Consider the following 72089-nt stretch of genomic DNA (forward strand, 5'->3'; position numbering starts at 1 on the left):
CCCCTTTCTGCCATTGGACGTACTATTCCGCCCATGTGGGGTGGGCCCTAATTCCCAAGGACGGAATAGTACGTCCAGCACGATCGGCCGCTCTCACGGAGGGAGCGTGGCCGATCGCGGCCGGTTGTCAGCTGCCTATCGCAGCTGACATCCGGCACTATGTGCCAGGAGCGGTCACGGACCGCCCCTGGCACATTAACCCCCGGCACACCGCGATCAAACATGATCGCGGTGTGCCGGCGGTACAGGGAAGCATCGCGCAGGGAGGGGGCTCCCTGCGTGCTTCCCTGAGACCCCCGGAGCAACGCGATGTGATCGCGTTGCTGCGAGGGTCTCCTACCTCCTATCCCTGCAGGCCCCGGATCCAAAATGGCCGCGGGGCTGCATCCGGGTCCTGCAGGGATTACTTCCGGGTGCCGTGCAGGCTGCAGATGAAAGCTGCAGCCTGCACGGCTGTAAGTGAGATCAGTGATCTGACAGAGTGCTGTGCACACTGTCAGATCAACGATCTGTAGTATCCCCCCCTGGGACAAAGTAAAAAAGTAAAAAAAAAATGTCCACATGTGTAAAAAAAAACTAAAAAAAAAAAATTCCTAAAGAAAAAAAAAATATATTATTCCCATAAATACATTCCTTTATCTAAATAAAAAAATCAAACAATAAAAGTACACATATTTACTATCGCCGCGTTCGTAACGACCCCATCTATAAAACTTTATCACTAGTTAACCCCTTCAGTGAACACCGTAAAAAAAAAAAAAAAAAAAAAAAACGAGGCAAAAAACAACGCTTTATTCTCATACCGCCAAACAAAAAGTAGAATAACGTGCGATCAAAAAGACGGATATAAATAACCATGGTACCGCTGAAAACGTCATCTTGTCCCGCAAAAACGAGCTGCCATATAGCATCATCAGCGAAAAAATAAAAAAGTTATAGTCCTCAGCATAAAGCGATGCCAAAATAATTATTTTTTCTATAACATAGATTTATCGTATAAAAGCGCCAAAACATAAAAAAAATAATATAAATGAGATATCGCTGTAATCGTACTGACCCGAAGAATAAAACTGCTTTATCAATTTTACCAAACGCGGAACGGTATAAAGGCCTCCCCCAAAAGAAATTCATGAATAGCTGGTTTTTGGTCATTCTGCCTCACAAAAATCGGAATAAAAAGCGATCAAAACATCTCCCATGCCTGAGCATGTTACCAATAAAAACGTCAACTCGTTCGGCAAAAAACAAGACCTCACATGACTCTGTGGACTCAAATATGGAAAAATTATAGCTCTCAAAATGTGGTAACGCAAAAAATATTTTTTGCAATAAAAAGCTTCTTTCAGTGTGTGACGGCTGCCAATCATAAAAATCAGCTAAAAAACCCGCTATAAAAGTAAATCAAACCACCATTCATCACCCCCTTAGTTAGGGAAAAATAAAAAAAAATAAAAAATTTATTTATTTCCATTTTACCATTAGGGTTAGGGCTAGGGTTAGGGCTAGGGTTAGGGTTAGGGCTAGGGTTAGGGCTAGGGCTAGGGTTAGGGTTGGGGCTAGGGTTAGGGTTAGGGCTAGGGTTGGGGCTAGGGTTAGGGTTGGGGCTAGGGTTGGGGCTAGGGTTAGGGTTGGGGCTAGGGTTAGGGTTGGGGCTAGGGTTAGGGTTGGGGCTAGGGTTAGGGCTAGGGTTAGGGTTAAGGCTACAGTTAGGGTTGGGGCTAAAGTTAGGGTTAGGGTTGGGGCTAAAGTTAGGGTTAGGGTTTGGATTACATATACGGTTGGGAATAGGGTTGGGATTAGGGTTAGGGGTGTGTCTGGGTTAGAGGTGTGGTTAGGGTTACCATTGGGATTAGGGTTAGGGGTGTGTTTGGATTAGGGTTTCAGTTATAATTGGGGGGTTTCCACTGTTTAGGCACATCAGGGGCTCTCCAAATGCGAAATTGGCGTCCGATCTCAATTTCAGCCAATTTTGCGTTGAAAAAGTAAAACAGTGCTCCTTCCCTTCCGAGCTCTCCCGTGCACCCAAACAGGGGTTTACCCCAACATATGGGGTATCAGCATACTCGGAACACATTGTAGAACAACTTTTGGGGTCCAATTTCTCCTGTTACCCTTGGGAAAATACAAAACGGGGCTAAAAAATAATTTTGGGGGGAAATTTTTTTTTAATTATTTTCACGGCTATGTGTTATAAACTGTAGTGAAACACTTGAGGGTTCAAAACTCTCACAACACAACTCTAGATGAGTTGATTAGGGGGTCTACTTTCCAAAATGGTGTCACTTGTGTTTTTTTTTTACTGTTTAGGTACATTAGGGCTCTGCAAACGCAATGTGATGCCTACAGACCATTCCATCTAAGTCTACATTCAAAATGGTGCTCCATCCCTTCCGAGCCCTCCCATGCGCCCAAACAGTGGTTCCCCCCCACATATGGGGTATCAGCATACTCAGGACAAATTGGACAACAACTTTTGGGGTCCAAATTCTCCTGTTACCCTTGGGAAAATACAAAACTGGGGGCTAAAAAATAATTTTGGGGGGAAAATTTTTTATTTTTATTTTCACGCCTATGCGTTATAAACTGTAGTGAAACACTTGAGGGTTCAAAACTCTCACAACACATCTAGAGGAGTTGCTTAGGGGGTCTACTTTCCAAAATGGTGTCACTTGTGTTTTTTTTTTTTACTGTTTAGGTACATTAGGGCTCTGCAAACGCAATGTGACGCCTGCAGACCATTCCATCTGTCTGCATTCAAAATGGCGCTCCATCCCTTCCGAGCCCTCCCATGCGCCCAAACAGTGGTTCCCCCTCACATATGGGGTATCAGCGTACTCAGGACAAATTGGACAACAACTTTTGGGGTCCAATTTCTCCTGTTACCCTCGGGAAAATACAAAACTGGGGGCTAAAATATAATTTTTGTGGGAAAAAAATGTTTGTTTTATTTTTATGGCTCTGCATTATAAACTTCTGTGAAGTACTTGGTGGGTCAAAGTGCTCACCACACCTCTAGATAAGTTTCTTAGCGGGTCTACTTTCCAAAATGGTGTCACTTGTGGGGGGTTTCAATGTTTAGGCACATTAGTGGCTCTCCAAACGCAACATGGCGTCACACCTCAATTCCTGTCAATTTTGCATTGAAAAGTCAAACGGCGCTCCTTCCCTTCCGAGCTCTCCTATGCACCCAAACAGTGGTTTACCCCCCCCATATGGGGTATCGGCGTACTCAGGACAAATTGTACAACATCTTTTGGGTCCATTTTCTCCTGTTACCCTTGGTAGAATAAAACAAATTGGAGCTGAAGTAAATTTTGTTTGAAAAAAAATTTAAATGCTCATTTTTATTTGAACATTCCAAAAATTCCTGTGAAACACATAAAGGGTTAATAAACTTCTTGAATGTGGTTTTGAGTACCTTGAGGGGTGCAGTTTTTAGAATGGTGTCACACTTGGGTATTTTCTATCATATAGACCCATCAAAATGACTTCAAATGAGATGTGGTCCCTAAAAAAAAATGGTGTTGTGAAAATGAGAAATTGCTGGTCAAATTTTAACCCTTATAACTCCCTAACAAAAAAAATTTTGGTTCCAAAATTGTGCTGATGTAAAGTAGACATGTGGGAAATGTTACTTATTAAGTATTTTGTGTGACATATCACTGTGATTTAATTGCCTAAAAATTCAAAGTTGGAAAATTGCGAAATTTTCAAAATTTTCGCCAAATTTCCCTTTTTTTCACAAATAAACGCAGGTAATATCAAGGAAATTTTACCACTATCATGAAGTACAATATGTCACAAGAAAACAGTGTCAGAATCACCGGGATCCGTTGAAGCGTTCCAGAGTTATAACCTCATAAATGGACAGTGGTCAGAATTGTAAAAATTGGCCCGGTCCATAACGTGCAAACCACCCTTGGGGGTGAAGGGGTTAAAATATGTTGAATGGGTTTTTGAGGCAGTAAAGCTAAGGACCTACAATTAATATGGACTTTTTGTTAGATGCATAAATATTGCTTAACGTAACATGACAGTTAATGTCACCATGACAGAATGTCGTGGCAACAATTTTGTACATCATTGTAATATGCCATTGTTTGCTTTTTTTTTAAGATGTCACTATCAATCTACTGAAACGTATCCTCTAACATGTTTCTCTGACAAGCACGAAAGCTACGGTACCTGTTTTTGAAATAAAACCATGTCTCGTGTTACATTTTAACAGCTTGTTATAACATTTCTTTGAAAAAGAGGTGAAATACTTAAAATCATTGCCTTTAATTATGGTGATAAAAGCTGTGAACTTGCTTTACTTAGCAATGCAAACATCAACCGAATGTTCAGCCAGGAAACTCAATTGCTTCATCAGAGATGGTGCTTTCGTCTCTTGCTCCCTGCTCCATCAACAGATGTTTTAGAGTTATTGCACTTTGAATGTGAAATGCAAATCTGTTCAGAGCAGACCTTTCTCTCTGGTATAAGTGCGACTGCTTGGCACCTCTTTACCTGCAATGCAGTGTTGCGCACTGTGAAGGCTTTATATGATTATATGATGTGTGGTTAATATAGCCACTGTACTGAATGGCAGATTAAATATAAAAATGATTCTAAACTGTTTTGAAATGTAATATTATAAGCTAATTGGCTTCATTAGAGAATTACTACTAGTAAGCAAATGATGCTTCTTCATCTGCCTAATACCACTGACTTTTTATGTCGTTTGTTACTCACTTGAGTTAAAATATTTCCTGGGATGCCATATTTTCATTGAAATATCCAAAATTTTACCTAAAATATTGAAATTTAGTTTATTTTGTTTTAATTTTATGCTTCGTCATAGATAATTGCTCCCACAATGTTCTCAGCATGGCGATGAGTTCATCAGCCAGAAACATACCATGGTTGCAGCTACTGACTTTCTACTCTTGCTTATAAGGAGTACTCCAGACAAGTCACCTCCATCTAACACTACATCATTTATAGAGAACCATCACAAAACAGAGGATGAATTTAAAAAGCCTGTAAATTTACGTTTATGGATTTATAAGAGGTCATGAATGCAGCATTGTTTCCATAGCAACCAGTCACATTTTAGCTGCTATTCTACAAGTGAACATTACTTAATACAAGAAAGCAAATATTTTTCTCCACTATCTTACATAAATAATTTCTACTTCATTACCTTTATTAGATGAGGTACTTAATATTTTATGTCTGGCTATATTAACCCGTTAAAGACATAGCCACTTTGCACGTTAATGACCTAGCTTCATTTTCCAAATCTGAGCAGGGTCACATTATGTGGTAATAACTCTGGAATGCTTTAATATATACCAGTGATTTTGAGATTGTCCTTTTGTGACATATTGTAGTTCATGCTAGTGGGACTTTTTTGGTCAATATGATTTGAGTTTGTTTGAGAAAATGTTAAAAATGTTACCAAAACTGTGAACATTTTGCAATTTTAAAACTTTGACATTTGTAACAGATTGTTACACCACACAAAATAATTCATAAATTACATTTACCATATGTTTACTTAACATCTGCATCTTTGAAACATATTTTTTTTTGTTCAGGAAGTCAGTTGATCAGCAGTTTCTCATTTTTCCAACAAAGTTTACAAAACAATTTTTTTTTAGGGACCATATCATGTATGAAATGACTTTGAGGGCCCCTATGACAGAAAATACCTAAAAATGACACCATTTTAAAAACTGCACCTATCAAAATTCTCAACACCACATTCAAGAAGCTTATTTAACTTTATTAATCGTTATGCAATTTCACCTGAATACGCCGATACAATAAGGTGTGCCAATAGACTTGTGGAGTGCAAAATTGGCTGGAATAAATAGCAGATGCAATGTTGCATTTGCACAACTCCTGTTTTGCCTAAATAGGGGAAGCCCATCACAAGTGACACTACTTAGCAAACTAGACCCCTCAAAGAATTTATCTAGATGTATGGTGAGCACCTTAAACCACCAGGTGCTTCACAAACTTTTATAAGTAAAATATCACATTTTTTCCCATAAAAATTGTTGTTTTAGCTCCAAAATGTTCATTTTCACAAGGGTAACAGAAGAAAATGGACCATACTGTGTGCTGTGCAATTTCTCCTAAATATGCAGATACCTCATATTTGTTGAAAAACTACTGTGTGGGTACATGGCTTGCCTCAGAACAGAAGGATCACTATTTGACTTTTGGAGCACAAAATTGGCTGGAATAGACATTGAAAGCCGTGTCACATTTGCAGAGCTGCTGGTGTGCCAACACAGTGGAAACCTGCCCAAAAGTGACCACAGTTTGGAGACTTCACCCCTACAACCCTCAACAAGGGTTATAGAAACTACACCTTTCAAGGAACTTATCTAGAGGTGTAGTGAGTACTTTGAACCCACAGGTTGTTAGGACTGGCGGAATGCACCAAATAATAATGTTAGAGAGTATGAGGTGCATTCGCAATCCGGGGTCCTCCGTGCAGAGATGACACCTGCTGCTGAGTAATGGCGGATGGACGCTTGCTCACACGTGGGTTAGACCTCACCCAGTGTGAATAGAAACAAACTCTGTTGCTTCACAGAGTCGCCATAAATACACTGTGCCCTGTTAGCAGTCACAGGGTGCAACCGAAAGACACTAGTGGAATGCCTATGAATCACCCCCACTAAACTGGTGATTTGACTAGCTCTGACCCTCGGTGGCTTTTGAGCCTGCGCCTCAGGATGCCCTGAGTCAGATGCTGAGTCCAAGCGGGAGTTCCCACCCTACACTGACCGACTGTCAGGAAAGCGCACTGATTGCACACGGTGCCGTACAGGTGGGCACTGCGAATAGATGCTGAAACGTGTGCTAAGTGTGCAGGTAGCACTGTCGGGCACTAGATAGCTTCCACCATTCACGAGCAGTCATCAACACAAGGAATGGGAATGATTAAGGAGCTTTCATCCATCGACAGACATTCATCTATACACACACGTTATCAAGTTTACACTAACGCATGGCCGTGCGGCCATGCAAATCTTTTATAGCTGTAGCTCTCAAGAACCTTCCTAATGGTCCAATAAGAGCTGCAACAGGACCTGAGCGTGTGACCCCCGACCTCAGTATGGGAAAAGGAGGACTTAGTCCCTGAAATGCCAGCTTGAGCCAGACGCTGGGACCGATGTCGCCGCTGAGCAGGCTCCACTACAGCTGGAAGAGAATGGGAGACCGCTGCAGACATGGTTCGAGATTCCCCCTGTGCAGCGGCAGGAACTCAACTCATTCTACTTCACAGAATTTTAGAATGTTAGCCGTGAAAAAAATAAATTTTTTCTTGCTAAATTCTTGCTTCAACCCCAAATTTTTCATTTTTACAAGGGTAACAGGAGAAAATGGTGCATACAATTTGGTGTGCAATTTGTCCTGAGTATGCCAATAATCTATATGTGGTGGAAAACCACTGTTTGAGAGCATGACAGGGCTTGAAAGGTAAAGAGTAATATTTGACTTTTGGAGAGCAAAATTCTCTGAAATAGATTGTGCATGCTATGTTGCATTTGCAGAGCCCATTATGTGCCTAAACAGTGGAATACCCCAACAAAGACCCCATTTTGGAAACTAAACCACTCAAGGAATTTATCTAGAGGAACTTTGCACAATTTTAAAACATTGGACCGTAAAAATTAAAATGGCGTTTTTTTCCCCAGAAATGTTTTAGCCTCAAATTTTTCAAAGGTAGCTGGAAAAACAGTCCACAACATTTTTGATGCAATGTTTCCTCACTACAGTATTGCTCCATATGTGATCAAAAACTACTTTTAGGCACAGTGAGAAACTCAGAAGGGAAGGAGCGCATTATCAGAGTATAGATTTGCCTGAAATGGCTTGCGGGTGCCATTTTACATTGGCACAGCCTCTAAGATGTCAGGACAGCAGTAGTCCTATAAGTGACCCCATTTTATAAGATACACCTCTTAATTAAATAATCTAGGGGTGCAGTAATCATATGGATGCCACATGTATTTCACAATTTTCTACACCATTGAGCGGTGAGAAAAAAAAACATTTTAAAACTATGTTGTTGTTTTAGCCCCAGATTTTACATTTTCACAAACACAAAAATGACCACTTAATTTGTCACACAATTTCCTGTGAGTGAGGCAATACCACATATGTGGTTGTGTAGTACTGTTTGGCCACATGGCATGACTCCGGAAGTAAGGATTTGACTCTAGGAGAACAAATGTTTGTAGAATAGCTTGTGGGCATTATAAACAGAGCTTTTAAGTGCCTGAAGATCTGAACTCAACTCAATTGAACCCAATTTGGAAATTACACCCCTCTGGAAATTTGTCTACAGGTGTAGTGATGATTTTGACTTTATGGGTGCTTTCCAGCAATGGATGTTGCTAAGTGAAAATGAAAATATGCCACTGTAGTGCCGAGTACATTGTATTCACCATACATAGTATGCTCGTACACTGTGCCTAGCGAAAGATGTGGATGCTATGGGACTCAAAGTGAGGAGGGCATTTGAATTTGGGAGCACAGATTTAGCTGGATTTTTTGGTGGGAGCCACATCACTTTTCCAGAGCCTATGTACTACTAGTAATGTGGACACCCCATACATTTCTGTTAAGGATGACAAAACTGAGTGGGGACTAGCTTTTTTTCTGGGTTGAGTAGAAGCTTTTTTTGGTGGCATTTTGGATCACATTTCTCCTGTGCTCTATGCTGAGTACTTACATTGTTTTCCATCTGAATCTACCAAATACATGATTTGGATGAAATCTCCTAGTGATCCATTCATCAATTAGACAGCAGTGTTACTCTGGACTCCATCTGGCTTTTGTTCAGCAGTATTTGGCTTTTCAGAGGTGCACAAAACTTTGGCTGACTGCCGCTTTTATACATCACTAAGAAGACGACAGCATAGGATCATAGGCCAGATGACATCCATCTACTTGCCTCATTATAGGGCATCTCTGGTCGGGGGTTCTATCTGAATCACATTTCAGAGATTTACATGGAAACCCCAGTTTCAGCGCTCAATGCAGAGCTTGGAATAAATATGAGCTGAGGTAGAATGTAAAATTAACCCCTTAATGACCAGAGCTTTTTTCGGTTTTGCGTTTTCGTTTTTTTGCTCCCCTTCTTCCCAAGCCATAGCTTTTAAATTTTTCCATAAATGTGGCCATGTGAGGGCTTATTTTTTGCAGCACAAGTTATACTTTTGAATGACACCATTGGTTTTACCATGTCGTGTACTAAAAAATGGGAAAAAGTGCAGTGAAATTGCAAAAAAAGTTCAATCCCAAACTTAGTTTTTGCTTGGCCTTTTTGCTAGATTAACTAAATGCTAAAACTGACCTGCCAATATGATTCTCCAGGTCATTTTGAGTTCATAAACACCAAACATGTCTAGGTCCTTTTTTATCTAAGTGGTGAAAAAAATTCCAAACATTGCTAAAAAAATTGCGCAATTTTCTTTTACCCGTAGCGTCTCCAATTTTCATGATCTGGGGTTGCCTGAGGGCTTATTTTTTGCGTGCTGAGCTGACATTTTTAATGATACCATTTTGGTGCAGATACGTTCTTTTGATCGCCTGTTACTGCATTTTAATGCAATGTCACAGTGACCAAAAAACGTAATTCTGGCGTTTTGACTTTTTTTCTCGCTACGCCATTTAGTGATCAGGTTAATCTTTTTTTATTGATAGATCTGGCAATTCTGAACACAGTGATACCAAATATGTGTATGTTTGATTTTCTTTTTATTGTTTTATTTTGAATGGGGCGAAAGTGGGGTGATTTAAACTTTTTTTTTCATATTTTTAAAAACTTTTTTTTAATTTTGGGATGCTTCAATAGCCTCCATGGGAGGCTAGAAGCTGCCATAACTCGATTGCCTCTGCTAAATAGAGGCGATGCTCAAATCACCCCTATGTAGTAAAATTGCAGCATTGCTATGAGCGGCGACCACAGACGCTCATAGCAATGTGGCATCAACAACCATAGGTCTGCAAGATACTTCTGGTTGTTATGCCGACACACCGATGACCCCCGATCATTTGACAAGGGTCACTGGTGCGCGCATTTCCGGACGGATGGCCAGAAGCGCTTGTTAAATGCCGCTGTCAAAATTTGACAGTGGCATTTAACTAGTTAATAGGCAAGGGCGGATCACGATTATTATCACAACTATAGCGGGCACATGTCAGCTGTATGTCCTGGCTTTGTTGCGGGCTCACCGCCGGAGCCCGCATCAAAGCAGGGGTTCTGCCATCGGACGTACTATTCCGTCCGATGACAGAAAGGGGTTAAAATATAACCCTTAATTATTTTTAATGAAAAAACACAGAGTGAGGCCAAATAACACATAGACACACATAGACACACATAACACATAGACACATATTGAAACTTCAGTGAGGACCATCACTATTCGGGTTTAGGTTGAATAACTGGTGATGTGCAGAAACAGTATGTAAAAATATATAAGAACAATCTCACAGTGTATTCAGGTGGTGTCCTAGATCAATAGGTCCAGGTCAGATCCATTTATAGGATAGATCAAATTCAGTTCCTAAATACTGAAGAATGTGAGGGGGGCTTCAAAATGAAGCCACACATTACCCCAGAAAAAAATACTCCCAGGGATCAAATCAAGACATGCCCCAGAATTCTTTGATGCATTTAATCTCTGACTCATAGGATGAGGCAAGGACCTAATAAAGTGTAGCATAACAGCCCTACTGGCTGAAAAGTAAAATTCCCACACTAACATGTATGGCAAGATTACCTGCTACTGGTAATCTGGAGGGTTAATCAGCCAGGGGCAGTGCTGGCACCGTCTCTTTCTCTTAGGCTGCCGTCACACTAGCAGTATTTGGTCAGTATTTTGCATCAGTATTTGCAAGCCAAAACCAGGAGTGGAACAAGTAGAGGAAAAGTATAATAGAAACATATGCACCACTTCTGCATTTATCACCCACTCCTGGTTTTGGCTTACAAATACTGATGTAAAATACTGACCAAATACTGCTAGTGTGGCAGCAGCCTTACTGCAGGAGCTTGGCTGTTAGTTGCGCCGAGCTCCTGCGATGATCGTGCCAGAGCTGCTAATATTTCAGCACGATCTGAGTGTGGGGACTAATGACATGGGTTCCCGGGGCTCTTCCCATGCCACTCAGCTGTCAGTGATAGCTGTCGGCATGGAATTTTTACTGTGTTTACACACAGTAACAGTTTTAATTCATGATGGATATAGCACGTCAAGATGCAGAAACTGACACCTGCTCATGACGTGCTATGTCTATCATTTATCGTAAAGGAGTTAAAAGCAGGTTTACTATGTCAGAATTGAAATAACATTTTAGTGAGAATATTAGCATACTTAAGGCAAAACAGACTAAACAGATATACTTCTACATCTTTTAAAGCCATTTATGATATTAACAATATTGAATTCTCAGTATCCACCTACATTAACCCCTTCGTGACATGCGCCGTACTAGTACTGCGCTGCGGGCACTGCATTTGTGCCAGCCGCAGTACCAGTACGGCGCACCAAACACCGCGGTCTCGCGCTGAGTGCCACGGTGATCGGGTGCGGGTGTCAGCTGTAATGACAGCTGACACCACCCAGCAATGCCCACGATCGGCGCTAGCGCCAATCGCGGGCATTTAACCCCTCTGATGCCACTGTCAATAGTGACAGCGGCATAGAGGGGGATCGCGCAGGGATGGGGGCTCCCTGCGCTCTCCCACCGGAGCAACGCGATGAGATCGCGTTGCTCCAGTGATCCGGAAGGAGTCCCCGGATCCAAGATGGCTGCGGGACTCCTTCTGGGTCATGAAGTGACGTGGCTAGCCGGCGCCTGCTGAGAGCAGGCGCCGAAAAGCCTCCTGCACTGCGTGTCAGATCACTGATCTGACACAGTGCTATGCACAGTGTCAGATCAGCGATCTGATCTAATATAGTGATGTCCCACGCTGGGACAATGGTATAAAGTAAAAGAAAAAAAATAGAATGTATAAAAAAAAAAAAAAACCAACTAAAGGAAAAAAAAAATTCCCAATAAATCCATTTATTTGTGTAAATTAAAAAAAAACAATAAAAGTACACATATTTGGTATCGCCGCGTCCGTAACGACCCGCTCTATAAAACTATCCCACTAGTTAACCCCTTCAGTGAACACCGCAACAAAAATAAGTAAAAAACAAGGCAAAAAAGAACGCTTAATTGTCATCCAGGCGAGCAAAAAGTAGAATAACACGCGATCAAAAAGACGGATATAAATAAACATGGTACCGCTGAAAACGTCATCTTGTCCCACAAAAAACGAGCTGCCATTCAGCATCATCAGCAGAAAAATAAAAAAGTTACAGCTTTCAGAATAAAGTGATGCAAAAGCAATTATTTTTTTATATAAAATAGTTTTTATTGTGTAAAAGCGCCAAAACATAAAAAAATTATATAAATGAGGTATCGCTGTAATTGTACTGACCTGAAGAATAAAGCTGCTTTATCAATTTTACCACACGTGGAACGGTATAAACGCCCCCCTAAAAGATTTTCAGGAATAGCTGGTTTTTGTTCATTCTGCCTCTCTAAAATCGGAATAAAAAGCGATCAAAAAATGTCATGTGCCCGAAAATGGTACCAAAAAAAATGTCAACTCGTCCCACAAAAAACAAGATCTCATATGACTCTGTGGGCCAATATATGGATAAATTATAGCTCTCAAAATGTGGTGATGCAAAAACTATTTTTTGCAATAAAAAGCGTCTTTTAGTGTGTGACGGCTGCCAATCATAAAAATCCGCCAAAAAACACTAAAAGTAAATCAAACCTCCCTTCATCACACCCTTAGTTAGGGAAAAATAATAAAATTTTAAAAAAATGTATTTATTTCCATTTTCCCATTAGGGTTAGGGTTAGGGTTAGGGCTAGGGTTAGTGCTAGGGTTAGGGCTATGGTTAGAGTTAGGGCTGAGGTTAGGGCTGGGGTTAGGGTTTCAGTTAGAATTGGGGGGTTTCCACTGTTTAGGCACAACAGGGGCTCTCCAAACGCGACATGGCGTCCAATCTCAATTCCAGCCAATTCTGCGTTGAAAAACTAAAACAGGGCTCCTTCCCTTCCGAGTTCTCCTGTGCGCCCAAACAGTGGTTCCCCCCACATATGGGATATCAGTGTTCTCAGGACAAATTGGACAACAACTGTTGTGGTCCAATTTGTCCTGTTACCCTTGGGTAAATAAAAATTTTGGGGCTAAAATATCATGTTCGTGGAAAAAAATATATGTTTTATTTTCACAGCTCTGCATTATAAACTGTAGTGAAACACTTGTTGGTTCAAAGTTCTCACAACAAATCTAGATAAGTTCCTTGGGGGGTCTAGTTTCCAATGTGGGGTCACTTGTGGGGGTTTCTACTGTTTAGGTACATCAGGGGCTCTGCAAATGCAACATGACGCCTGCAGACCAATACATCTAAGTCTGCATTTCAAACGGCGCACCTTCCCTTCCGAGCTCTCCCGTGTGCCCAAGCAGTGGTTCCCCCCCACATATGGAGTATCAGCGTTCTCAGGACAAATTGGACAACAACTTTTGTGGTCCAATTTCTCCTGTTTCCCTTGGGAAAAAAATTGCGGGCTAAAACATCATTTTGTGGAAAGAAAAAAATGATTTTTTAATTTTCACGGCACTACATTCTAAACTTTAGTGAAACAATTGGGGGTTAAAAGTGCTAACCACACATCTAGATAAGTTCCTTAGGGGGTTTTCTTTCCAAAATGGGGTCACTTGTGGGGGGTTTCCACTGTTTAGGCACCTCAGGGGCTCTCCAAACGCGACATGGGTTCCGATCTCAATTCCAGCCAATTTTGCATTGAAAAGTCAAACGGCGCTCCTTCCCTTCCGAGCTCTGCCATGCACTTAAACAGTGGTTTATCCCCATATACGAAGTATCAGCATACTCAGGACAAATTGCACAACAACTTTTGGGGTCCAATTTATCCTGTTACCCTTGGGAAAATAAAAAATTTGGGGCATTAAGATCATTTTTTTGTGAAAAAAAAATATGATTTTTTTTATGGCTCTACATTATAAACTTCTGTGAATCACTTGGAGGTTCAAAGTGCTCACCACACATCTAGATTAGTTCCTTAGAGGGTCTACATTCCAAAATGGTGTCACTTGTGGGGGGTTTCCATTGTTTAGGCACATCAGGGGCTCTCCAAGCGCGACATGGTGTCCTATCTCAATTCCAGCAAATTTTGCATTGAAAAGTCAAATGGCGCTCCTTCCCTTCCGAGCTCTGCCATGTGCCCAAACAGTGGTTTACCCCAACATATGGGGTATCGCCGTACTCAGGACAAATTGTACAATGACTTTTGTGGTCCAATTTCACCTGTTACCCTTGGTAAAATAAAACAAATTGGATCTGAAGTAAAAATTTTGTGAAAAAAAAGTTAAATGTTCAATTTTTTTTAAACATTCCAAAAATTCCTGTGAAGCACCTGAAGGGTTAATAAACTTTTTGAATGTGGTTTTGACTACCTTGAGGGGTGCAGTTTTTAGAATGGTGTCACTTTTGGGCATTTTCTGTCATGTAGACCCCTCAAAGTCACTTCAAGTGTGAGGTGGTCCCTAAAAAAAAATGGTTTTGCAAATTTTGTTGCAAAAATGAGAAATCACTGGTCAACTTTTAACCCTCATAACTCCCTAACAAAAAAATTATGTTTCCAAAATTGTGCTGATGTAAAGCAGACATGTGGAAAATGTTGCTTATTAACTATATTATGTGATATATCTCTCTAATTTAAGGGCATAAAAACTAAAAGTTTGAAAATTGCTAAATTTTCACAATTTTCGTCATGTTTCCGTTTTTTTCACAAATAAATGCAAGTCATATCGAAGAAGTTTTACCACTGTCATAAAGTACAATATGTCACGAGAAAAAAGTGTGAGAATCACCAGGATCTGTTGAAGCGTTTCAGAGTTATGACCTTATAAAGTGACAGTGGTCAGAATTGTAAAAACTGGCCCTGTCACTTAGGTGAAAACAGGCTTCGGGGTGAAGGGGTTAAGCATTCTAAAGGCAGACTATACAACAGTTATTAGCGGTGAGAACAAATCCTGGGATTTACCATTGCATATCCTTCAAATAGATATAAATCAAGAATCATAAAGGATATGGTGGCAAATGGCAAAGAATCACCATGTCTTCTTGTCCCTTTAATTACAGAAGTGGATGTTTTAACCCCTTTCCGACATCGGGCGTAATAGTACACCGATGTCGGACACCCTCCCTTTGATGTGAGCTCCGGCGGTGAGCCCACATCTTTCCATATGCTGACATGTGCCCGAAATAGCCACCGGTGGAATCGCGATCCACCAGTGGCTATTAACCAGTTAAATGCTGCTGTCAAATGCTGACAGCGGCATTTAACATGAACTTCTGGCAATCGTGCTTGAAATCCTCCCACTGGTGACTCCTGTCACTCGATTGCAGGTCACTGAAGGGTTGGCATGACAACCAGAGGTCTCCTGGAGACCTCTATTGTTGTCACTGCTGGCTTGCTGTGAGTGCCACCCAGTGGTCAGTGCTCATAGCAAGTGAGTAATTCAGCTACATACAGGTGAACTGACCATCGCCTGTATGGGGCAGAGCTGATCAGGTTATGGCACCTTCTAGTCTCCCATGGAGAATATTGAAGCCATGCGAAAACTAAAAAAAATGTTTTTAAAAATATAACAAAAATAAAAAATATATAAAAGTTCACCCCTCTTTTGCCCCATTCAAAATAAAGCAATAAAAAAATCAAACATACACATATTTAGTGTAATCGGGTTCAGAATCAACCGATCTATTAATAAAAAAAAGGATAAACCTGATCACTAAACGGCGTAGCGAGAAAAAAACTCAAAAGGCCAGCATTCCATTTTTTGGTCGCCATGACATTGCATTAAAATGCAGTAATGGGCGATCAAGAGATCATATCTGCACCAAAGTGAATCATTAAAAACATCAGCTCGGCATGCAAAAAATAAGCCCTCACCCAATCTGAGATCACAAAAAATGGAGACGCTATGGGTATCGGAAAATGGCACACTTTTTTTTTAACAAAGTTTGGATTTTTTTTTCATGACTTAGATAAAAAAGTACTTAGACATGTTTGGTGTCTATGAACAAATAATGACCCTGAAAATCATAATGGCAGGTCAGTTTTAGCATTTATTGAACCTAGTAAAAAAGCTAAACAAAAAACAAGTGTGGGACTGCACTTTTTTGGCAATTTCAACGCACTTGGAATTTTTTCCTGTTTTCTAGTACATGACATGGCAAAACCAATGGCATCTTTCAAAAGTACAACTCGTCTCGCAAAAAACAAGCCCTCACATGGCCTCTTTGACCAATAATTAAATAAGGATGAGCGAACACTAAAATGCTTGGATGCTCGTTACTCGAACTGAGTAATTCCTAATGCACGGATGCTTGTTTGTAGTATTGAGTATAATGGGAGACAATAGGAAATACAAGCATTTTTCAGGCAGAGCCAAAAAGCAGGTCTAGGGGGCAGTGAAAAAGTTGAAATGGATGGAAAAAGTGCTGAATGGAAAGAGAATATCATGGGGAAGACTAGAATCTAGAATCATCTCTCCCTCCTAGATTGATACTGAGAACAAAGGTGTCACACTTTTGCTCCACTTTAAGGACTAACAATAAAACTTTCAAAATTGAAGATAAATTGGAGTTTATTGGGAAAAAAGTTAAACATTCTTTGCTTTATAATGACTTCAATATAAGGCAAAATTTGAAAAGGATTTAATAAATAATACAAATTTAAGTAAACCCTATATCCTTGATGGCATCAACTGGAGTGCCTCATTAAATTGTTAAGAACGTATAGTTGTGGAAATTCTATACTCATAAAGGCTCTGCACAAAGTGCAGTGCAAAGCCAGAAAAAAATTACAATTATAATGAGGATCACCAAGCAACTTTGAAAGCAACAACTGTGGTGTCTCATTCAAATATTGAAGATTAAAAACACTTTATGTGCTGCTGGTGTGGAAAGACCAGGGCTAATCCTGGCTTTGTTCATTTTATTAGAGTGAGCTTGTCAGCATTTTCTGTTGATAAGCAAAAGCACCTGTCTGTTATTACCTCCCCCACACATCCAGTGGTACTAAAAACCCACTCAGACAAGATGTTAGCAGCAGGGCAACACAACACCTCCAAGGCTTAGAGGGAGAGATCATGCCAGGTGTCCAGCTTTGAGACCCAATAGATGAAGGTCACAGAGGTATGAGGGAGTACTCTGGTTTTGTCGGTCGAAATACTTGGTCATTAGGACCTGGACACTGGGAGAATGCCATGAAATTGTACCAGGCCTTTGACAATGTTCCCCTGCTTTTGCTGTACCTGGTATGTGTCTCTATGACCTCTCCCCCTACCACAAGCGTTGTCTGATGGGAATTTTATCAACATATTTTCCACAATGGCCTTCTGGTATAGCACCATTTTAGTAAACATCTCAGGAAGAAGAGATGCAAGGTTCTCCTTGTAGCGTGGGTCTAGCAGTGAACAACCAGTACTTTTTTATGGCCAAAATAAATATAACCTGAGGGTGATGGGAAAGGCAGCGGTACATAAAATTGACCATATATACAAAGGTCCCTCCTTCTCATTCCCCTCCTCAGCCCATTCATGTAGGAGAGATGGGACAAGGCTTGTGTGTGTACTAGCCTCTGTTGAGCAAGCAACCAGATGCTGTTCCTCCTCAGCCTCCACCTCCTCATTGTTACCTAATTTGTGCTGAGTAGATAAGATGAGGCTGGGCTGTGTAGTATCTCTCTGTTTCATGTTTTCCTCTTTCTCCACCTGCACGGCATGGAAAGCTTTATGTTTAATTGTGAGCAGTGACTTAAATAGGCACAGAAGCGAGATTGTTGTGCTAATGATAGCGTCATCACTGCTTAACATCTTTGAGAAGACCTCAAGTCTTGGAGAACCACACAAATGTCAGACATCCATGCCCACTCTTCAGCTGTTATGTGTGGAGGCTGACCAGAATACTGATGGGTGTGTAGGAGCTTTTATTCAACAACTGTCCTCTGTTATTCACAAAGCATTCCCACCATGTGCAGTGTGGAATTCCAGCATGTCTCACAACAGTCGGTGAGCTGGCACTTGCATGTGCTGCTGCAGCACTGCCAGTGCAGCTGAAGCTATAGCTGACTTGCATAACTGAGTGCTGACATGGCATACCTTGACCAGAATCTCTGGCAAATCTGGGTAGGTTTTCATAAACCGCTGAACTGCAAAGATGAGCATGTGGCCAAGTATGGTACATGTGTGAGCTTTCCAAACTTCATAGCTGCCACCAAATCACAGCCATTATTACACATGACCATGCCTGGTTGGAGTGGAAAGAGCCACAGATCTATCTGGTCTGTTATTTAATTCAATAACTCTGCTGGCAAAATAGCTTCAGTAGAACCTGTTGCTGCTTCGCTGAGGCAGTGCTGCAGATACAGCTTCTGGTTAATGTGGGCGACTTGATCTCAGATACAAAATCTGAGATGGAAGATGAGGAGGAGCAGGAGGGGGTGCAGAAACTGGTGGAGGAGGTGCAGAAAAGCCTGATAGAAGTAAGGCCAGCAATCCTCAATGTTGGAAATATATGCTCCGTGCCAGGGCGGGACTCAGCCCTAGCCTCCACAGTGTTCATCCAGTGTGCCATCAGGGAAATGTAGCATTCCTGGTACCCAGGCATTCAGACCACTGAGTCAGGTGCTTAAATTATATGTGCCTGTTCATGCTGGTGGTGGTTAGGTTCTTAGTGGTTAGGCAGGTCCCTGCTAATGTTGACAGGGCACAGTTTGCAAATGACCACTTGTTTTGGTCTCAGAACTCTCTATAAAAACATCTCAGACTGGGAAACACCTAACTCTTTGACGTAGAAATTCACGAGTGTCTGTTCTCTGCGGAACAGTTCCTAGCCTTCTCCTTCTGATCACCCCACTGCCTCTTTCTGCTTGTTTCGATGCTGATGATCCCTCCCTCTCAGCGCTGCTGAACTCTCTCTGTATAACAGATTCCCTTTGTCATCCACCACCTTGTCTTCCACAGCTGCACCTTTGTCCTTCTGACTTGGCGATTTTACAACAACCTGACTTTTTGGCAACTGTGTCTCATCATCATCTACCTCCTTTGACAAAATTTGCCATTCCTCACTGTAATCTTCTTGCGACCGTGGCTGCTCTAAGTTTTGTATATCACTAAACAATATGTCCTCCTGTGCCTCCTGATGATGTAAAGAGCTCCTCAGGGTGTCCTTGTTTAGGATCACTGGTCTCCTGGGACTTAACATGGTAGGAGGAAGGAGGATCAGTATAAGGATTAAGTGATCCAGACTAATGGGTGGTGAGACTGGACCATGTGGATGACTGGGAGGTAATGGCAAGCATGCTGAAGGCATTATTTGCTATGAAACCGAACACCTGTTTGCACTAGTGTGGCTTCAAATGTGGTGTCCATGCCTGCCATACAAAGTGGGACAGGAAGCCATGTTTTGTGGATGGACATATTGCTTGTGCTGCAGCAACAGGTGCAGTCGCACCTGCTCCCGCCCCTTACCACGCGCCTTACGCATTTTTTAATGGCTAGGTCTCTGGAAACCAAATTTCTTTGATTAATTGAAACTATTTATTTATAAAAAAAATAGTCAACTTTAGGAAGCCAAGTGTTTTTTTTTTATTTCTAACCACCGTAATTTCACACAGGTTAACCTGTATGGATAACAATACAGTCAAAGTTTTAGCCCCCTCCCCCCCCAAAAAATGTGGTCACCTTCAGCAGCCATATATTTAGCATTGAACTGCAAAGCCCTAAGCCCTGTCTGGAGGCTGTAGTTACCACTCTCCCTGCTGCAGCAGCTGTCCCTAGGCTAAATGCAGAATATATCGCATAGAAACAGCAAAGTACAAGATTAGCCATAAGAAGGACTTTTAGTATGATGGTCCAGCAAAGTATCACCACTAGAGGATTCTGAAAACTGCACTGTGCACACAGGCCTGGACAACAATGCTCTCCCTCCAATTAGAACTGTCCCTAAGCTGTGCAATGGCATCAGTGAGCCAAGTGTGGTGGTGCCAGTCCTTTTATAATCTCTGATGAGGTAATGCAGCCAGCCAATCACAGTAATGCCATTACCAACATGGCTACTGCACTACAGTGACTAGCAGGCAATCCCCACATTTTTATTTGCTGTGTAACATGAGCCAAACATGAGGGGCAGGGATTTCAGCATTTAATCCGAGTACCCAGACACTCGATGAGTGCCAAGCACATCCGAGCACCCAGACAGTCAAGAGATATCCAAGTATCACATAGCACATTTGCTCATCACTAGTGTTAAACCTTAAATTCCTCAGAGTAGTCCCCTTTAACTTTGATGACATCTCCTCTACACCCCTTTGGTAATCTATCAAGCAGTTTCATCAGAATGACTTGAATGACTTCTGGTTAACATGTATTCCTCTTCAAGAACTCATTTTTTGAATCAATGGCCTTTGAAAAGTGTTTACAACCATCAGGTATGTTTTGCAAGGACAATTTTTGCAATTCTATAAAGTGCTGACTGAGCCCTCTTTTATAACTGTTCTAAGCTAGAAAATAGCATGAACCACTTCATGGTGAAAATCAACAGACCAACATTACTTCAATACTAGTGATGAGCATGTATACTCGTTGCTCGGGTTTACTCGAGCACGCTCAGGTGGTCTCTGAGTAATTGTTAGTGCTCGGAGATTTAGTTTTTGTCGACGCAGTGGCATGATTTACGGCGGCTAGACAGGCTGAATACATGTGATTAATGCCTGTTTGTTAGGGAATCCCCACATGTATTCAGCCTGTCTAGCAGCCGTAAATCATGCAGCTGCGTCGAAAAAAAATAAATCTTCGAGCACTAACAAATACTCGGAGACCACCCGAGCATGCTTGGGGAAACAGCAACAATGCTATTCGCTCATCACTATTTAATACATGAAGGTAAGTCAATCCACAAAATAGCTAGAACCTTGAAGGTATCTTTAAGTACAGTCACGAAAACCATCAATTGGTATGATGAATCCTAGGGCAGCCCCAGGAAAGGAAGATCAAGAGTTACCTGTTCTGCAGAGGATGAGTTCATCACAATTACCAGCCTTAGAGACTGCAGATTGACAGCACCTCAGATAGCAGCCCTCAGTAGTGATGCACAGCCATCCATTAGCACATACAACTCAATATTAATTAATTGTTACCATCCACCTTTCGTGTCTCACCTATTTCCTCATAGATCGTAAGCATGCGAGCAGAGCCCTCACTCCTCTTGGTATATGTTAATTTATGTGTTTATTATTATTCTGCAATGTCTTTTATTGTCTGTACAAGTCCCCTCCAAAATGTAAAATGCTGCAGATTATGATGGCGCTATAGAAATAATAATAATAATAATAATAATAATTATTATTATTATTATTATTATTGTTGTTATTAATATTTAGTGATGAGCGGATATACTCGTTACTCGAGATTTCCCGAGCACGCTCAGGTGTCCTCCAAGTATTTTTTAGTGCTCGGAGATTTAGTTTTCATCACCGCAGCTGAATGATTTTCATCTGTTAGCCAGTATAAGTACATCTGGGGGTTGCCTAATTGCTAGGGAATCCACACATGTAATCAAGCTGGCTACGAGATGTAAATCATTCAGCTGCGGCGATGAAAATGAAATCTTCGAGCACTAAAAAATACTCGGAGGACACCCGAGCGTGCTCGGGAAATCTCGAGTAATGAGTATATTCACTCATCACTATTATTATTATTATTATTATTAACTGTCCAGAGGAGACTGTTACAAAGAAGGACTTTTTATTTGAATTGATTGGGAGAAGACACTATTGAGGACAGCAAACAAGATGAAAGTACTTGTTTTGGCCAAGCAACACAAGGACTGGACATTAGATCAGTAGAAAATCTGTACTGTGGTCTGATGAATCAAAATTTTAGGTGTTTGGTATCCACTGCAATGTCTTCGAGAGATACAAAACAAGTGAGCAGATGGTTTCTACATGTGAAATGCCCCCCAATGAAGCGTTGATTGGAAGGCTTAACTGATGACAAATTTGGTGACTTATTTCAAATTCAAACCATGCTTACATGGTATGCCTACCAAAGAATTTATTATCTACATGCCTTCCCATCTGTTTTGCACTTAGTAGGAACATCATTTGTTTTGCACTTGGACAATGACCCCAAACACACCTCTAGGCTAAGTAAGGACCAGGCGATCAAGAAGTAGAGGGATGGTGGCGTGCTTCATCAAATAACATTACCTCCATAATCAACTGACCTCAACTCAATTTAAATGGTTTGGGAAAAGCTGGAACCACAGAGTGAAAGCAAAGCAGCCAACAAATGCTCAGCACCTCTGGAAAATCCTTCAATACTATTGGAAAGCCATTCCAGGTGACTATCTGAGCCAGTTGCTTGAAAGAATTCCAAGGGCTGTAAAGTTTACAAAAGTGGAGTATGTTGAGGAATCCAAAGTTTAACATATGTTCTTGTTTGTTTCACATGTTTCTTAACTCCTTGTTTCCATATTTGTTCCTTCATAGTTTTTCTGTTTTCAATCTGCATCTACAATGTGCACCCTTCAATAAGAACAAGGAAAACCATTTTGATTGGTACTGCAGTGGATATTTCGCGATCATGAAGAAAAGCCCTGGTCCCAACTAAATTGTTAAACAAGTTACACTTCAAATTAACTAATGGACTTTATGACAGAAAAGGGTAAATGTTTTACCGGAACAAAAAAATTTAATATAAAGTACAGATAAGTTGATAGATTCAAAGTGAAGTCAAATTTCCAGAAATGTACGTTTCACGCAAATCCGAGCATTTTGAGATCCAGTACTATTGTACACTTTGCTGAAGCATCAGAAATCAAGCGAACTTCATTTTGCATTGTCGCGTGGGTCTCCCTATAATGCTCTGGTGCTACTGATTATCAAACCTTGCACTGTGGTGGTCAGTACATGGGCCATTATAGATCAGCAGCTACTAGTGGAACACAGTTTATTCAGCAGAGTTCTTTTCCATCTTCAGAGTCACTGGGTAAATACTCACGCCTGTCAATGGTAAGCTTTTACGATCAGCAGTGTCCTTTCTCACTTGCCTGTAAAGTGTAAGCTCTTATCGTCAGGGGATCCTCTCTCTTCTGTAGTGTGTCATATTTTCAGCAGGGTTCTATCTTCTCTTCCTTGTGTGAGTATTTTTCAAGCAATTACAAGCTGTGCAGTATCGAGATTTGAGAGAATTTATTAGAACAAAGAGATGATTTAATTAAATGAAATTAAACGGTACCTCCTTGGAGTGATGACACCAATCTGAGTTTCCCGACAAATGTGAAGCAATATAGTATGACTTGAATTCCGGAAGAGCAATCCCTTTTTTGCTCTAGGTTATCACAGAAGGTTTGATTCTTGCTTGCAATTGCAAATAAGTTTACTTTGGAGAGTTGACAGATATAAAAATAAATGCAGATATTTTAGTTGGGAGGGCTTTAAAGGCATAACATTTCCAAGGCATATTAATCTTAAAAATTGTGCCTTGACAGAACCATGTAAAAGTCCCTTTAACACGTTGATCCCCCAAGGCTGTTTTCACCTTACTGACCAGGCCAAATTTTACAATTCTGACCAGTGTCAGTTTAGGTGGTAATAACCCTAGAATACTTTATCGTATCTCACTAATTATGATGTTCTTTTTTCATTACATACTGTACTTCATGATAGTTTTAAAATTTCTTCGATATGACTTGACTTGAGTTTATTTATGAAAAAACTGAAATTTGGCAAACATTTAGAACATTTAGCAATTTCCAAATTGTAATTTTTATGCCCTTAAATCAGAGAGTTATGTCACACAAAATAGTTCATAAATAACATTTCCCACATGTCTACTTTACATCAGCACAATTTTGGAAACAAAATTTTTTTTTTATAAGAAGTTAGAAGGGTTGAAAGTTGACCAGCCAAATTGTTGTCCAATGTCTCCTGAATATGCAGATATCCATATGTGAGGAAAAAAAATCACTGTTTTGGCGCATGGCAGGGTGCAGAAGGGAAGGAGCACCGTTAGACTTTTAGAAATCAAAATTGGCTGGAATCGAGAGCGGACCCTTTGCCGCGTTTGGAGAGCCCCTGATGTGCCTAAACAGTGAGAAAAAACCACAAGTGACCACATTTTGGAAACTACACCCCTCAAGGAACTTATCTAGATGTGTGATGAGCGCCTTGAACCTACAGGTGCTTCACAGAAGTTTATAATGTATAAAAGCTGTGAAAACAAAAAAATTACATTTTTTTCCATACAAAATTATATTTTAGCCCCAATTTTTATTCTCACAAGGGTAAAAGAAGAAATTGCACAACTATTTTTGGGGTCCATTTTCTCCTGAGTGCGTAGATAACCCATACAGTATGTGGGGGAAAAATCCACTGGGTGCACGCCTATAGATATGTATATTATTTTACAATGTAACTCAGAGGCATTGGGATTTGATCCATTGTTCTATTGTGATATTACATTATTTATAGAAACTAATTGGCCATTTCTTTCAAGAATGAGTCAATTTGGCTATATGGTGTATTAAGATTTTGGATGTTATCCATATGATTTGTGATGTTAGATTATATATTACTGGCTTAGGGCTAAAAATCCTGCCTTAGGCTGCAACATATGGAATTTCTGCTTTTGGCAACAGGATAGTTTTTTCAGCTCTTTCGTTAATTAACCTTTCTGCCCTGCCATATGGGAATGTGCACTGTCCATCAGTTATTTTTAATGAAACTTAGCTTCTTGTGCTGGTTACATCACAGTTAATTCCAGCTATGTACAGAGAACTGCAACCTTTTACACCGTTCATGTCCTACCTGATACTAACAATTGCAGATGTTAGACAGACATAACCATCCCTGAGTAAGATCCAACATTTATGTACTGCCAATGTGTTCCATATAGCATATGTGTTGGCTGTGTTATGCCATGCGATAGAGCATGACAGCAGTTTACAAATCTATTTAAAGTGCTTCAACATGGTGGCAATCACCACCCCAGGTGATTCAATTTCAGTACTACTGATTGGTTGCCATATTTAAAGAATCCTTTACCAGTCATGTTAACGTTCCTATGAAGTACATATACAGTATACAGTATATAAACCTTATTAGTTTAATATTGGCTTAATCATCCTGACTGACTAACTACTGTATGTTCTCGCGTATAAGTCGACCGGAGTGTAAGTCGAAGCACCTAATTTTGCGTAAAAAAACTGGGAAAACGTATTGACGGGTATGCATTGTCCCCTAATCCCTATTCTGGTATGCATGGTTCCTCATACCCATCCTTGTTTTCATGGCTCCTTATTCCCATCCTTATATGCATGGCTCTGGATAGTACAGGGGAAGGAGTGTGTTGACTTTATTCACCTCTGGGGAGAGGAGAGAATGACCCAGCAGAGATTGGCTCTCTGGCGCCACCACTTATCCCAGGTCAGTCAGGGAACTGCACTGAGGGCAAATAGTCACCGGAAAGGTTTCCCTTATAGGTACGATTTATTGAGGCGCTCCCAGAGAGGGGGGATATATGTATCACTAGTCCAGGCACTGTCAAAGTTTCTCAATAACACACTATGGTATGCTGCCACCAGTTCCTCGTTAGATATAAGCCTTGTCCAACAAAAGGCTTATATCGGGTCAGAAACCAACCCTGGGGAAGCTTATAATAACCAGCCGAGCATGCATATTTGTGAATCAAGATAAAAGAGCAGCCCAAGATAAATTTTATATTTAATCGCTGAAAGGGGCACTACAAAGATACAGGTATAAGGGTTGGATACAGATAGATTACATTTACCGTGTTATGTAGCATGTGACCACAGGGAGGCGCTAATGAATCACTTTCCAAATCTTTGTTACATAATTCTCTGGCAGAGTCAGCTAATGGGCCTCCTGCCAGTAGAAAAATAAGTCCAAAATAAGGTGCTGCCTATTATCCCCTAGGCTGGTCCCTCTCACATGGTGCACCAACCCCTGGGCTGTGCAGCCTCTCTCCTCCCATATCTGAGAGCATGGTTTTCTGGCCAGAACAGTGGATTCTCATAACTTTCTGCCCGACGCTCTAAACGGGATGGCAGTGGCGCCACTGGGTTCTGCTGGATTTTATCTGTGCTAGACCAAATACGGCTACTGTATTTAATTCCTGGTACCTATGCTTTATAACTCAATAACGCTGAGTACTAGAGGTGGCTGCATGGTATGGGCTTGTAGGGAAAGGAATGCAGATTCTGATTATGTGCTCGGCTAGGTTCAGAGGTATTGCATTATTTTATTATAGACCATTTTCTAGATTCAACATCTCAGAGCTATTATACCGCTGCTGCCGCCTCCTCGCTCGCTCCCGGCCTCTGCTTCTCGTGCGCGCACGCATACCAGGTTCAGTGCTGCGCGTGTGCACTTCTGATCTTCTGTCGACACTCCCCTTTGTCTCCTCTATGGTTCTGGAGGACTAGTACCCTGGAGTCGGTCCTCCTTATTGTCCTCACTATGGTTATGGAGGTCTGTTACCTGGAAGTGCTACCCTGCCTTTAGGTATTTAAACTGCTTCCTGCCGTCCCTCTGTGCCTGGTTATCATTTGTTCCTTCAGGTGTTCCTGGCCGCTCTTAGTCTCTGTGTAGTTCATTTTCCCTCTGACTTTGGGTTTATCCTGTCTTTCCTGTATCCTGCTAGCCTCTGCGTTCCCTCAGTTCCTCCGCCAGTCCCTGCACTGCTGCAGTTTACCCATCAGTCCTGTGTCTCTGCAGTACTCACCTATCCTGTGGTCCTACTATCTCCGCCTCTTCTTTGTCTTCTCTCGTCCTGGTCCTCCAGCTTCTGTGGCGATAGTCCCTCACGGGCCTGCCCCTAACTCTCCCTGTATAGGGGGCAGTCTATCTGGTCAGCTCGTCCGTGAGGGGTTTGTCGTCGCGGTCTAGAGGGTCCACTTCCCGTTTTCCCTCTTTGAATCGTCACTCACAATAGAACTGCACTCGGATTACATCTGAGTGCAGCCTGATTCTTAGAGCATAACAAGAGCCTTGTGCTGGGATCCATGGTGCCAACATGTCTGCATGTCTGCCTCAGTCCAACGAAGGAAGCCAGTTGGCTGGTAACTGCACAAGAGTTCACACCCCTGTGATAATTGCTGGACTTGGTGCTGGGGGGCACAGGGTCTATACCTTTTTGGCTCCATGGAGAGAGTTTCAAAGGCCTATTTGCTTGAGCTAATTAAAAAAAGCCATTGGTTTGCCATGTCTAAGGGTACTGTCACACAGAGCAATTTTGATCGCTACGACGGCACGATCCGTGACGTCGCAGCGATCGTATGATTATCGCTCCAGCGTCGTACACTCCGGTCACACGTTGCAATCACGGCACTGGAGCGATGCCGAAGTCCCCGGGTAACCAGGGTAAACATCGGGTTACTAAGCGCAGGGCCGCGCTTAGTAACCCGATGCTTACCCTGGTTACCAGCGTAAACGTAAAAAAACCAAATCGTACATACTCACATTCCGGTGTCTGTCCCCCGGCGTCTCAGCTTCTCTGCACTGTGTAAGCACAGCGGCCGGAAAGCAGAGCGGTGACGTCAGACGTCACCGCTGTGCTCGCTTTCTGGCTGGCCGGCGCTCACAGTGCAGAGAAGCTGAGACGCCGGAGGACAGACACCGGAATGTGAGTATGTACTGTTTGTTTTTTTTACGTTTACGCTGGTAACCACGGTAAACATCGGGTTACTAAGCGCGGCCCTGCGCTTAGTTACCCGATGTTTACCCTGGTTACAAGCGAACACATCGCTGGATCGCTGTCACACACAACGATCCAGCGATGTCAGCGGGTGATCAAGCGACGAAAGAAAGTTCCGATCGATCTGCTACGACGTACGATTCTCAGCAGGATCCCTGATCGCTGCTGCGTGTCAGACACTGCGATATCGTAACGATATCGCTAGAACGTCACGAATCGTACCGTCGTAGCGATCAAAATTGCACTGTGTGACAGTACCCTGAGGAAGTGCCTTTGCTGGATAATGAGGTCCTATTGTTTGAGGTATATTTGACTTCCCTTTTGGCCTGGGGGAATGCCAAAATTGGGGGCTGAGTTTGAAGCAAGAGTTTTTGGGCCAAACTGTATCTGATAATTTTCCCATATCTCACACCATCCCTGTCTGCATGGCTCCTTATTCCCATCCTTGTCTACATGGCTTTTTATTTCCATCCTTGTCTGCATGGCTCCTTATTCCCATCCTTGTATGCATGGCTCCTTATTCCCATGCTTGTCTGCATTCCTCCTTATTCCCATCCCTGTCTGCATGGCTCCTTATTCCCACCCATCCTTGCCTGCATGGCTCCTTATCCCCATCCTTGTCTGCCCCCCATGAGAAAAGCATACAAAAAAAGATAATGGGGGCATGGCTTGGCAATGGAGCTGTGTGGATGCCTCAGTTAGAGCTCCACTTATTCTGGGGAGTTGCCCACTTGGGTCTTAATGTAATTGCCATAATTTTAGGCACAGAAAGAGGAGAACCCATCCATGCACCACCGGGACCCTTGTGGCAGAGTTTGGGAGCAGGGGACACCATAGATCTCTGGCTGGAGCCCTGAGTTGAGAGGGATCAGCCTGTGAGTTATGGCTGCAGCTACATGGTGAGGAGCACATCCCCCCTCCCCTGCTTGCCTGCATGCCATGGAGACAAGCTGTTAATTTAGTGACTGAATACCCAGTGTAGTCTCTGAGAAAGGGGCATATTCTCATTACTTATTATGAGGTCCAGAAGCAGAAAAGCATCACCAGCTCCATCCCCTGCTAGCCATACTGCTGGGGGTGGCAGGGAGCAGAGCATACAGAGATTCCCAACGGACCCTGCTAGTAATGCCTCTTCTCATGCTTCAAACCTGGGAAACCCTGATATACACCCAAGCAGCTTACAACCTTGTGCTCCTGATCAGCCAGTCATCAATCCTGCAGTTGTTACACAATCCACTGATGTGCCCCCAGGGTCTTTCCGAGCTGTCGCGGGCAGACACCTCACATGATGTTAGACGAACTTAGAGACTTGCAAACAAAGATGAGTGATATGCCCACAAGGGCTGATATGGAGGGCTATATCTCCCGCCTGGAGAGTCTATGAAGGGCCGAGATACAGGGCATTAGTACATCTGTGGCTCAAGTCACTGAAAGATTGACCCTACTGGAAGCTTGTAACATCACAGAGCTGGAGTAACAGGCAGGATTTCAGAGAACTCTTGATCAGCATTCTGAAAAAATCTCCCTCCTGTTTAAACCTGAAGGAGGACTCAGAAAACAGGGACCGGCGTTACAATATCTGTGTCCGAGGTGTGCCCGAAGCCACAGAGCCTTTGGATCTAGCCTCAACACTCCAGGGCTTCTTTAATACCTTACTTGACAAACCTCAGGACACTGCCATCTTGTTTGATCGTGCACACCGTGCTCAGAGACGAAATTATGAGACAAGCCCACATTAAGGGCCTGCTGGACTTTGATGGTGCTGAAATTAATTTTTTGGCAGATCTGTCCCGAGCGACCCTTGCAAAACAGTGTGCACTCAGAACATTTTTAGAGGCTCTAAGAGAGAGAGAGATATATCATACTCCTTGGGGTTTCCTTTTCAACTTCAGGTTCATAACCAGCAAGGAACTTTCATCCTAAGAGACCCACAGGATTTGGCAGCCTTCACCGAGGGTCTGGGCTTGCCTGAACTCTCTATCCTGAATTGGCCCCAGAATCCTTTCTCTCCCTCACGCGAGGGAGATAATCATCGGCGGCCATATTTTCCACCGTCGTGGCTCCGTAAGGCCCCGAGCAGTTGAGCAATGATCAGTCTACTTTGTTATTTACGTAAATCTGCTGTTATATCATTGCCTTAATGCAGGCTCATTAATGTCTGATGTGCCTAGGGTTTCTGGTCTATTCCCTTAGTTAATCTTGGAAGGGCCGATGACCCTATTTTCACGGTTAATGCTATGTTTGTTCTAATGTGTTCTATGTGTGCTGTGCAAAGGGAGGGTTACAAGTACAAGTCCAACCGGGTAACCTTGGCAGTTCTGCTAGGTCTTTCTTGGGTACTTGTCCTCGACCTAGGCTCGAGGACTTTGCCTGCCCTACAGTAGGCTTCTTTGTTACTGTTTTTCTTCTCTCTCACCCTATTTCTCTCTTTTTCTCCTTTTCCTTCTCCCCTGTCCCCCTCCTCCCCACCCTCCCTCTTAATTTCCCTAATGCTACCCCCTGGCTACGACCCCAGTCATGGTCAGCACTGAAAATAACTTCTCTGAATGTACGAGGCTTCAACATTCCACAAAAACGCACCCAGATTCTTTATGGGATGCATAAAATGAGTGTACACATTCTCCTTCTTCAGGGGACTCACTTTAAGACGGACAATTTTCCAGCCATACGTAACCATTACTTTCTAACTTTGCTCCATGCCCCCAATACCTGCACTAGATCAAAGGGAGTCAGTATAGCGGTTCATGAAAGTATTGCCTACTCTCTTCAGGGGATGGAGAGATTGTTGAGAATGGGAGATTCCTTTTTCTGAAACTCTCGATAAATGGCCACTTGTACACGGTTGCTAATTGTTATCTTCCTCATAAAGGACAAGCTGAGATGGGAGTGCGCTACCTCAGGAAGCTGGAGTTGTTCATACAAGGCCAGTTAATCCTCGGGGGGACTTCAATCTTGTGATGAATCGGAGGACTGACAAGTCGGCGGGTAAGTCTGCACTTTCACCCAAACAAATTTCGCGCAAATTCATGCATTGGAGCAGACATATAAAAACGACCCTAAACCTGATGTACTGTTGTCCCTGAACAAACTAAGAAAAGACTGAAAGTTACTTCTGGATCAATCCTATTCAAAATTTAGAGAACGTATACGCCAATTCCAATATAAGTTTGGAGGCAAATGCGCAGGTCCTCTAGCCAGACGTATTCATCCCAGGGCGCTTACCACGTTTATTCCCCCTATTAGATGTGAAGGGTTTGGCTTGGTACAACATCCCACCCACATAGCTGACACTTTTAGGGTGTATTACGAATCCCTATACAACATCAAAGGGTCACCTGGAGAGGTCCCCCCTCACTCATGTTCGTACGAGATGCTAAAGGAATATGTAGCTAAAGTGGCACTGCTTACTTTACCAGATGACACTGTGAAGGAACTAGATGATCCTTTCACTAGTTATGAGGTCTCATTGATTATCAAAATGACTCCCCCTAATAAGAGCCCTAAGCTGGATGGTTCCACTGACAAATTTTATCAAACCTTTGCAACCCAGCTGCTGCCGTTCTTAATGAAGGTGTTCAATGCCATTTCAGCTGCCCACCCTTTTCCCAGACAAACTTTAGAAGCTACTGTCATGGTTATTCCGAAACTAGGGAAGAGCCCAGAGTTGTGCTCGAGCTATCGTCCAATCTCTGATCAATATTGATGTAAAGTTATTTTCTAAACTCCTGGCATCTAGACTGTCGCCTTCTCTGCCTCAGCTGATTGCTAATGATCAGGTTGGATTTATCTATCAGAGGGAAGCTCTCTGGTTATGGAACATCTGGCCATTGTGTAACACCTCAGGTAAACGGTTGTTACAATGATGTTGCCTTCCTTTCGGGGAGGGCGATATCATGCTTGGAGTCCAGGAGGATTCTCTTTACCAGGTAACGCACCCACATTCAACACATTCCGAACCCAGGCCAGAAGTTGGAGCTCTGAACTCGGATTTAGGGGAGCTTCCCCAGCTTTAAGTGTTCTGGTCTGGAGGAGGAGCTAGGCAGTTGGTCCAGGGAGACCAAGGAGAGTAGTCTGTTGGAGGGAGAGAAGGAAGTCTGGAACTGAGGGCAGACAGCAGAGCCGAGCAGCAAGGACTGAGCTGCAGCTCCAGGGAAGGAAGTGAACTTGAGGGGTTAAAAGTGGTGGAGCTACTGAGGAAAGGAGCACAGTGGAGAAGGAAAGGGGCTCAGAGGGGAACTGTGACTGGGCACCCTCAGAGCCGAAGCACAGGAACCAGGCACCAGGAGCCCGAGGCTGTGGCGTACTCCAGGACAAACGGTAGAACCAGAGGGCATAGAACTGTATGTGATTTTGCCCACACCACACCTGAAGGTGAAGCAACACCTGAAGAGCCCAGATCATGATAGAGACCCTATAAAATGTCTCAAGTTGCCCACCATACAGGTAACTGTCCCAGGACAGGAGAGAGAGGACTTTGCCAGCAGCTACAGGCAGCAGGCAGCAGGGACCTCGCATACTAGCACAAGTAGGAAGGCTTACAGACCTCACCTGGGAGAGTGATTCCCTATTGCCTCCAGGCTGGCCGGGCCATACCATCACCTGTTCCTGGTACCCTGGACTGTGGACTGCTACTGACAGTAAACAAGGTAAAGATTTTACAACTTTGTGTCCTCCACTTATTTGCTGGCATACACCATCCTTGCCCATACACCTTGGGAGTCCTGGAGACCCCGCTTCACCTGTGGGAAGCGTCACCATCTTGCTGCAACAACAGCACCTCAGAGGACCCCTTTAACCCCCTTTAAGCAGCATTGGTCCCCTCTGACCGAGAACCATAGGTGGCGTCACGAACACAAACTTTAACACAAAATCCCTTTAAAAGACTTTCCCCTTTAATTGAGTGCCCAGGGCCACGGACAGTGTCGCAGCCACCGTGACATTCCCTTTAAGTGCGACCAGACCCTGTACCGAGTACCCCACTGCCCAGGTGGGCGACTCAGTTGCTTTGAGACAAAATAGGAACATACATGGGCTACAGGTGAACGGGAAATCCAGTAAGTTGGCGTTATACGCTGAATATTTAATGCTCTATGTCACTGACCCTGAAATTTCACTTCCCTCAATTCTTCAAGAATTTGATCTATACAGCCAAGTCAGTAATTTTAAAGTTAATCTTACAAAATCTGAAATTTTAAAGTTTACTATTCCTTCAGAGCGGGGACGGCGTCACCGGGCTTCCTTCCCCTTTAAGTGTTGTTCCTCCTCCTTGAAATATCTGGGAATCACACTCTCCGCAGATCAATCACAATTATTTGACCTGAACTATAAGCCGCTGCTTCAACAGATTATTTTGGACTTAAACACATTTGAGAAAAAGGGGTCTTTCTTGGTTTGGGAGAATAAATGTTTTAAAAATGGAGATTCTTCCAAAGCTCCTGTATCTGGCACTCCCAATTGCCATCCCAAGAGCCTTTTTCCTGTGACTCAGGAAGGTCTGTTGTAATTTTGTGTGGAAATCACATAAACCTTGTTTGGCCCATAGAATTCTAACCAGACCTAAAAGAGTAGGAGGCACCGGCCTACCCGACTTTCATTTATATTATTCCGCATCCACCCTCATCAGATTTGTGGATTGGTTTCATGGGGGTGCTGAGAAGCAGCGTGTGTCCATAGAAGAACATCTGATCCAGTGATCTTTAAATTCTCTTCCATGGATTATTAAAAGCAAACAACCAAATAATTTAGCTTTCTCTGCATTGACATGAAACCTCTTGGTGATCTGGGACTGACTGAATCGAAACTTTAAACTTTCAAGGCTTTGGAGCCCTTGGACAACAATTTTTGACAATCCAGATTTCCCGCCGGCGGTCAGGACACATAAATTTCTGATCTGGTCTTCAGCCAGTAGGCCGAGAGTCATGGACCCGTAGAAGTGCTGATTGCACGAAACGGCCGTCGTCCTCCTGCACTCCCCACACCCTGGCTATTTCTCACTATGTGTTTGAGATAATCTGCATTTTGGATTAAACACATTGAATCTGCAAACTGGTGAGTGCCGCTATCTTTTAATCTCATGTCTTGATAATGGGTATGAATTGCTCCCACGTAGCAGAGCACTAGAAGTCCAGTTGCTTTTGACTTGTCAGCAAGTGTGTGGAGAAACGTGATTGAAGTGTCTCCGGCTGCATATTGTATGAACCCAGTGCCATTCCGTTCTTTGAGATTAACTGGAGTTATCTGCATTAGCTGGAAAGGCATATACTCTGAAGAGTTTGTTGTTATGAGACTTGATCACTTATATTTAAACTCTGCCTTGTTATATTACAAGTCAGCAACGCTATTTTGGCATTTTTGCTTTCCATTCATATCTATGAATATTGATAACTATGTGAATATACATGTCTTTATCCATATTGTTGCTATACATGTTATATCTGTATGTGACATTTTTCTTGAATAAAAGAGATTTAAAAAAAAAAGATAATGAATAGTCACCTCTCCACTCCCATAGGCGTGGAGTGGAATGAATATTCATTCCCATAATAAGTGGTGACACGTGATCGCCCGGCTGCAGGAGCTGCTGGAAGTCGGAACGAGATGCACGGAGGGCGCGCAGGGAAGGAAAGTAGGATTTTTTTTATACTGGAAGCTGGTGGCTGCTGATGTAACTGTGTGCGTTCTATAAACAAAATGAATATTCATTGCCAGTCCAGTGAATATTAATTTTTTCTTTAGCAGAGGGCACAGGCTTTAGCCGCAGCCGCCGGCTCCTGCCTCCTGTGACCCGCCGCTCCCCTTTCCCTGCCGTAAACTGGGACAAAGACTCGTGTATAAGCTGAGCGGGGCATTTTCAGCACAAAAAAATGTGCTGAAAAGCTCTGCTTATACACGAGTATATATGGTATGTTACCAAGTAATTTTTACAGGACATTTTAAGACATAAAAATGAAAACTAAAATGCCCCGCTATTTAATTATAGCGGGGCATTTTAGTTTTCATTTTTATGTCTTAAAATGTCCTGTAAAAATTCCATTTTACAGTATTTTCACTTAACTTGAATTTTTATTTCCGTTTCTTCATATAATAAATGGTAAAATAAATAGTGTCCTCATATTCACTTAAAATTCACTCAAAATCACTCAATCTTTAAAGGGAACCTGTCACCAGGTTTCCTATAATTACACATGCTGGCAACACACTATGACCCTCCTAAATAGGATCTAAGCTGGAGTAGAGCAGATATTGCAAAATTTAAATTCACCAAATCGAGCAGATTTGAGCTTCCCAATGATGCTTTGCAGCTATCACAACGTATGGCCTAGTGCATCACTGACAATCAGGGAGGACCATCACATGCACTATAAAAGATGAGGACAAGGCAAGCAGTGGCCATTTTGGCATTATACATTAAGATTAAGGTTAGGTCATATCACATAACTCAGGTTAAATTTGATGGAGTTATGTCTACCCTCAATCTTAAAAACTACTAAGCTTTATTGCATAATACACTTTTCTCTTTTATTTGTGTATGATTTACTACTGATGTTACAATTAAGGCTACTTTCACACATCAGGCTTTTTGTTTCAGGCACAATCCGACAATTTTTGGAAAAAATGAATAAGTTTTTATTACGCCGGATCCGTTTTTTCCCATAGAGTTGTATTAGCTCCGGATGGTGCTTGATGGCCAGACGTTTCATCCGTTTTTTTCTGGATCCGTCCAAATAGTAGTTTCCGGCGGACGGAGAAAACATCTACTACAACGTTTTTTTGTCTGGCGGAAAAACCACACAGTGATGGAATTGGCCAAAAACACATGAAACGGTGGTGTGAAAAAATGAATCCGGTGCTCGGATGCGGTTTTCAAAGCATTTTTCATACAATTTCCGTTCTGGTCTCTCTCTCTCTCTCTCTCCTCTTCCCCGAAGCAGGAAGTCAAAAATCCATGCGCATTAAAGATGGACAGATCCAGCTAAATAACGGATCCGGCGCATCAGTTTTTCACAATTTGCGCCAGATCCGTTTTTTTACAAATTGGCCGGAATTAGCCTGAAAACAAAAAACTGATGTGTGAAACTAGCTAAGGCTTTTGTTATGACTTGTATATGCTTTTTCTTTCCAAAACTTAATGAAAGTTAAATTTATAAAAAAAACTATTACATTATTAGACATAGGCAAAGCTTGAAGTTATTGAAGCTGCAGATTATTTATTATAAGGATAAGGACCTGCAAATCATAGTTAGGTGATTTTTTAGAGGTAGGTATTAGAGTATTATGGGTATTAGAGATGAGCAAACCCGTCAAGGTTTGGTTTGGTTTGGCTCAATGAACGTCCCGATGGTCGCCAAACATGATTGCCGAACATATCCAAACCCCATTGAATTCAATGGGAGGCAAAAACAAACGCATAGTCAATACCTTCAGGGGGAACCAAAAGCTGCCAAAACGGCTCAAATTAGGGGCAGACCCCAGAGAAAAGTGGCATCAATTAACCTAGAGTACAAATAGTAAAATTTTTATCAGAAGAGTTAAGTGTAAAGGTTCCTTTTGAAGGTTTCCATGGTAGGCGAGAATCTGATAGGTTGGAGTAGAGCACTCCAGAGTAGGGGAAATGCATAGGACAAATATTGTATGCGATTGTGGGAAGAGGAAATAAGAGGGGAGTTGAGAAGGAGGTCTTGTGAGGTTCGGAGGTTACATGCAGGTAAGTACCGGGAGACTAGATCACAAATGTATGGAGGAGACACGTTTTGGATGGCTTTGGATGCCAAAGTTAAGGTTTTGTAGTGGAGTCTCTGGGCAATGTTGAGCCATCTAACACTAAGGTTTAATTAATATTCATGAAAGGAGTCTGTATCATTTTTTCAAACAAAGGACTTTATTCTGGTTGTGTGTTTTTTATACAGTATCACTATGGGGTTACTAATGGATAGGTGTCTTATAGACGACTCTGCATTACTAACCTGTGGGCTTGATGTCACTTGACAATACAAAGGTGACATCAACCCCACAAATATTAACCCCACTTGCCACTGCTACAGGGCAATTGGGAAGAGTGAGGATAAGCGCCACTTTTTCTGTGGCAGCTGAGAGCTGATGTTTTTAGTCTGGGAGGAGGCCAATATCCATGGCCTCTTGCTAGGCTATTAATATCAGCCTGCAACTGTCTGCCTAGCCTTTGCTGGTTTGTTCTGTTAACGCTCCTACATAAGCTGTTGACTATGTGTGTGGAGGTTTGTGTGTGTGTTTGTGTTTACTTATTGGTTTATTAATGAGGGTGTCTGGCTGACACCTTTTCATTACTAAGCCTAGGGCTAGGTGTCAATGACATCTGCTGACACCAAGCCCTAATCACATTACCCTGCATCACAAAACTTTTTTCTTAATTTTTTGTTTTTATTTAGCTAAAAAATGCCTTTAATGCTGTATAAAAATGCTTGCAAAAATGCCTGCAAAAAATTTGACAAAAACACCAAAAATGCTCTTTTTTGCCTCAGCATTTTACCTGCCAAGAGTTGCAGAAACCATGCAGAAATTTCTTCAAGCAAATAGTCAACTTAGAGAAGTTTGGGATAAATGGATAGAGATTCTTCCAAAATGATTCAATACTGATGAAAATGTCACTGTGGATGAACAACTTGTGTCATTCCGAGGTAGATGCCCTTTCAAATAATATATACCGAGTAAGCCAGCAAAGTACGGAATCAAGATATGGTCACTGTGACAGCAGCAGTTCATATGCTCTAAGCAATCAGATATATACAGGAAAAAATCCTGTAGAAGATGTATGGACTAAGAGGACAAAATGTGACATGTGACAACTTTTTTTACATAGCACCAACTGGGGCAGCTGTTGCTAAAATGCAAAGTTACAACACTGAGCACTGTAAGAAAAAGTAATCCTGAACTGCCGCAGGGTATCCTTGGTAAAAGAGATATTCATAGTTCAACGTTTTACTTTTTTACTTAAGTGGGGATACATCAGTGGTTTCTTACATTCCACAAAAAAACAAACTAGACATTCTGATGAGCATGCTGCACCATGACAATGCAGTAAGTAGTTGAGATAACAACAAGCCACAGATGATATTATTTTATAATTACACTAAAGAGACAGTTGATACACTTGATTAATAGCTACATACACAAATGCAAACCAAACGGTGACCAATGATTTTATTTTATAATATTTTTGTTGCATCTGCCTACAATGCATTTGTTCTATGGTGTGAAATAAACCCTGATTAGAATGCCACTAAACTGCATAAATGAAGACGCTTTCTGGAAGAATAAGGAAAATCACTTTTTCTGCCAACTATTTTAGTAAAAAAAATAAACCCCAAAGGGAAGGAGCAGCAGCCATAGTAATCCGTATCTAGCAGCATGCTCAACAACGTGAACCCACAGCCTCCATCAGCACTGGATAATGCCTAAAAAGTAAAAAATGCAGCATTTGTCCATCTTTGTGTGATAAAACAAATATTACATGTTCTTGTCATAGTAAATATTTATGTAAAGCACATGTGAGTTAGTTATGTGCAGAATGTAAGAATGCCTGAATATAACAATAAGTGAATCTGTACAATCTTTTCTAAAGAAAATAAAGCAAACTGAAGTTTTTGATTTTCATTTTTCATATGTTTTTGACCAACCATCAGGGCTGGCATTAGTGGCAGGCAGACCAGGCAGCTACCTAGGGCCTCCGCTCCTCCAGGGGCCCCCAGCCAGTGTATTCCAGCACCACCTCCTCCATCATGCATTCAACTTATCCAGCTGAATGCAGTGATGGAGGAGAGAGCATCATGTGACGCTCCCTCTCCCATCACTCCCCCTCTGCCTCTGACTCAGCAGTGTGTATCAGCAGTGAGAAGTGGAGCTGATCAGATGCTGAGAAACTCTGAGAAGCTCTGCAGAAGCCCGGGCAGTGGAGGAATGAGGAGGAGAGGTAAGTATTGTGTGTGTCTGCTGCACTATATTGTGGTGTGTCCACATCTGCTGCACTACACTGTGTGTGTGGGGCTGCATTATACTTTGTTTGGGGGGACTGCACAATACTGTGTGTGGGGGCTGCACTATACTCTGTGTGGGCTGCATTATACTGTGAGTGGGGGGGGCTACATTATACTGTGTGGAGGATCTGCACTATACTGTGTGTGTTTGTGGGGGGCTGAATTATACTGTGTGTGTGGGGCTGCATTATACTCTGAGGGGACTGCTTTGCACTCTTGGGTGGCTGCATTATACTTTGGGTGGGGCTGCGTTATACCCTGAGGGGGCTGCATTACACCATTTGGGGGGCTGCATTATACTGTGTGTGTGAGGGGCTGCACTATACTGTATATGTGTGTGGGCTTCAATATACTATGAGTGGGGGGCTGCATTATACTGTTGGGAGGTGCACTATACTGTGTGTTTGTGGGGGGACTGAATTATACTTTGTGTCGGGCTGCATTATACTCTCAGGGGGCTGCTTTATGCTCTGGGAGGCTGCATTATACTGTGCGTGGGGTGCTGCATTATACTTTGAGGGGTCTGCATTATACTGTGTGTGGGGGCTTCATTATTCTGTGAGTGTGGGTGGGCTGCATTATGCTGTGTGTGAGGGGCTGCACTATACTGTGTGTGTATGTTTGTGAGGGGCTGAGTTATACTGTGTGTGGGGGGCTGCATTATACTATGTGGGGGGTTGCATTATATCCTGAGGGGGTTGCATTATACTTTATGAGGGGACTACATTATACTCTGAGGCAGTCTGCAGTATACTCTGAGGGGGCTGCATTATACTCTATCGAGGACCATGGGGAGTGCATTTTCCTATATGTACTATATAGGACTAGCATTATACTGCCTCAAGGACTGTCTGTACCAATCAATCTTCCTCAGCCAGAGTAAGGGTAGGTGCACAGGGACAGTAAAAGATGCGGGTTGGACACTGAGTACTTGTGCAGAGTCCAGATGTTACAGCACAGTGGATGGGATTTCAAGAAATCCCATGCCCACTATGTGCGCAAAGACATCCTCGGATCACCCATGGAGACGGACATGTGGCGCATGTCTCCAGACCGCAGCATGTATATTTATCTTGCGGAGATGCGAGCCTCCACAAGATACATTTCACCAGTACAATGTATTGGACGCAGTGATTCCTCATGGTTCAATGGACACATGTGGATTGACCTGCATTCAATAGCTGGAAGCGCTTTGGTTGCACTGGCAATTACCAAATGTGTGCACCTACCCTAAATAGACCGAGAAACAAGCATTGAATGACTTCAATGTTGTCGATCTCTCTGGTTTAGCGGCCTCACTTTAAGCTTTTGCCCAGAGCCCCACTTTGTCTAAATCTGGCCCTCCCAACCATGTTCGCATACAGTTAAAAATTGCAACTGATATGCAAGTAATTTGCTTAGATTAGCTAAATATCAAAATTAACAGATTTTAAAAGGTCATATAGACCCAAACAGTGCAATTGTATAGCCAATATGAACAGAACAGGAGTGTTAAAAGGAGGACCCCAAAAAATGACGTGAGGTCCCCACTATTTTTACTAACCAGCAAAGGCTAAACAGACACTGCAGGCTAATCTTAATAGGTTGAGAAGGGGCCATGGATATTTGCTCCCTTCAAGATAAATAACAGCCCTCACCAGCCCCAGAAAAGGTGTATCCATTAGTTGTGCCAATTCTGGCGCCTAGCCTCGGCTCTTCACCCTTGGCCTGGTGCACTGGCAAAAAGGGTAATAGTTTATGAGGTTGATGTCAGCTTTGTAATGTTAGCTGACATCAAGCCAAGAGATTGGTAATGGAGAGGCTTATATCAGACACTGCCATTGCTAACCCAGAAAATTAAAAGAAAAAAATACGAACACACACACAGGGAAAAAACATTTTCATTGAATAAAGTCTCCCCAACCATTCCCTGGTTTACTCAGTTATTAATAAAAAAAACACTGCAGATTTGACAACATCCAACTAGGTGCCACATCGTCCGTGATCACATCAGTAAAGTCATCCTCCATGAGCTACGACCACGAAAACAAAACTGCATAGCTTATGCAAGGTCATTTTTCAAGGGCGATGATGTTACGCCCATGAGAAATGACAGCGATTAACATTTTCAGTCTCGCTGTCGCTGTCATATTTACCCAAACAGTACAAGTGTCTAGCCAATATGAAAGTTTTCTGCTAATTAGATTTCGGTGCACAGGGGCTGGACAGTGCAGGGTCGTTTCTTCCCTGTCTGTGATTCCCCAGCCCTTCTGTCTGCCTCCTCTGTTTAAAACCTCAGCAGTGATCTGTCATTCAAAGACAGGAGACAGAGGAGCTGGGGAATCACAGTTAGGGAGGAGAAGACCCAGTGTACAGTCCCACCCCAGTGCACCAAAATCTATTAACAGAAAACTTCAAATTGGTGATTAAAGAAGAACAACAAAGCAGATTTCTTCACTAAATGTATCAATTTAACCAGTATTACAGCGCAACCACAGCCATGTCTTTACTTTTCATCACAAAATCATGCTGATGAGTTCTCTTTAAGCCAAATACATTAATATGTTATGATACTGTGCTGGGAAAAATGGAAACAGTTTCTGTTATTTCACCTAAAACTTTTGAAAAAAAATTATTTTGTTCACTTGGTGGCATTTAAGTGCAGAATTCTGTCTAGAAGATGAAGAAAAATAAAGACTATTTTATTGACTACAAAGCTACAGAGACTATAAATATAAAGGGGGAAAAAAGCAGTACTGAATATGAGAAAAACATTGAAGCATGCTCTGGAATAGAATGTATACTTAACACATATTTTACCATTTGCCTTATCTTTCGTTTGCCTGCCTATAAAATAAACATAGTTAAACAAAAGCAGTGGCTGTGGGTCAATATTAATACCTTTTATCAACACCATGCAGCTCAGCTGCAAACTCACATTGTGTACCTAATAAACACAGTGGAAAGCAATGTCATTTTGTAAAAGCTAACTATAGGATGATAATAAAACAAGAAAGCTTGCAGAGATACTGTGGTCCAAGCAGAACACATTGAATGGAATACTAATACATATAACCTATTACATATACAACATTCACTAATAAAGTAATTTATGTAAAAATTGTTTTAATTTATTGACTTTCGTTTTTACTGTTAATACTTTCTTCCATACAGTACCAGGCTAAATTGCTTTATTCCTCCGTAGGGAAACTAAATACTTGTTATTTTGTTCCCTTTCTAATTAATGATGGTTCCAGAGGCAGCAGCAGGACATGATGTGATCAGTGTATTTTTGGGGAAATCATATTGCCAAAGCATTGTAAAGAGTGACTATTCACCTGCATCATTTTAATCAATGAGGTACTCAATACCTGATGATTCCTGGCGAGTATTAGGCTGGGTTCACATTACGTTTAAGTAGTCCGTTAGACGGACTGCGTTACACCTCGGCATAACGCGGTGTAACGCAGTCCATTAACGCTGCCATTAAGCACTATTTTGGGCGCATCGCTAGCACATGCCCAAAATGGGCGTGTGCTATCGATGTGCCGTCATTGAGTGATGGACCCTCGGACGTGGGCTGCAGCGTTTCCGGGTCTGTCACAGCTAGCGCAGATAGAGCATCTGCTAGCTTTATCTGCGCTAGCGCGATGGCATGTTGGCACTTTTGTTAACAGCAGCCCGTTTAACACATGCTTTAAAGTAATGTGAACCTAGCCTTAGTAGATGTGACATCACCTGCTCTGCTCATGTCATGATGCGGAAGTTAGTCTAACAGGACTAAACCTTTAAATTTTAACAAACATCATTGAAAAAGTGTTTATTTAGAAAGAGGGCAAAGCTAGTAATCAGGAGGGTAACAAACACAAAACTAAGCCATATTCATGATATACTGTATGTTCGATTTCATTACTCATCACTTTTGAAGTTCATTTCTTGGTAGTTTTTTTACTACTGCATAAAGTTGAAGACTGCACTCACTGTATCCTCAGTGTCATAGAGAATGAATAGGATGATGGCAATGCATATACACTCACCGGCCACTTTATTAGGTACACCATGCTAGTAACGGGTTGGACCCCCTTTTGCCTTCAGAACTGCCTCAATTCTTCGTGGCATAGATTCAACAAGGTGCTGGAAGCATTCCTCAGAGATTTTGGTCCATATTGACATGATGGCATCACACAGTTGCCGCAGATTTGTCGGCTGCACATCCCAAAGATGCTCCATACAAGGCAGGATGGATCCATGCTTTCATGTTGTTTACGCCAAATTCTGACCCTACCATCCGAATGTCGCAGCAGAAATCGAGACTCATCAGACCAAGCAACGTTTTTCCAATCTTCTACTGTCCAATTTCGATGAGCTTGTACAAATTGTAGCCTCAGTTTCCTGAAAGGAGTGGTACCCGGTGTGGTCTTCTGCTGCTGTAGCCCATCTGCCTCAAAGTTCGACGCACTGTGCATTCAGAGATGCTCTTAGGCCTACCTTGGTTGTAACGGGTGGCGATTTGAGTCACTGTTGCCTTTCTATCAGCTCGAACCAGTCTGCCCATTCTCCTCTGACCTCTGGCATCAACAAGGCATTTCCGCCCACAGAACTGCCGCTCACTGGATTTTTTTTCTTTTTCGGACCATTCTCTGTAAACCCTAGAGATGGTTGTGCGTGAAAATCCCAGTAGATCAGCAGTTTCTGAAATACTCAGACCAGCCCTTCAGGCACCAACAACCATGCCACGTTCAAAGGCACTCAAATCACCTTTCTTCCCCATACTGATGCTCGGTTTGAACTGCAGGAGATTGTCTTGACCATGTCTACATGCCTAAATGCACTGAGTTGCCGCCATGTGATTGGCTGATTAGAAATTAAGTGTTAACAAGAAGTTGGACAGGTGTACCTAATAAAGTGGCCGGTGAGTGTATTCTGATGCGGAGAGCCCCATTGCTGGGATTGACGATAATCACAACAGTCAGACCATAATCACTTCAAAAATTATTGAATACGCAAAATATTAAAGATGGCATTATCTTTTAAAATACATTAAAATGAATAGCACACTGCTATAAGCAACTATAGAATGTACGAATTAGGCTACTTTCACACTAGCGTCGTACGACGCATGTCGCAATGTGTCGTTTTGGAGAAAAAACGCATCCTGCAAAATTGCTTGCAGGATGCGTTTTTCTCCATAGACTAACATTAGCGACGTATTGCGACGCATTGCCACCGTGCGACGGTTGCGTCGTGTTGCGTCGGACCGTCGGCACAAAATAACGTTGCATGTAATTTTTTTTGGTGCATCGTGTCCAGCATTTCCGACCGTGCATGTGCAGCCGGAACTCCACCCCCTCCTCCCCTGAGCTCACAATGGGGCAGCGAAAGCATTGAAAAACTGCATCCACTGCCCCCGTTGTGCGGCGCTTTCACAGTATGCGTCGGTACGTCGCCACGTCGCATTGCGACGTGCGTCGTACAACGCTAGTGTGAAAGTAGCCTTAGTGATATAACAAGTCAAGAAAATGCAATAAAATATTTGGGGGCCAGTTCGTTAAGATTGGCAATGAGCAAACCTGCCATAATGAAGGGATCGCTGGAGTACAATGTGCTTAATTCATTAAGAGATGCATGACTTTTATTGAATTCAGCACATCTTTTCAGTCGTCTGCTCCTCCAAGTACCTTAACAGAAATTCTATTCCAGTTAAGGACTGGAGTAGCATTTCTAGAGTAAGAATCACTGTCACTGTTGCTGAATTTGACCGTTGAGCGTAGCGATGTCTCATCCTGCCCTAGCTCCTCACCAGCTCTTCCACTTTTGGTTGAGCTATTTCAATCTGGTGTGAAAACACCAAAATTCAACTTCATGTTGCCAAAAATATTCTCATTCTGTGCATTGCTCTTTGATTAAGTGCATACTGTCTGTTTCTGGATTTGACCTTCGGCTTGGTACTCTTACTAATCTCCTGTCTGCCCCGTTGTACGCACCGCTATCTCCGGCTACCTGACCTTTTGCTAGATCCTGACCACTCTCAGCATCTCACTTTTTGGTACTTCACTGACCTCTTGGCTTGATTTCAGCTTGTTCAGCCTACTTTCCAGTTTTGCCGGTCACCGCAGCTACTCGGCATCTGGCTCCGCCTCCGGCCCCTCCCCTCGGTGGACACGTGTTTCAAGTCCTGCGCTCCGGCAGGTAAGCTCACTGCAGTGCTCCCCTCTCACCCCCCTGTCCTTCTGTATCTCGTGCACAGACTTCTGCTGTAAGTCTGCAGCAGGGTTCTTGATACTAGCTACTACCAGCACCAGCTTAAACAGAGCATTTCATCAAAAGGTGTTGCCCATTCTTATTTACAAAACAATAACCAGTTCCAAAATTAATATGTTTATTTTGGAAAAAAGATGAATAAAACTTATGATTATCAGATTGTATAAAGGTACCTTCACACTGAGCGACTTAACAACGATATCGCTAGCGATCCGTGACGTTGCAGCATCCTGGATAGCGATATCGTTGTGTTTGACATGCAGTAGCGATCAGGATCCTGCTGTGACATCGTTGGTTGGAGCTAGATGGCCAACACCTTATTTCGTCGCTGGATCACCCGCTGACACCCGGTGTGTGACACCGATCCAGAGATGTCTTCACTGGTAACCAGGGTAAACATCGGGTAACTAAGCGCAGGGCCACGCTTAGTAACCCGATGTTTACCCTGGTTACCATTGTAAATGTAAAAAAAACCCAAACAGTACATACTTACATTCCGGTGTCTGTCCCCTCGCCGTCAGCTTCCCGCACTGACTGTGACGTCACCGCTCTGCTTTACGGCCGGCCGGCCGGCACTTAGACAGTGCAGGGAAGCTGAGGCCGGGGGACAGACACCGGAATGTAAGTATGTACTGTTTTTTTTTTTTTACATTTACAATGGTAACCAGGGTAAACATCGGGTTACTAAGCGTGGCCCTGCGCTTAGTAACCCAATGTTTACCCTGGTTACCAGGGGATTTCAGCATCGTTGGTCGCTGGAGAGCTGTCTGTGTGACAGCTCTCCAGCGACCACACAGCGATGAAACAGCGACGCTGCAGCGATCGGCATCGTTGCCTATATCGCTGCAGCGTCGCTTAATGTGACGGTACCTTAAGACTCTTTCCTCATGGTAAGTTGGTGCAAACTGATGTTGAACTCACAGCATGCATGGAGGTTCTCAAGACCCCAACACTCGGTTTTCAGTCAAAACGTGAGACTTTAGCAGAATTATTACAGCTGTTTCAAATTTGTAAATGGTAATTGGTAAACATTGACTGTTTTGATTCTGCAGACAGCTCTGGTGTAGCCAAAACTTTAAGATCTCATGTTGCTTTGGAGGTGGCGGGAAGCTGAAATCCCACAATATGAAAATTTAGACCTCACTACCGCTTGAGAGTCCTTTGAAGTCTGGAATTCACCAGTATTATTATTGCCAATTTATTTATAAACATATTTATTTTGGAACTGACTATTTTTTTTTACTTGGCACTACATTGTAAATACAGTATTTCATTAGTGTGCCCTATTTTTTCTGATGGGTTCCTTAAATCTGAAATTGCAGGAATACAGATGTTCGAAAGACTGGTATGGGCATATTCATATGATGGCTTCACATCTTAATGCTTGTACTGAATCAAAATGCTGCTGTGAGCATTGTTAGGGGTCGAGTTCCTGCTTCTGCACAGGGGAAATCTCAGGCCGTTTCTGCTGTGGTCTCCCATGCTTCTGCCGCAGTGGAGCCTGCTCAGCGGAGACATCGGTCCCAGCGTCTGGCTCAGTCTCACTTTGTGCTTAGGGTTGCTGGTGCTTTTCCAGCTTCTACCTTTAAAGCCAGTGCTGGGCAGCAGCGAGCAGATGCTTTTGGGACTAAGTCCTGCTTTTTCCCTTCTGAGCATGCCCAGGGTAAGATCTTCCGTTTGAGTTCGAGGGTCACATGCTCAGATACTGCAGCGGATCCCATTGGTCCTCCAGGAAGGTCCTGAAGGTGCTGAACTTCTGTGGCAGCTTCCCATTGGTCCTTTTTTGGAAGGTCCTGTACATGCTGCAGCTATAAAAGCTTTGCATGACCACACGGCCATGCGCTAGTGTACAATTGTATATGTGTGATTGTTGATGAGTGCAAGTCTTTCCTTAAATTTCCCATCCCTAAAGTATGATTGCTCGCGTATGGTGTATGGCTGCTATCTAGCGCCCGACTAAACTCACAATGTGTTACACACGATACAGCGTCCATTGCTGTGACCGCCAGTGTGGCGCCACGCGCCAGGAGAGTGCTTCCTAACCCACATCTAGGTGATTAGTGGTGTCTGCCGGCCCGCCACAGTTCGCACCCTTGTGCTTTATACTATTTCTGTTAGTTACCTATTACACCCAGTCTGTACGGACTACAATCCCGAGTCTAGGGACTGAGTTCGGCGACTCCTTGCTTGTGCTCTTTTGTGCGGTATTGCTGTCCTGTGAAGTAACAGGGTTCGCTTCCACCACCATATAGCGCAGCCATTTACTAGCAGCAGGTTTCTCCTGCATGGTGGACCCTGGTCTGCGAACGCACCTAATATTATTTCACCTTATACTTGGTGCATTCCGCCAGCCCTAACAGAACACTAGCGCCAGGGTCAGGCTAGTAAATGGTGGACGATCAGCGTCTTCAGCGGTACATCCAGCAGCTCGAGGGAAGGTTGGCGGCTCTTGAGCATACAACCTCAGCTGTGGATGTCACTGCTGTCGCTGTTCAGGCTGCAAGTGTAGCTGCAGCCAGTTTGTCCGCTGCCACCCCTGCTCCGACTATATCCCGTCTCCCGCTCCCTGAGAAGTTTGCTGGTGACAGTAAGCAATGTCGCGGATTTGTGAGCCAGTGCTCCATACACCTCGAGCTCTTGGCGGCACGTTTCCCAACGGAACGGGCGAAAGTGGGATTTATTCTATCTCTCTTGTCGGGCAGGGCGTTGGAGTGGGCAACGCCACTTTGGGAGCGTGATGATCGTGTGGTACAGAGTGCTCCTCTCTTTCTGGATGCTCTGAAGCTGGTCTTTTTGGGACCTCGCGTTACCCACGATACCGCGCTCCAGTTGTTGACAATTACTCAGGGCTCGTCCATGGTCAGCCCGTTTGCCATCCAGTTCCGGACTCTAGCCTCAGTTAGAGTGGCCAGATAAAGTTCTTATTCCGGTGTACTGGAAAGGACTGGCAGACCACGTGAAGGATGCCTTAGCCACCAGGGAGATTCCCGCCACACAGGAGGAGCTTATCTCTGTTTCTACCCGCATCGACCTCCGTTTTAACGAGCGGAGGTTAGAGCGGACCCAGTGTAGGCAGAGGTTTCGGCTGGCTCCCACCTTCGCCAGACCTCTTGAATCTCCTGTTCTGGTGTCCGACTCCCATGAGGCCATGGAGGTTTCTCGAGCGGGACCTAAGTCTCAGACCGCTCGAGTACCCGTGGTTTGTAAAAATTGCCATCAACCAGGACATTACGCCAATAAATGTCCACAGCGTTGGGGGAGGTTCACTAGACACAGCGGCATTTTCCTCCAAACTGTCCTTTAAAGGGACAATCTTGATAGGCTCATCCACTCTTTCAGTGGAGCTTTGTGTGGATTCAGGAGCAGAGGGAAATTTCATGTACTCTGCTTTTGCTCTGCGCCACGCTATACCACTGGTAATGCTCGCCAAACCTGTAACTGTAAGAGATGTGAATGGGTCGCCACTTCCGCTGCAAATCACACACCAGACCATTCCTTTCTCGTTGTCCATGTCTCCTTCCCACCAGGAGATTATTTCCCTTCTTGTCCTTCCCGAGGGAATGGATGAGATTCTGCTGGGAATACCCTGGCTCCATTTCCACTCCCCACATATAGAGTGGTCCTCAGGAAGAATATTAGGTTGGAGTGACTCTTGTATGGGCAGATGTGAGAGTGAGTGCGTATGGCTTTCCACTACCGAGATACCCGCAGATCTTTCTTCTCTTCCCAAGTGCTATTGGAGCTATGCAGACATTTTCTCCAAAAAGGCTGCAGAAACTCTTCCGCCTCATCGCCCCTATGACTGTCCTATTGACCTCTTGCCTGAAGCTGAACCTCCTTGGGGAAGGGTTTATCCCCTCTCTCTCCCTGAGACGGAGGCTATGTCTCAATACATCTGTTATGACCCCAATGGCGAGGGTCTCAGAGGAACGTGGAAGTCTGCAGAATACAAAAATCCAGCTCATAGGGCAGTGGTAACTGGGTTGACCATATATCTACTCCTAACGCCAACACTAGAAGTAGCCGGGAATCATTCCTACGTTGATTCTAGATGACACGCGCCAGCCGGAGAATCTAGCTACCCCTAGTAGAGGAAAACAAAGACCTTTCTTGCCTCCAGAGAAGGGGACCCCAAAGCTGGATAGAAGCCCCCCACAAATAATGACGGTTAGGTAAGAGGAAATGACAAACACAGAAATGAACCAGGTTTAGCACAGAGAGGCCCGCTTACTGATAGCAGAATAAAGAAAGGTAACTTATATGGTCAACAAAAACCCTATCAAAATCCACACTGGAAATTCAAGAACCCCCGAACCGTCTAACGGTCCGGGGGGAGAACACCAGCCCCCTAGAGCTTCCAGCAAAGGTCAGGATATAGATTTGGAACAAGCTGGACAAAAATACAAAAACAAAACAAATAGCAAAAAGCAAAAGGCAGACTTAGCTGATATAACTGGAACCAGGATCAGTAGACAAGAGCACAGCAGACTAGCTCTGATAACTACGTTGCCAGGCATTGAACTGAAGGTCCAGGGAGCTTATATAGCAACACCCCTAACTAACGACCCAGGTGCGGATAAAAGGAATGACAGAAAAACCAGAGTCAAAAAACTAGTAACCACTAGAGGGAGCAAAAAGCAAATTCACAACATACATCCAGGAGAATTTGGCAAGAGGGTTCATTAGGAAGTCAGTGTCTCCTGCACGGGCGGGGTTCTTCTTCGTGCAGAAGAAGAATGGGGAATTACGTCCTTGCATCGATTACAGGGGTCTTAATGCCATCACCATTAAAAATAAGTACCCGTTGCCCCTGATTTCGGAGCTCTTTGACAGGCTAAGAGGAGCAAGGGTATTCACCAAACTATCTGCAGGGTGCTTACAATCTGAATTGCATCCGTAAGGGGGACGAATGGAAAACGGCTTTTAATACCAGGGATGGGCACTATGAGTATCTGGTGATGCCCTTCGGGCTCTGTGATGCCCCAGCCATTTTCCAGGACTTTGTCAACGATATCTTCCGGGATATGCTTTCCACCTCGGTCGTAGTCTATCTGGATGATATTCTCATCTTCTCTCCAGATATTGACTCCCACCGGAGAGATGTTGACAGAGTTTTCGATCTCTTACGGGCGAATTCCCTTTATGCAAAGTTGGAGAAGTGTGTGTTAGAGCTGGAGTCTTTACCTTTCCTGGGCTATATCATCTCTGCCCAGGGATTGGCTATGGATCCTGCCAAACTACAGGCTGTGATGGACTGGCAAGAACCCCATTCTCTTAAAGCGGTGCAGCGCTTTATGGGGTTCATAAATTACTATCGCCAGTTCATTCCCCACTTCTCAACTTTGGTAGCTCCCTTGGTATCCCTCACCAAGAAGGGAGCAAATCCCAAATTGTGGTCGGAAGAGGTCTCCAAGGCCTTCACTTCTATAAAGTCTAATTTTTCTAGCCCTCCCATCTTACATCGTCCCGATGTGGATAAGCCATTCATAATGGAGGTGGATGCCTCATCCGTTGGTGCTGGAGCAGTCCTCTTTCAAAAGGATGCTCAGGGTCGGAAGCATCCTTGCTTCTTCTTCTCTAAGACCTTCACACCAGCGGAGAGAAATTACTCCATCCGGGATAGGGAGTTACTAGCAATGAAGTTGGCCTTTTCAGAGTGGAGACATCTTTTGGAGGGAGCTCGGTTTCCCTTCCAAGTCTTCACGGACCACAAAAATTTGGTCTATTTACGAACAGCTCAGCGGCTGAATTCTCATCAGGCCAGATGGTCCTTGTTCTTCTCCCGGTTCCACTTCACTCTCCATTATCTCACCGGGGAGAAGAACATTTGTGCTGATGCTCTCTCACTCCGTTGTGTCATCTGAGGAGGAGGAAGTGGAGCCTCGGCTTATTGTCCCTTCTGAGAGCCTGAGAATCATAGCTTCGGTTTCTTTAGAGTCTGTGCCTCCGGGCAAGACTTTTGTTCCCATTAATTTATGACCGGAGGTTCTCTCTTGGGCTCATTCATCCAGAGTGGGTGAACACTTTGGGGCAAAGAGGACATCTGAGTTGCTGGCGAGAATGTACTGGTGGCCACATATGGTCCGCGACGTTGGAGACTATGTTCGGGCGTGTGTCTCCTGCGCCAAAAATAAGTCTCCTTGACAACGGCCAGCTGGGTTGTTATATCCCCTGCCGGTGGCAGACAGGCCCTGGGAGATGGTCGGGATGGACTTTGTGGTGGGTTTGCCCAAGTCTCGTGGCTGTACCCTCATTTGGGTAATCACCGATCATTTCTCTAAAATGGTGCATTTGGTGCCGCTTCCACGGCTACCTTCTGCACGGGCCTTCCCATTGGTCCTTTTTTGGAAGGTCCTGTACATGCTGCAGCTATATAAGCTTCGCATGACCGCACGGCCATGCGCTAGTGTGTGTTTGTTGATGAGTGCAAGTCTTTCCTTAAATATCCCATCCCTAAAGTATGATTGCTCGCGTATGGTGTATGGCTGCTATCTAGCACCCGACTAAACTCACAATGTGTTACACACGATACAGCGTCCATTGCTGTGACCACCAGTGCGGTGCCACGCACCAGGGGAGTGCTTCCTAACCCACGTCTGGGTGATTAGTGGTGTCTGCCTGCCTGGCACAGTTCGCACCCTTGTGCTTTATACTATTTCTGTTAGTTACCTACTACACCCAGTTGCGGTGTTGTGCGCAAGTAGTCTGTACGGACTACAATCCCGAGTCTAGGGACTGAGTTCGGCGACTCCTTGCTTGCGCTCTTTTGTGCGGTATTGCGGTCCTGTGAAGTAACAGGGTTCGCTTCCACCGCCATATAGCGCAGCCATTTATTAGCAGCAGGTTTCTCCTGCACGGTGGACCCCGGTCTGCGAACGCACCTAATATTATTTCACCTTATATTTGGTGCGTTCCGCCAGCCCTAACAAGCATGAGGTTCTAGGCTAAATTCAGATGAGAGTTGAAATTTGCAAACCAGTCATATCTACTAATTGTGCACATGACTGGTTCAAAATGCAGCTCTGCATGCTCGTCCGCGTAGTGGATGGATGCAGTAAATACTTACTATTTCCATGCACTAGTCTGCTCCATAAATCAGAAATATGCACACTAGCACCAGCATATAATTTAATGTTTATCTGTGTGCTGTCTCTATCAAGTGAGTTAATATGGTCCTCTGAATATACTGTACCATCAGCAAGACTAACCTCTTATACTGCTACTTTTTTCTAAGGAAACTTGGTGTGAATAAATGTTCCGAATTTTTATTTTCCATTGATTCAAAAAAATGCTATTTATTTTGATTTTTTTTTTCAAGCCAACCATTTGAGTCTAATCAAAAGAGATAATTTTACAAGTCTTTGTTTACTATGTGTCAACAAGAAAAATGCCTGTATTATTTTTTGTTATTTTGAGGGTATTTATAAGAATGACTTTGTCAAGGTGTGTTTTAGATAAACATAAGAAGGTACCATGGCCTTTTTCTCAAATGCAAAAGGTGCCCTTTTCTTGTGTATTACCTTTCATCATATCTATTAAGCCAGAAATTAGTCCTCAAAGGGCAGCATATCATTAAAAGGCATTAGTCAGCTGCCTCCAGAGCATTTAGCAGATGTGTCATTCATATCTCTGCTGACATTTTCATTTGCTAAATACTTGAATTGCTGTACAAAAGAGGAAAAAATGAGCAAGTACATTTAACTCTGCATCCCCTTATGAAATATTCCCAGCTCTCTACCACTGATACTGTTTCTGCACCTATTGCTTTTCTGTATTTTTCCTCTGCCCTTTCTTTGAAACCATGTGAAGATGGAACACTTGGTACAGAACATGGTAAAGAGTAAAAATGAAATCAATGTACTCCTATTTGCTCCCATCAGCTGTTCTGTCCATGTGAAGCAGTGACAGCCGTTGCAGACCTCACCCAGAGGCAAGGTTACAAATGCCAGTCTGCAGTATAAATCTCCCAGGAAAAATAAAAATATTCTAATTAAAGTTTGCTGGAGCTGGTAATGATGTAGCTGAGAACATTGGCTGCTGGAATTCAATTCATACTGTGAAAATAGCATTTGTAGGGCTCATCTTTTCTTGCTTTCACGCAACTTGTTAGGTAAAAAGAGAAGAAAAAAAATTAAAGTGCAATTTAATGAACACAGGCAAGAAAATCTATGGTTTCATTACTTGCAGTAACTGCGGAGTGAATGAACTGTCCAGCAGAGTACATGTACAATGCCATGAAGGTCAGAACAGTGTGCTACAGACTTTTTTAGCCCCTCACTGTATAAATGAATATAGTGCACAAAAATTAAATATGAAATCCTTTATACTTGACTCAATCAGATATAACTTTTTGTTTTTCTCCCAGCTTGATATGTGTAATTCTATGTTACAGTGCAGACAGAGGTAAGAATGGGAAGAATAAAACATGTTACTTTTCAGATGTATTTCAGATGTATTTTTCAGATGTTTATTTTCAATGCAGAGAATACAGTTCATTTTATAATTTATCATTAAATTAATTAAACTGTATAAAATGTATAATATTAAAGGGGTCAATACATTTTTCCTTTTATACAATCCTATCTCTGCAGGTCTTGATTAGAATGCGCCTGTAGTGTTTTATATAAAACCAGGAAGTGCGTTATGTGCTGGGGGGTATCAGTTTGTTGCCAACCAAAACTGAGCAAGGAGCATTGTCTGGCAGTATAGGTTGAAAGACCTCTTCTACCTGTGTCTCAGAGTGAAGATGAGAAGACCTGGTATTTGTTGCTCAGTCTATGACAGAGATGAAAGAGCAGAGTTGAGATCTAAATGGGTGAGCCATATCTTTTATGGGACTGTTTATTGTTATGTTAAGTCTTTTAGCTGGAGAAATGACTGTTAGTTTCTGTTCGAAGTTTATGGACTAAGAAAGTATTTCTGTTTGCAGGAGAATTTGCTTACCTGTGTTAACACTGTCAACTACCAAAACAGCTGAGATAAATCTATAATATAACACTGGGAGTGTCACTCTGTCCCCCCACTTTATAGACTGCGCAAGGGCAAACGCCTGAGCAGTCAGGACCCCACAGAGTGACGCAGCTCAGGGGAAATCACGGTATGCGTAAGCACTGAACGCATACCGCGATCTCCAACGGAGAAGCAGGGACGTGCCAGGAGGTTGAGTATGCTTGCTATATTCACCTGTCCCCATTCCACCACTGCTTGCCGCCATCTTCCGCGTTTTTTGCCTGTGACGTTCAGGTCAGAGGATGCGATGACGCGATTAGCGCACGCCGGCACCGCCCTCTGACTGAACAGTCACAGCACCTGGAAGAATGAGCGGCGCGCTGTGGTGGAATGAGGGACAGGTGAATATAGCAAGTGTCGGGGGCCTCAGCCAGCAGCGATACCGGCACCTGACCCCCATAGGGCACCGGTGTCCCCGCCTGCTCAGGCCTCCGGCACTCGGCGCCTAGCCACGATAGGTGAGTATGTAATTTTTTTTAAAATTTTATATCACAGCAGCATACGGTGCATATAATACTATGGAGCATCTTATGGGGGCCATCAACCTTTATGGAGCAGCGTAAAGGGCATATGGATGGGAGCAGCACATTACAGAATGGAGGCGCAGGATGGGAGCACATGACAGAATGGGGACGCAGGATGGCAGGAGCACATGACAGAACGGGGGCACAGGATGGGAGCAGCACATGACAGAATGGGGCGCAGGATGGGAGCAGCACATGACAGAATGGGGGTTCAGGATGGGAGCAGCACATGACATAACGGGGACGCAGGATGGGAGCAGCACATGACAGAACAGGGGCACAGGATTGGAGCAGCACATGACAGGATGGGGGTGCAGGATGAGGAGCACCACATGACAGGATGGGGGCGCAAGATGGGAGCACATGACAGGATGAGGGCTCAGGAAGAGAGTAGCATATGACAAGATGGAGGCACACAAAACAAGATGGGAGCTGCACATAACAGGATGGGGGTGCAACATGGTAGCAGCACATGACAAGATTAGGGCGCAGGATTGAAGCACCACATATCAAGATGTAGACCATATACCAATATAAATGCTCGCCACCCGGGCGTACAACGGGTTCAATAGCTAGTATATATATATGTATGTATATATATATATATATATATATATATATATATATATATATATACACACATACATACATATACAGTCGGGTGAAAAAGTGTTTTCCTGCTTGCCCATTTCCTGATTTCCTATTATTTTGCATGCTACACTTAAATGTTTCAGGTCACCAAACAAGCTATTAAATATCTGACTAAAATAACAAAATGCAGTTTTGACATGAAGATCTTTATTATTAAGGGGGAAAAAATCCAAAACTACTGGGCTGTGGGTGAAAAAGTGATTGCCCCCTCACTTAAAACATAAATTACCTGTGGTTTATCAAATCTTTGGGAAGCTGAGTTTCAAATTCCCTTGCCACATCCAGGCTTAATTACTACCACACATGTTCTCAATCAAGAAATCACTTAAATAGGACCTGCTTGACAAAGTGAAGTAGACCAAAAGATTTTCAAGAGCAAGACATCATGCTGCGATCCAATGAAATTCTGGAACAAATGAGAGACAAAGTAATTGACATCTATCAGTCTGGAAAAGGTTATAAAGTCATTACTAAAGCTTTGGGACCCCAGTGAACCATAGTAAGAGCCATTGTCCACAAATGACAAAAACAAGGAACAGTGGTGAACCTTCCCAGAAGTGGCCAGCTGACCTAAATTACCCCAAGAGTGCAGCGATGACCCAATCAAGAGGTCACAAAAGACCTCACAACCACAACCAAAGAATTACAGACCTCATTTGCCTCAGTTATGGTCAGTGTTCATAACTCCACCATAATAAAGAGATTGGGCAAAAATGGCCTGCATGAGTTTCAAGATGAAAACCACTGCAGAGCAGTTAGAACAAAAAGGCTCAATTCAGTTTTCCCAGAAAACATCTTGATGATCCCCAAGACTTTTGGTAGAATTCTCTGTTGACTGAAGTTGAACTTTTTGGAAGGTGTATGTCCAATTACATCTGGTGCAGAAGTAACACAGCATTTAAAGTGAACCTGTCAGCAGACCTTGCTGCTATAAGATGCAGCCACTGCCTTTCAGGGCTTATCTATAGCATTCTATAATGCTGTAGATAAGCCCCAGGTCTGACCTGCAAGTGAAGAAAAATAAGTTATATTATACTCACCCGGGGGGCGGTCTGGTCCGGCGCCACCCATCTTCTTGGGACGACGCCCTTCTGCTTCTTCACCACTTCCCGGCATCGGCCTTCCTGCATTATAGAATGCTGTTGATAAGCCCTGAAAAGCAGTGACCACATCTTATAGCGGCAAAATCTGCTGACAGGTTCCCTTTAAGAAAAGAAAATCATACCAACAGTTAAATATGTTGGCAGTGATAGTGTGATAGTCTGTGTCTGTATTGCTGCCTCAGGATCTAGAAGACTTGCTGTGGTAAATGGAACCATAAATTTTGCTATCTACCAAAAAATCCTGAATGAGAATATCCGGCCATCTGTTCATGACCTTAAACTGAAGCGTACTTTGGTTATGCAGCAGGACAATGATCCATAACACACCAGCAAGTCCACCTCTGAATGGCTTAAAAAAAAAGACTTTGGAGTGACCTAGTCAAAGTCCTGACCTTAATCCAATTGAGATGCTGTGGAATGACCTTAAAAAAGGTGGTTCATGCTTGTAAATAGTGATTGGCAAATCTGTGGATGTTTGGGTCCATAGGGTTCTGCCAAACATCTAAAACAAATTCGGTATATCGAATGGGAGTCAGAAAATCCACTGTTTGCCATGCTGCATGACAGTGCAGCAAACATGGCATCTGATCAGTAGTAAGATCATTACCGCCGGTGAGAAAGCAGCAGTTCCCATGTTGTCATATGACAGCATGAGCCAGGAGCTCTGATCAGCGGTATAAAGGTTACCCTTGTTACAGGCGTCAGCTGATGAGAGTTCTATTCCCATCAGCCTACTCCTCCTGTCACTGATAAAAAGTGAGAGCAGGTGACGCTGATGGATGTATTCATTCGCCAGCGCCAGCGCCTGTGCTATAAATGAAGAACATTAAACATTTTTTATTTGGGTCTCTTATACTTTTAACAATCAGCGCAGTCAAAACTGACAGCTTCAGGCTGCAACCCTCAGCTTTATCATGCTAGTTATCAAGAACAGAGGGGTTCCATGCCACTTTTTTTTAATAATTTAAATAAATAATTTTTAAAAAATGGTATAGGATCCTCCCCACTTTTGACAACCAGCCAAGCTAAAGTAGACAGCTGGGGGCTATTTTAAGGCTGATAAGGGGCAATGGACATTAATAATGATAATACCGTATATACTCGAGTATAAGCCGACCCGAGTATAAGCCGACCCCCCTAATTTTGCCACAAAAAACTGGGAAAACTTATTGACTCGAGTATAAGCCTAGGGTGGAAAATGCAGCAGCTACCGGTGAATTTCAAAAATAAAAATAGATGCTCCATACCATTGATTATTGCCCCATATATTATCCATATATAGCTCTGCACCGTTCATTATGGCCCTATAGATGCTCCATATAAAGCTGTGCCATATATGCTCTGCACCGTTCATTATGGCCCCATAGATGCTCCACATAAAGCTCTGCCATATATGCTCTGCACTGTTCATTATGGCCCTATAGATGCTCCTTATAAAGCTGTGCCATATATGCTCTGCACCGTTCATTATGGCCCTATAGATGCTCCATATAAAGCTGTGCCATATATGCTCTGCACCGTTCATTATGGCCCCATAGATGCTCCTTATAAAGCTGTGCCATATATGCTCTGTACCGTTCAGTTTGGCCCCATAGATGCTCCTTATATAGCTGTGCCCTATATGCACTGCACCATTCAGTTTGGCCCCATAGATGCTCATTATAAAGCTGCCCCATATGGAATGCTCTGCAGCGTTCAGTTTGGCCCCACATAAATCTGTGCCATATATAACGCTGGTGCTGCTGCGGCAATAAAAAAAAAAAACACATACTCACCTCTCTTGCTTGCAGCTCCCCAGCGTCCCGTCCCGGCGTCTCTCCACACTGACTGATCAGGCAGAGGGTGCTGCGCACACTATATGCGTCATCGCGCCCTCTGACCTGAACAGTCAGAGCGGAGAGACGCCGGGAAGACAGAGCGGCGCCCGGCGTGTGGATCGTGGACAGGTAAATATGCGATACTTACCTGCTCCCGGCGTCCCGCTCCTTCCCCCGGACAGCTGGTCTCCGGGTGCCGCAGCCTCTTCCTCTATCAGCGGTCACCGGCACTGCTGATTAGAGAAATAAATATGGGGCTCCACCCCTATGGGAGTGGAGTACATATTCATAAGTTTAATGAGCGGTCCCACGTGACCGCTGTACAGGGGAAGAGCTGCGGCACCCGGAGACAGTGTGACGGGCAGGGGGAGCGTCAGGATCGCCGGGACTAGGTAAGTATGCCTCAGCGCCCTCTCACCCTCACCCGCCGACCCTGCCACAGACCGTGACTCGAGTATAAGCCGAGAGGGGTACTTTCAGCCCAAAAATTTGGGCTGAAAATCTCGGCTTATACTCGAGTATATACGGTAATAATAATAATTTTATTTCTATAGCGCCAACATATTCCGCAGCACTTTACATTTTAGAGGGGACTTGTACAGACAATAAAAGACAATACAGCATAACAATAATCACATAAATCAACAGATACCAAGAGGAATTAGGGCCCTGCTTGCACCCTTGGAATCTATGAGGAAATAGGGGAGACACAAAAGGTGGATGGTAACAATTGCCTTCATTGATATGACCAGCCATAATGTACGAAATCGGGTGTTCATGTAATGCTGCATGAACCAGTTACAGCCAGAAAAATGTAAGAGTACAGACTCAGAGGGCTATTAAATGCATAAAGCGTGTGAGAACATGATACGAGGAACCTGTGAAATTTTTGAATGGGCAACACTGGGAAAGTTAAATAAATTTGTGAAGGCGGTAAGCCAGTCTGAAGAAATGCATTTTTCAGGGCACTCTTAAAACTGTGGGTATTGGGGATTAATACAATTATCCTGGGTACTGCATTCCAAAGAATTGATGCAGCAGGTGAGAAGTCTTGGAGATGGGAGTGGGAGGTTCTGATTATTGAGGATGTTAACCTCAGGTCATGACCCCCTAGCCTAAAAGTAGCAGCCCACAGCCACCCCAGAAAAGGTGCATCTATTAGCATGGCACTTTCCATTTGCCCTGTTGCGGTGGAAAGTGGTGCAATGGTTGTGAGGTTGATGTCAGCTATTTTATGGCCACTGATATCAAGCCCAGGTGTTAGTAATGGAGAGGCATCTATACGATCCTGATAATTTGGACAGCAGCCACATCAGTGATGATGTGAACTTTCTGTTCTTGTTAAGGGCTGACATTAAAATTCTGGGATGGAGGGTGTGGAGATACAGGAGTCAGTGGGTGTTCTATTCGGCTAGCCCAAAACCGCATGGACAAGAGATCATCCCACCAAAACAGGGCGAGGGTAAAACAGTTGTAGCAATACTTTACTGAACCACAAAACAAGCAAAGAACACATAGAACAATCCCAGCAAAATATGTAAGATGATGCAAAATTACAGTCTCAGCCTTCCGCTGACTCATGGTGGTAAGAGCAGCTGTGACTTCAGAGCTTCCAGGGCTGACTACCCCACCTGTGGCACTCATAGAGAGGAGGTAACGAAAAGCTTAGGAAGCTGACAGTCCATTGAGGTACAAGGCCAGATTACCAAAGGGTCACAACCTGACTTCTTTGCACATTTCCATGGAGCCAGGTGACTGGTGGGTCCCAATTTTGGCTTTCCCAAATGTATCCATTTGGCTCATGTTATCAGTGGGTCCTAATCCTAAGTACCTCAAATGTATCCATGGGTTCAGTGAGGGTCAATGAAGTATGAGTCTCTCATTCTTTGAATCTCTGTATCTCTTGGAAGTCTTGTTACAGTGGCATATCTCCATTTTATAGTTAACAACTGTTGTCCTTCAAGCCATCATCCACAGGTCAAGGGGAAGGGATGATGAGGTTATCCCATATTGTTTGAGTTTATTCTGCAATGTTTGCAATTCAAGAAGCTGCATCATCTATTGATGAATTAACCTGCATGTCTGTCATCCAGAATAACAGTACAATATGTTACAACTAATGTGAACTTAAAAGTCAATATTACAGGATTATACAAACAAAAGTCTGTGTTTTCTTGACCAACCAAAGATCAACCACATAAATTCAAAAGTTAACATACAGATAACAGTCTATGCCTAGTGACTTAAACAATAGACATTAGTATAATTAAGATTAAATGCTGTGCAATCACACAGAGGGTAATATCTCTAAAGTTTTCCAGGCTATTAATATCAGCTCACAGCTGTTTGATTACCTTTAACTGGTTATTTTATGGGGGTCCTCAGAAAAAAAGACATAGGGCCCCCCTAATTTCAAATCAACAATCACTAAACAGACAACTGTGGACTGATATTAACAGCCTCGAAGGGGCCAGGGAAATTGGCTCTCCTCCCAGGTTATAGGTTATTATTATTAGTAGATTGAAGATGGTGAAGTTCAAGCTGTTAGCTTTGCCATGTGTAGGAGGAAAGAATCTTTTACGTGAGCACAACTGTGCAAATGAGGGTTCCTTGCTGTGCTTACACAGGGTGAAGTAGGGTGAGAGCGACAAGCTGCTGGACTGTGTGAGAGGTGCAGGCGGAGATGATACTGTGGATTGAGAGAGGTGGGGTGTGCTTGGTATGCAAGATCAGTCAAAAACAGCAGCCATGCCAAATTCCATATCAGCTGACAGGCTCTCAGTCACCCAACTGTAGGGGGTAAACAAGTGAAGGTTCTGTGGCCGAACATCTGTGTGACAACACGTGCCACAGTGAGGGAGGAGGAAGAATCAGAAGATACGGTTGATGGGGTGCATTTTAGAACAGTGACACTCCCAGATTAAAGCATGTTGATCGCGCATCTGCCAGTTCATGCATGTAGTACTGAAATTATTTCATTTTATTTTGCTCTACTATTTTGTTTTTAAAAAAGTTGACAGATAACATGATTTTTCAAGATTTTTGTGTGTCTGAAAAAAGACCCAAGCTAGGCAACTGCAGTACCATGAATGCTGCTGTCCACTGTCAGAGTTGGGGCTCAGAATGCATTTGTTGTCGTGGTTGCATAACTTTGTGTCTACATAACCTCCTCGTCTTCCTTCTCCTCTGCTGAGCTACTCAGCTGCATGCCTTGGGGTTTACACCAAGTCAGAACTACTACCTCATTGTCATCCTCTCTGTTCTCCCACTCCTTGCCCTGAGAGTCACCCTCCTCCTCTTCCTGCCCTGACAGCATAGTACAGTCCACGGGCAAGTCAAGTATCTGAGTCTCGTCATGAATAGATCACCTTCACCCAACAGGGTCGACATCTGTTGACAAGAGTTTGGATTATGCTTGGACCCAACTTCATCCGGCTGTGGATCAAACTGAGAAAAAAATGATTTCCTCATCTTGAGTCTGTGAACTTTTGGAGTACACTTCCGATACCTGTGGCAAACAATGTGTGAACAGATCTGCAGACTCAGCCATCTGTGATTCCCAACAGTCAGTTTGGCGGTTGGACAGTTGTGATGTGGGAGAAAACAAGGGTAAATGGGGTGCCACCACTGAGGACTGTACTGTGTGTGATGTTACGGTAGAGGAAGAGGAGCAGAGGCCACTTAATGCAGCACTTGCCATCTACTGGAGCATATGTTCTTTCTGGCCCTCATCTACAAAGCAAACCGCTGTACGTTTGCCAAAGAAAGGGAGTAGAGTGTCCCATCCAGTAACAGAAGTTGTAAAATTGCTGCGCAATTGCTCACAGCAACAAAACAAACAGACTTCTCATCCCTCATATCATACCTGTCTCACAACCCTAAACAGCTATTCAGTACTTTCAATTCTCTCCTGCGTCCAACAGATCCCCCTCCCTCTCCTCTCATCTGAGCTGAAGGCTTTCCCTCACCACCTCTGAACTTGACACAATAACGTCCCACCTTATTCCAAACCTTACCATGGTCTTCATCCCAAGCCTAATCCACCTCTTCAATCTGTAACTAACAATTGCTGTCTTCCCTCCTGATTGAAATATACATCGATCACACCCAGTCTCAAAAAGTCCACCCTTGACGCATCCTCTGTGTCTAGCTATCACCCTATATCATTTCTCCCCTATGCCTCCAAAGTACTGGAACAACACGTCCATTTTGAACTGTCCTTCCACCTCTCCTCTTGCTCCCTTTTACAATTGACTGCTTACAATTTGGCTTCAAACCGCACCATTCCACTGAAACTGCCCTGACAAAATTCACCAACATCCTACTAATCGCCAAATGAAAGCAATGCGAGTTTGTCCTCCTTCTCCTGAACCTGGCATCTGCCTTTTACACGGAGGACCATTCCTTCTTACGGCAGACTTTATGATCTGCTACCATTAAAGACTTGGCCCTTTCTTGGATCTCCTTGTACCTGACAGACAGGACTTTCAGTGCCTCCCACTCACACACCACCTCCTCCTCTCACTCCTTATGTGTTGGTGTCCCCCAAGGTTCAGTTGTAGGAGCGGGCACTATGCTTAGGTCGAGCACATGCTCATTTACTCTTAAAGAGACTGCCCATGTCAACCTAAGGTATTCTGTCATGGTTCCCAATGGCAGGGACTCAGGCAAAAACGGACTAGCTCTAGGAATGATGGAATCTCAGATGACCGCGACGCTGAACCTAACATGCAACTAATAGTAGCCAGGGGGTGTGCCTACGATTATCCCTAGACACCTCGCACCAGCCGGAGATCTAGCTTCCCCTAGCAGAGGAATACACAGACCTGGCTTGCCTCCAGGGAAACCCCAAAAGTGATAGTAGCCCCCCACATATAATAACGGTTAGGTAAGAGGAAAACACGTACGCAGTATGAATATAGATTCAGCAAAGAGAGGCCCTCTGACTAGATAGCAGAAAATGCAAAAGAGGACTTCGCGGTCACCTCAAAACCCTAAACAGCCATCCTGAAATTACTTTAACTCCGTTATCAACTCATGACACCGGAGTAGTAATTTCAGATCACTAGAGCTTCCAGCAGCAAAGGAAATATAAATGCATGCTGGACAAACAAACACAAAAAATGCCAAAGATCCAACTTAGCTGAATTGCAGACTTGGAGCAGGTAGCAAGCAACAGAGGTGCTCTGGTAACATTGATTGCCGGCACTAGAATGACTGAGAAGCCAGACTAAATAGGAAACTCCCAGTTTCCTGATGGAAACAGGTGCAAGACAAAAGTCAACCAGTACCACCAGTAACCACCAGAGGGAGCCCAAAAACAGAATTCACAACAGTACCCCCCCCTTAAGGAGGGGGCACCGAACCCTCATGAGAACCACCAGGGCGATCTGGATGCGCCCTATGAAAGGCGCGAACCAAATCAGAGGCATGAACATCGGAGGCAGTCACCCAAGAATTATCCTCCTGACCGTATCCCTTCCATTTAACCAAATATTGAAGTCTCCGTCTGGAAACGCGAGAGTCCAAAATCTTCTCCACAACATACTCCAACTCACCCTCCACCAGCACAGGAGCAGGAGGCTCAACAGAAGGAATAACCGGTACCTCGTACCTCCGCAACAACGACCGATGGAAGACATTATGAATGGTGAAAGATGCTGGTAGGTCCAAACGAAAAGATACAGGATTAAGAATCTCCAAAATCTTATAAGGACCTATGAACCGAGGTTTAAATTTAGGAGAAGAGACCTTCATAGGGACAAAACGAGAAGATAACCACACCAAGTCCCCAACGCGGAGATGATGACCCACACGACGATGACGATTAGCAAACTGCTGAGTCTTCTCCTGAGACAACTTCAAATTGTCCACCACATGACTCCAAATCTGGTGCAGTCTATCCACCACCGTGTCCACTCCAGGGCAATCCGAAGATTCCACCTGGCCAGATGAAAAACGAGGGTGAAACCCTGAATTGCAAAAGAAAGGAGAAACCAGAGTGGCAGAACTGGCCCGATTATTGAGGGCAAACTCTGCCAACGGCAAAAAGGCGACCCAATCATCCTGATCAGCAGACACAAAACACCTCAAATAAGTCTCCAAGGTCTGATTAGTTCGCTCCGTCTGGCCATTAGTCTGAGGATGGAATGCAGACGAAAAAGACAAATCAATGCCCATCCTGACACAGAACGCTCGCCAGAACCTAGACACAAATTGAGACCCCCTGTCAGAAACGATGTTTTCCGGGATACCATGTAAACGAACCACATTCTGAAAAAATAAAGGAACCAACTCAGATGAAGAAGGCAATTTGGGCAAGGGTACCAAATGAACCATCTTAGAAAAACGGTCACACACCACCCAAATGACGGACATTTTCTGAGAAACCGGGAGGTCCGAGATAAAGTCCATAGAGATGTGCGTCCACGGCCTCTTCGGAATAGGCAAGGACAACAACAATCCACTAGCCCGAGAACAGCAAGGCTTGGCCCGAGCACAAACATCACAAGACTGTACAAAGGCACACACATCCCGAGACAGGGAAGGCCATCAGAAGGACCTGGCCACCAAATCTCTGGTACCAAAAATTCCAGGATGACCTGCCAACACAGAAGAATGAACCTCCGAGATGACTCTACTGGTCCACTCATCTGGAACAAACAGTCTCCCAGGCGGACAACGATCAGGCCTATCAGTCTGAAACTCCTGCAAAGCACGTCGCAAGTCTGGGGAGACAGCAGACAAAATCACCCCATCCTTAAGGATACCCGTAGGCTCAGAATCACCAGAGGAGTCAGGCTTAAAACTCCTAGAAAGGGCATCTGCCTTCACATTTTTTGAACCCGGCAAGTATGAAACCACAAAATTAAACCGGGGGAAAAACAACGACCAGCGCGCCTGTCTAGGATTCAGACGCCTGGCAGACTCAAGGTAAATCAGATTCTTGTGATCAGTCAAGACCACCACCTGATGTCTAGCACCCTCAAGCCAATGACGCCACTCCTCAAATGCCCACTTCATAGCCAAGAGCTCCCGATTACCGACATCATAATTTCGCTCGGCGGGCGAAAACTTTCGAGAGAAGAATGCACATGGTCTCATCACTGAGCAATCGGGACTTCTCTGCGACAAAACCGCCCCCGCTCCAATCTCGGAAGCATCAACCTCGACCTGAAAAGGGAGCAAAACATCAGGCTGGCGCAACACAGGGGCGGAAGAAAAGCGGCGCTTAAGCTCCCGAAAGGCCTCCACAGCCGCAGAGGACCAATTGGCAACATCAGCACCCTTCTTAGTCAAATCAGTCAGAGGTTTAGCAACACTTGAAAACCCAGTTATAAATCGACGATAGAAATTAGCAAAGCCCAAGAACTTCTGAAGGCTCTTCAGGGAAGTAGGCTGCGTCCAATCACAAATAGCCCGAACCTTGACAGGATCCATCTCAACAGAAGAAGGGGAAAAAATATACCCCAAAAAGGAGATCTTCTGAACCCCAAAAATACACTTTGAACCCTTTACAAACAAAGAATTGGCCCGCAAAACCTGAAAAACCTTCCTAACCTGTTGAACATGCGACTCCCAGTCATCCGAAAAAATCAAAATATCATCCAAATACACAATCATAAATTTATCCAGGTATTTACGGAAAATATCGTGCATAAAGGACTGAAAGACTGAAGGAGCATTAGAAAGACCAAAAGGCATTACCAAATACTCAAAATGGCCCTCGGGCGTATTAAATGCAGTTTTCCACTCATCTCCCTGCTTAATCCGCACCAAATTATACGCACCCCGAAGATCAATCTTAGAGAACCACTTTGCCCCTTTAATACGAGCAAATAAATCAGTCAATAGTGGCAAAGGATACTGGTATTTGACTGTAATCTTATTCAACAGGCGATAATCAATACAGGGTCTCAGGGAGCCATCTTTTTTACCCACGAAAAAAAAACCTGCTCCTAAAGGGGATGAGGATGGACGGATATGTCCCTTTTCCAAGGACTCCTTAATATACTCTCGCATAGCAGCATGCTCAGGCACAGACAGATTGAACAAACGACCCTTGAGAAACTTGCTGCCAGGAATCAAGTCTATAGCACAATCACAATCCCTGTGAGGGGGAAGAGAACTAAGTTTAGGCTCCTCAAAAACATCACAATAGTCAGACAAAAATGCCGGAATTTCAGAGGGAGTAGATGAAGCAATGGAAACCAAAGGTACTTCCCCATGAGCCCCCTGACATCCCCAGCTTAACACAGACATTGTTTTCCAGTCAAGGACTGGATTATGAGTTTGCAACCATGGCAATCCAAGCACTAAGACATCATGCAAGTTATGCAACACAAGGAAGCGAATCACCTCCCGATGGTCAGGAGTCATACACATAGTCACTTGTGTCCAGTATTGTGGTTTATTCCTAGCCAATGGTGTGGAGTCGATACCCTTCAGAGGGATAGGTGTTGTGAATTCGGTTTGTGGGCTCCCCCGGTGGTCTGTTATGGTAGTGTCTCTTATGTGCCTTCCTCCATCTCTTATTACCTGTCGCCACCCTCTTGGGGAGTTTCCTATTTAAGGCTGCTTGGCTGTTAGTCACATGCCGGCCAACAATGTGCTAGTAGCATTCTGTTGCATTCACCTGCCTCAAGTTCCAGTTCAGCTAAGTTGAATTTTGTTTCTTGTTTTGCTATTTTTGTCCAGCTATCTGCTATGTGACTCTTCAGTGCTGGAAGCTCTTGTGGACAGAAAATTACTACTCCAGTGGCATGAGTTGTCACTGGAGTTTAAAGTAATTTCTGGATGGTGTTTTTGAATAGTGATTTTTAGGTCGACCGTGAAGTAACTCTTTCCTGTCCTTCTGCTATCTAGTAAGCGGACCTCACTGTGCTAAATCTGCTGTTCATCCTACGTATGTCATTTCCTCTGAACTCACCGTCAATATCTGTGGGGGCCTACTATCATCTTTTGGGGTTCCTCACTGGAGGTAAGGCAGGCCTGTATATTCCTCTTATAGGGGTAGTTAGATCTCCGGCTGGCGCGTGGTGTCTAGGGCATCGTAGGTACATCCCCCGGCTACTGTAAGTGTTGGGTCAGGTTCAGGTCACGGTCGACCTTAGTTTCCATCACCCGAGAGCTAGTCCGTTTTGCATTTTTTTCCCATGGTCATTGGGGTAACCATAACAGTTTGGCCGGCCATATAAAAAATCTATGTGTTAAAATATGCATTAAAGTAGGAAGGAGAAGAAAAGGTTTTTTTTTCTGTGTTTGAAAGTGCACCTTAGTTGGATCATTTGTATTCCTTGCTTAAACTGCAGTCTTCAGCCTTTTTTTTTTCTCCTCTCCTCTTAACCTCTGAATGCTTGGGTTACACCCATCTGAAACATGGATCCACAGAGTTTAGTTGCGGGTTTGAATAACCTTGCGACAAAAGTACAGAACCTACAAGATTTTGTTATACGTGCTCCAATGTCTGAACCTAAGATTCCTCTGCCTGAATACTTTACCGGAGACAGATCCCGGTTTTTGAGTTTCAGAGAAAATTGCAAATTGTTTTTGTCTCTGAGATCTCACTCTGCTGGTGATCAGACTCAACAAGTTAAAATTGTTATCTCTCTACTGCGCGGCGACCCACAAAGTTGGGCATTTGCATTATCGCCAGGGGATCCTGCGTTGTTAAATGTAGATGCGTTTTTTCAGGCTTTGGGGTTGCTTTATGAAGAACCTAATTTAGAGATTTTGGCTGAGAAAGCCTTGATAGCTCTTTCCCAAGGGCAAGATGAAGCTGAGATATACTGCCAGAAATTCCGTAAATGGTCGGTGCTTACTAAATGGAATGAGTGCGCTTTAGCAGCTAATTTCAGAGAAGGTCTCTCTGATGCCGTGAAGGATGTCATGGTGGGGTTCCCTGTGCCTACAGGTCTGAATGATGCCATGAAATTGGCTATCCAGATTGATCGGCGTTTGCGGGAGCGCAAATCTGTGCACCATATGGCGGGGTCTTCTGAGGAAGAACCTGTGCACCATATGGCGGTGTCTTCTGAGCAAAGACCTGTGCACCATTTGGCGGTGACCTCTGAAAAGGCATTGGAGCATATGCAATGCGATCGTGTTTTGTCTAGAGGCGAACGTCAAAATTACAGGCGCAAAAATGGATTGTGCTTCTACTGTGGAGATCCAGCTCATGTTATATCAGCATGCTCTAAACGTATAAATAAGGTTGATAAAAAGGTTGATAAATCTTTTTCTACAGGTACCTTGCAGTCAAAATTTCTTTTGTCCGTGACATTGATTTGTACCTTATCATCTGTGACTGTGAATGCTTATGTGGATTCTGGCGCCGCTCTGAGTCTCATGGATTGGTCCTTTGCCAAGCGTTGTGGGTTTGATTTGGAGCCGTTGGAAGTTTCTATTCCCCTGAAGGGTATTGATTCTACACCTTTGGCTAGCAATAAACCACAATATTGGACACAAGTGACTATGCGTCTCACCCCAGACCATCAGGAGATTATTCGTTTCCTTGTATTATATAACCTACATGATGTCTTAGTGCTTGGATTACCATGGTTACAGATTCATAATCCCGTCTTGGACTGGAAATCTATGTCTGTGTTGAGCTGGGGATGTCGGGGTATTCATGGGGATGCACCTTTGGTTCCTATTTCTTCATCTACTCCCTCTGAGATCCCAGCATTTCTGTCAGATTTTTATGATGTCTTTCAAGAGCCTAAAGTTGATTCTCTCCCTCCCCACAGAGAGTGTGACTGCGCTATTGAATTGATCCCCGGTAGTAAGTTTCCTAAGGGTCGCTTGTTTAATTTGTCTGTACCTGAACATACTGCTATGCGGGAGTATATCAGAGAATCCTTGGAAAAGGGTCATATTCGCCCCTCGTTGTCTCCACTAGGGGCAGGATTTTTCTTTGTAGGTAAAAAGGATGGTTCATTGAGACCTTGTATCGACTATCGACTTTTGAATAAGATTACAGTTAAATACCAGTACCCGTTACCTTTACTGACTGATCTGTTTGCTCGTATAAAGGGGGCTAAGTGGTTCACTAAGATCGATCTACGTGGTGCGTATAATTTGGTGCGGATTAAGCAGGGGGATGAGTGGAAGACCGCATTTAATACGCCTGAAGGCCATTTTGAGTATTTGGTAATGCCTTTCGGTCTCGCAAATGCCCCTTCCGTTTTTCAGTCCTTTATGCACGATATTTTCCGTGAATATCTGGATAAGTTTATGATTGTGTATTTGGATGATATTCTTGTTTTTTCGGAGGACTGGGAATCTCACGTTCAACAGGTCAGGAGAGTTTTTCAGGTTTTGCGAGCTAATTCTCTTTTTGTAAAGGGCTCAAAGTGTAGTTTTGGAGTTCAGAGAATTTCCTTTTTGGGATATATTTTTTCCCCTTCATCTATGGAGATGGACCCTGTCAAGGTCCAGGCTATTTGTGATTGGATGCAACCTACTTCTTTGAAGAGTCTGCAAAAGTTCTTGGGTTTTGCTAATTTCTATCGCCGATTTATAGCGGGTTTTTCTGCCATTGCTAAACCTTTGACTGATTTGACCAAAAAGGGTGCTGATGTTGCTAATTGGTCCTCTGCGGCTGTGGAGGCCTTTCAAGAGCTTAAGCGCCGCTTTTCTTCCGCTCCTGTGTTGCGCCAACCTGATGTGTTACTTCCGTTCCAGGTTGAGGTGGATGCTTCGGAGATCGGAGCAGGTGCAGTTTTGTCGCAGAAAGATCCTGACTGCTCAGTAATGAGACCATGTGCGTTTTTCTCCCGAAAGTTTTCGCCCGCTGAGCGAAATTATGATGTGGGAAATCGGGAACTTCTGGCCATGAAGTGGGCGTTTGAGGAGTGGCGTCATTGGCTTGAGGGTGCTAGACACCAGGTGGTGGTCCTCACTGACCACAAGAATCTAATTTATCTTGAGTCGGCCAGGCGTCTGAATCCTAGACAGGCGCGCTGGTCGTTGTTTTTCTCCCGATTTAACTTTGTGGTGTCATATCTGCCTGGGTCCAAGAATGTGAGGGCGGATGCCCTCTCTAGGAGTTTTGAGCCTGACTCGCCTGGTGATTCCGAACCTACCGGCATCCTGAAGGATGGGGTGATATTGTCAGCTGTCTCCCCAGACCTGCGGCGTTCTTTGCAGGAGTTTCAGGTGGATAGGCCTGATCGCTGTCCGCCTGGTAGACTGTTTGTCCCTGATGATTGGACCAGTAGAGTTATCTCGGAGGTTCATTCTTCCGCGTTGACAGGTCATCCTGGAATTTTTGGCACCAGGGATTTGGTGTCTAGGTCCTTCTGGTGGCCTTCTTTGTCTCGAGATGTGCGCATGTTTGTGCAGTCTTGTGATGTTTGTGCTCGGGCCAAGCCCTGCTGTTCTAGGGCCAGTGGGTTGTTGTTGCCCTTGCCTATTCCTAAGAGGCCTTGGACGCACATCTCTATGGACTTTATTTCTGACCTTCCGGTTTCTCGTAGGATGTCTGTCATCTGGGTGATTTGTGACCGTTTTTCCAAGATGGTTCATTTGGTACCTTTACCCAAATTGCCCTCCTCCTCTGAGTTGGTTCCTCTGTTTTTTCAGAATGTGGTGCGTTTGCATGGTATTCCTGAGAATATAGTGTCTGACAGGGGTACTCAGTTTGTGTCTAGATTTTGGCGGACGTTCTGTGCCAGGATGGGTATCGATTTGTCTTTTTCGTCTGCATTCCATCCTCAGACTAATGGCCAGACTGAGCGTACTAATCAGACCTTGGAGACTTACTTGAGGTGTTTTGTGTCCGCTGATCAGGATGATTGGCTTGACTTTTTGCCATTGGCAGAGTTTGCCCTTAACAATCGGGCTAGTTCTGCCACTTTGGTTTCTCCATTTTTTTGTAATTCAGGGTTTCACCCTCGGTTTTCGTCCGGTCAATTGGAGTCTTCGGATTGTCCTGGAGTGGATGCTGTGGTTGATAGGATGCATCAGATTTGGGGACAGGTTGTGGACAATCTGAAGTTGTCCCAGGAGAAGACTCAACAGTTCACTAATCGTCATCGGCGTATTGGTCCTCGTCTTTGTGTTGGGGACCTGGTGTGGCTGTCTTCTCGATTTGTTCCTATGAAGGTCTCGTCTCCTAAGTTTAAGCCTCGGTTTATCGGCCCTTATAGGATTCTGGAGGTTCTTAATCCTGTGTCCTTTCGTTTGGACCTCCCAGCATCTTTTAATATCCATAATGTTTTCCATCGGTCATTATTGCGGAGGTATGAGGTACCGGTTGTTCCTTCTGCTGATCCACCTGCTCCTGTGTTGGTTGAGGGTGAATTGGAGTATGTGGTGGAAAAGATCTTGGACTCCCGTGTTTCCAGACGGAAACTTCAGTATCTGGTTAAGTGGAAAGGTTATGGCCAGGAGGATAATTCTTGGGTGACAGCATCCGATGTTCATGCTCCCGATTTGGTTCGTGCATTTCATAGTGCTCATCCAGGTCGCCCTGGTGGTTCTGGTGAGGGTTCGGTGCCCCCTCCTTAAGGGGGGGGTACTGTTGTGAATTCGGTTTGTGGGCTCCCCCGGTGGTCTGTTATGGTAGTGTCTCTTATGTGCCTTCCTCCATCTCTTATTACCTGTCGCCACCCTCTTGGGGAGTTTCCTATTTAAGGCTGCTTGGCTGTTAGTCACATGCCGGCCAACAATGTGCTAGTAGCATTCTGTTGCATTCACCTGCCTCAAGTTCCAGTTCAGCTAAGTTGAATTTTGTTTCTTGTTTTGCTATTTTTGTCCAGCTATCTGCTATGTGACTCTTCAGTGCTGGAAGCTCTTGTGGACAGAAAATTACTACTCCAGTGGCATGAGTTGTCACTGGAGTT

Source organism: Ranitomeya variabilis, chromosome 1 (genome assembly GCF_051348905.1).
Source record: "Ranitomeya variabilis isolate aRanVar5 chromosome 1, aRanVar5.hap1, whole genome shotgun sequence".
In the NCBI taxonomy this organism is placed as follows: Eukaryota; Metazoa; Chordata; class Amphibia; order Anura; family Dendrobatidae; genus Ranitomeya; species Ranitomeya variabilis.